The following is a 66,294-nucleotide window of genomic DNA, read 5'->3' on the forward strand; positions in this document are numbered from 1 at the left end:
CTCTCTATACAAGGTTCTTAATTAACTGAAAATGAGTAGGGATTTGATAATAAATTATAAATATAAATAGTAATTATCCCACCACCTGTTTCCCGTGTCTCTTCCTTTCCTCACCTGTACTCCTCTCCAGCCAGCACTTCCAGGTCCTATTTTGCAAACTTGCTCAATCCTTTTCTATCTCAAATGCCACCCCTCTGTTCTTCCAACTTATATCATATGTTAATTCCACATTCTTTCCTCTCCTCATATCTAACTTTCAAGTTATCAAAACTTACTGGTCTCTTCACAAATATTAAAATCACACTACAGTAAATGGACAACTTTGAGGTATATTAATATCCAGCATATTATCAAGTCATTTTATTATCTGCAGATCTAACAGCTAAATAGTAAGTAGCCAGTATCAGACAATTGACTTCAAATAAAAAAAAAATTTGACTAACTCTCATTTTCTTAGGTTAGCATTTTATAATTTAAGTCATCTTTCTCACATTTGCTCCTTCCTTCCTTCCTTTCTTCCTTCCTTCCTTCCTTCCTTCCTTCCTTCCTTCCTTCCTTTCTCTTTCTTTCTTTCTGGGGATGTACCAGGGAATGAACTCAGGAGCACTTAACCACTGAGCCACATCCCCAGCCCTTTATTGTATCTTATTTAGAGACAGGTTCTCAGTGAGTTGCTTAGGGCCTTGCTGCTTTCTTTAATTAGGAAATCGCTGCTGTAGTCCAAGATGTCTTACATAAACAGAACTAGAAGAAAAGTATTACTCTAAATTATGATATAGAATATATTGGTTCGGACAAATAAAAAAATCAAAGCTCAATAAGAAAAGTAAGAATATGTTCCTATGTATTTTTTTTTTTTGTATTTTAAAAATTGCTTTGGTGTAGTGGTTGTTGTGCTTTGTTTTTTGAGTATGAATTTAAGTTTGCCAATGTGGCATGAGAGAAAAATTTCTAGTTAGTAATGTAAGGAAGCTCCTCATCAGCACATTTGCCTTAAGCATGAAAATCGAGTTTAGTTCTCTAACAATACCAGATGGTCTACTATCCTGCTACATGAGCTCATGGTCTGAGGAGAATTGTAACACGTAGCAGACTTAGCTCAGCACAGAGATGGATTCCAAATCCTCAGCAGAGTTCTGAAAGATGGCAATAATATTTTGACAAGGAAAAATGATACACATGATCTTGGAGTCATTTTTGTAAGCTCAAAAGGGTTCCACCCTTTTTCTTCATCTACATTTCCAGCATTGTTTCAAAGAGGTTGTTACAGTTTTGAGAAAAGCAGACAAAAAAAAAATGTCTCTTATCAGGCTACAAATCCATGGAGAAGCACTGCCTTCCTTGTCTGAAGCACCACTCCCAGCTCCCCACAGACAGATAAGTAGAAATATTTGCCTCCATATCTTTGAAAGACACAGGCAGATAAGAAATTTATTACGAGCTAGAGAAAATAAAAAGGGAGGCTAAGAATTTGTTTTTGAGTTGATTGGGAAGTCTGAAAGTATTAGAGGTACTGGGCATCTGAGGAAGCTTTACATACCACTATACCAATATAAGGAACAATAAATGTTGGTGAGGATGTGGGGGAAAAGGTACACTCATACATTGCTGATGGGACTGGAAATTGGGGCAACCACTCTGGAAAGCAGTACGGAGATTCCTCTGAAAATTTGGAATGAAACCACAATTTGACCCAGTTATTCCACTCCTTGGTTTATACACAAAGGACTTAACATCAGCATACTATAGTGCCACCACCACATCAGTGTGTATAGCAGCTCAATCCACAATAGTTAAGCCATGGAACCAGCCTAGGTGCCCTTCAACAATGGATAATGGATAAACAATGGTGAATGGATAAAGAAAATATGGTATATATACACAACGGAATACTACTCAGCCATAAAGAAAAATGAAATTATGGTATTTGCCATAAGTGGATGGAACTGGAGACTATAATGTTAAATTAAATAAGCCAAAACCAAAGGCTGAATGTTCTCTCTGATACATGGATGCTAACTCACAATGAGGGGAATGGAAAAACAGAAGTACTTTGGATTAGACAAAGAGGAATGAAGGGAAGGGGTGGAGATGAGAATAGGAAAGATAGTAGACTAAATCAAATATTACTTCCCTATGCACATGCATGATTACACATCCAATGTAATTCTATATCATGTACAACTAGAAGAATGAGAAGTTATACTTTATGTATATATATTATATGTCAACATTTTACTGTCATGTATAACTAATAAGAACAAATTTAAAAAGAAGAAAGCCTTACATAGATAATTTTAGAACAATCGAGAACTAGATTAGAACAAGAACTAACAACTTGTAGACCAAGAGTCGATGCTACCTGAGGATGTAAGCAACTGAATAGTGATTTGGAAAATAAGTAAGTAAAAATAGTTTAGAATCACTTGGTTAAAACTCAATCATACTGAGAGAACTTCTGTAAGTTTTCACATACATTTCTACTCACGTAGTCAGTCTCCTGGTGAATAACATGCTGGAGGGATCACATTCTGGCCTGCAGGGCATTTTTAGCACTCTCACTAAAATACAGTAAACTTATTTTATTTATTCATTTATTTATTGTGGTGCTGGAGAAAAACCCAGGGCTTCCTCTGTGCTAGGCAAGCACTTTACCGCTGAGCTACTACACTCCCAGCCCCACATATGGTAAATGTATTGATCAAATAATCTGTGTGTATTCACAAGGGTTACCTCTAATCTGATGGCAGCAAGGGAGAGGTGTGCATGTTATTTACAATGTATTTATTTAGTACCAGTTATGGGTTAAGGGGTATTTTGGTTATTGAAACAAGAGAGGGAGTTAAATATAAATTTTGAAGTATCTTTGCTGAATTTTAGATATACTATTATTATCCTATTTAAATTTTCATATCCTATTTATTTTCATGGGTAACCTAAGCTTGTCTTCCTTTAAGGATACAATAAAGCATCATTCCACAACCCCCACTTCTATTCATTCTTACACATTCTCTCTTTCACCGTTGACAAATATCCAGTAGACCTGGCCCTCTGTATCCAAATGTTCTGCATTTGCACGTTCAGCCAACGAGGAAATCAAAATATTTTTTAAAAAGTTCATCTTTACTAGATATGTGCAGATGTTTTCTTGTCATTATTCCCTAAACAATACAGTATAACAGGTATTTATACCACATTTATGCTGTATTAAGTACTTCAAGCAATCTAGAGATGACTTAAAGTATACAGAATGGGGGAAGATTGTTCAGTGGGTATAGTCACAGAGAAAGAAGTTCTGGGGTGCTCAGCATAGTAAGAGGACTACACCTAACAAATTTGTAACTGTATATACTTAAAAGCTATAAGAAAGGATTCTGAATGTTTTCACCATAAAGAAATGATAAAGGTATGAAACATATCTATTTAACCCTACTTAAATATTATATGATATATGGAACCATCTCATAATATCCCATTAATGTATATAGTTTTTGTTTTCATGTATCAGTTAAGAAAATAAATCTTCAAGATAATGTATACTTGAGGATATGCTTAAGTCATATAAAAATACATAATTTTATATAAGGGAATTGAGTACCCCAAACTTTGATATTCACAGGGGTCCTGGAATCAGACTTCTACCTGTAATGAGAGATGTCCCCACAAACCATAAGCTATGGGTTATTTAGGAAGCTTTAGGAATCTGTATGTGAGTAAAACTAACAAGATGACTATTTGCATGACTCTTAGACTCCACCAGAATAAAGGGAGAAATAATCACCTTAAGTAATGCTTGACGACTGCTTTGAGAAAGGGCAAGTAGTAAGTAGGCTTATTTTATTGTTTATTGTTTTGTTAATTTTAAATTTATTTTTACTAGGAACAACTGACTTTTTTATGCTTCAGGGAAAACTTCTCAGGGTAGGGCCATCGACAAGGAAAGATGGATTAGAAGCGGTCTGCTACAGTGGGTTCTGAGAAAAGTGAGTTAAGTAGGAAGTGGTGATCATCTGGAGATTAGGAAGAAAACTGGGGAATTAGAAGAATTCAAAGTAATTTAGGAAGGGCAGAGTGAATCCTGGCGTTCTGGGAGTTGAGACAGAAAAATGAGATGAAGAAGAATGAGGTAATCCTTCTTCAGGTGTAGGGCTTTTTTTTATTCTGAGGGTATGAAGTGTCATTGACAATTCAGAAGCTGGCAAACTGCAGGATCAAATTTGGATTTTAGAACAAGTTCTCAAGAAAAGATACAGAAAATAATTGTAAAATAAAGATTGGAATCAGAACTAGAAACTCAGGATGTTGCAAAAATCTAGGCAAGAGATGGACAGTAGTAATAATCTCTGGAGTGGAGGTGGGGATAGATTTGAAATAATGAATACAATTTTGACAACATAGAATTCAAAGTGCTTGGGAAACCTCCAAATAGATGTATTTACTATGTCATTGAATATATTGTTTGGCACTTAGGAGTGAAACCAGAGAATTTGATTTATGTAATCATTCATTCATTTAAAAAAATTTTTTTTGACAATCTATTATGTTCAGTACTTGAGACTGAGTACTAGGTGCTAGTGCTATAAGAGAGAAGAAAAAAAAACAGATGAAATCCCTAACATGGAATTTATAATCCAGTTATAGAAATAGAAACATAAAAAGTTAATAAAATATGTGCTATATCAGAGAATTATAGTTGGTGAGAAGAAAATAAAACAGGAAAGAAAGTGCAGAGAGAATCAGTAATGATGTGCAAATTTTGTTTATTGTTTTGTTAATTTTAAATTCATTTTTACTAGTGCATTATAGTTATATATAATTGTGGGGTAAATGTTGACACATTCATCAACACGTAAGGCATAATTTGCTCCATTTCAAGTACTATCTTCACATCCCCCCAATCCCACCATGCATGATCCCCTTCCTGTACTCTATTGGTCTTTCTTCTATTTACTAATCTTTTTATTGATGGGTTATAGTTATACATAAAAGTGGGATCCATTGTGATATATTTATACATGCATATAGCATAGTTCAGTCAATATCATTTTGCAGTTCATCCCCTTTTCCGTTTTTCCTTCTTTCCTTTTAACCTTCTTCCTTTACACCACTGATCTCCTGATTATTTTCATGAGATCCCCTTTTAAATTTTCTTATTTCTCTCTATGCATATGGAGAGAACATTGAACCCTTGGCCATCTGAGTCTGGAATATTTCACATAGAATGATGCTTTCCAATTCGATCTACTTACCAGCAAATGCCTTAATTCATAATGGAAAAGTCCAATAAATATTCATTAGGGTTGTATTTAAGCAAAGACCTAAAGAAGTTGAAAGAGAAAAATCACACATGTATCAGGAAGAAGTGATCCAGGTGAAGGGAACAAGAAGTGCAAAAGCCCTGAACAGGATAATGCTCACTGTGTACATCATGCTGGTAACCACCACTGCAGGCTATGCAAAATAAATGAATAAATAAAGTGATGGAGGAAGAAGAAGAAGGAAGGAAGGAAGGAAAGAGGGGAGAGAGAAAGAAGGAAAGAAAGGGAAGGAAAATACTTTTTTACCTTGGGTATAGGATACCTCAAATCTGCAATTTTGTTTGTGATTTCAGTTACCCATGTTCAACCATGATCTAAAAATACTAAATGAGAAATTCCAGAAAAAAAACTATTCATGAATTTTAAATTGTGCTCTATTCTGGATACATGTTAAATCTCTGTCCTCTTCTGTTCTACCAAGGGCACGAATCATCCATTTTCTCCAGAATATCCATGCTGTGAATTCTACCCAACAATTGTCACTTGGTGGCCCTCTCTCTCACCAGATTGACCACTGTCAAATCACCAAGTTGCATAAGGATGTCTTATATTCTAGACATCCTTATTCTAACTGAACATTGGTTCTAAAGCACAAGATTAGTGTTTCTAGCTATTTGATGGAGATCAACTTTCTGTCCCTCTGATTTACGTATGTCATCTTGCTTTCCTGCATCCAGCCATGGAACAACACCTGGCCCTGAACCACAGCTGAGTAGAGACTATGTCCCTTGCTTTTGACATTCCAGAACTCTGAGCTCACATAGGCCTCTTTCCTTTATAATTTTTCCTATCTCGGGTGTTTAGTTATAGCAACAGGAAATAGAGCAAACTTTCTAAGGACAATATAAATGATATTTGATTGTTGTGTCTGAAAAATATAAAATTTGACAGTTAGATGAAGAATATGCCTGCCATAACTCAACAAAGCAGTCTAGTCACACTGCTCTTGGATTATAAATATTAACAATTCTAAGTTTTGTTAGGTGATTACCATTATTTTAAACAACCCTTCATATTCTTATATTCTTCATAATCCAATTTCTTTGGATTCTTGGAATAAAAAATATTATGGTAGATATGAGAAGGTAAGTTTCTTACTTCTTTTTTCCCCCTAGGCTTACTTCACTAAACTTAAAAAAAAAAAATGGAGGAGAAATGCCACAGTCTGGCTGCAGCAAACTAGCCGGGGGGGATGACTAATAACTTGTGTACTTGATACAGCAGGAGTGGGAGCCGTTTATTGCAGGACAGGAGCAGTATTTATACATTCCACACAGCTTATCTAATTAGCATAAACTAGATACATCAGTCAACCGATAAGAAATCTCCACACTTAATGGCTCGCTTTTGTTACTTCTCAAACCACTCCCTCTGGCATTTTGCCAGGCGCCATGCAGACTTGTTTACAGACTCTAACAATTCCCCCTTTTGTTTAATTTAAATAACGACCATAGTGGTTTTTACAGAAACACCATAAATAACCTGCTACAAACAGAAAGGGAGGATACAAAATGCCACAATACCAAGCCAATTGATGGCTCCATGCAAGAAGCCCTTGGAAAAATTATACCAGCAATGACACCGTTTGTAAAGATACAAAGAGTTACAATTTGTTGTAGATTACCGTTTGTTGTCTCAGTCCAGGTAAAGCAGTGTCTCAATAGATTAACTCACAGTCTAGGTAAATCACAGTCCAGGTGAGTTCTGTAGGTAGCTAGCTTAAATCACAGTCCAGGAAAGTTTTGTAGGCAACTAGCTTGATCCAAAGTCTCATCCATTTCTCAGCCGAAGTCTCGTCCGGTTTTCAACAACACTGGAAATTCTTCCACCTTGGTCTGTACTGGCACTGGGACGAAGGCAGGAACTCTGGATGGCTAAAGAAAATCCTGTAGCATTCTACTAAGAAAACAACCTTCTGAACAATTTAGTACATTATCTCAAGGTTTTTTTGCATTTGAAATAAGCATTAATAGTGCTCATTACTCATTAGCTTCCAGGTGTGGGAGAACCATTGTAGTTACTGGTCTTGGAAAGGACCAAACATCAGGGACGCTGGTAGCGTCTTTTGTTGGCTGTAGCATCCTGGGCAGCCCCAGATGGCCCTGGGGAGTGTCCCAGATTCAAACTGCTACTGGGCACAGGGAACAAGAGCCTGCGAGACTGTGCCTCCAGGTCAGGTCTAGATTTGGGCTCACGGCAGTGGAAGAGCCAGCTCCCCAGCCAGGAGGCGGGGAAGGGCCAGTTGCCTCCACCTCTTGGAAAATCCTTGCTGCGCTGTGACTGGCTTGCACACTCGGCAGCCGCCTCTCCGCTTCACGCACCCTCCGGTAACGAAAAGTATTTAGTAATAGCCTTTTGTTGCAACTTTTTTCCTGATAATCCTTCTTCTTCTGAACTTTCTTTTTCTTTCTGACTAGAGTTCCTGGGCTTTTATCAACACACGCCCTAACTATTCTTGGTTCCACTGGGGTGCCTTCTTCCCTTAGTAATTTACTTCTCACCCCTTCCATATTTTCATCACAAAGACAATACAATACACTGAGACAAAACAAGACACAAACATACTGTATCAATCTTCTCCATTTTCTCGAAATGGTCATTTTTCCTCTCGCCCTATCTGCCTAGGGACGAGCAGATTTGCTCCTGTCCTATCTATGGACGGGCAGCTTTTTTTCGTCAACTTACCCCCGAGTGTCCCGGGGCTCCCCGTACGGGCCACCATCTGCCATAGTCCGGCTGCAGCAAACTAGCTGGGGGATGAGGAATAACTTGTGTACTTGATACAGCAGGAGTGGGAGCCTTTTATTGCAGGACAGGAGCAGTATTTATACATTCCACACAGCTTATCTAATTAGCATAAACTAGATACATCAGTCAACCGATAAGAAATCTCCACACTTAATGGCTCCCTTTTGTTACTTCTGAAACCACTCCCTCTGGCATTTTGCCAGGCACCATCCAGACTTGTTTACAGACTCTAACAGGGAAATGGATGTTAGTCACCATTTAGGAAAGTCTATAACTATATTGCCATTCAAAATTAAATCCTGTAAATTAATCATGTTATTCCAACAGAAAGTAAACTTGAACTTATCATAATAAAACAAACAAAAATAAAGAATTAATACAGGTATTATAATCCTCTTTTTTAAATTGTGGTTTTAAAAACACATATGAGACCTACTCTCTCATTCTTCCAAATGTAAAGTCCTTAACATTGCTAACTTTAAGTACAAATTTTTACATCAGATTACTAGAATATTTTTATCATCTCTTTTTGAAAGGACAAAAAAATTTTCACATGACATTTAAGTGGAAAACATTCATATATCAGTTCCAGAATGAAAACAATAAAGTGATCCAGTCACTTTCTCATTTTAATGACTTAACAACTGAGAAAACTCTTCATGTGCAATTTTATAAAAAAAACCAACTCTGGGTCTTTTTATCTGTTTCAACATAATGTGCTCTGGGAAAGGGATGATATTATTTTCAACCCAGAAAACAGACATGTCCATTTCTATAGGTGCTATTCAGAAAACTGAAATTTGACTACAGACATAAAATACATTGTAAGAATAAGAAGAAATTTTGAGCCAATACATGAATTTTTTTATTCAAGGGGAAAATGCTTTTTGGAAAGTTTTTGGAATGTCATAAATATTTGAACTAGAATAAACCATATCAAATTATGTTAATTTTATCACTTCATAAGTGTAAGAATTTGTACCAAGTGGCCAAATAAATTGCTCAATATTGAGTAGATTATGAACTGTTTAAGTTTAGGAGTTGTGTATTACTTTTTGTTTATGCTCTAACAAACTCAGTGTGAATCTTGATACCAGAGATTGTGTTGTGTTCTTGGCTCTTGTGTTCTTGCAGGAGGAAGTTTTAGGCAAGGCACGAGACTTAGTAAAACTATAGCAAATTTGTTATGAGAAAGGAGAAGGGGAAAAAAGGCACTCTCACCTCTCAGAAAGGAAGCAATGATGTGTCCCCTTTGTTTCCCAGTTTTATTGGGGGTCTTGGGGACGTGTCTATAGAGTCCTACCTAGGTACCACTTATTCGCTCTTGACTGATAGTATTGTATCAGATTTTTAAGTCCCTACTGAGCATGGTCTTTCCTTTAGGTACCTAAGTGGAAAGGGAACTTTAGTATTATGGTGACATGTTAAAGATCTAAAGGCAACCCTAGGTCACCTGTCCTGCCCCAGTGGATTCTAATTGAAGCTTGCATTTCTATATGTCTATGGTTGCTGAGCTTTGTTTTTAATTAAAATATCCCTGCAGATAACAGATTGTGTGCTGGGAATTATATTATACCCTATTGACTTAAGCCAGGGCAGGGTCAAAATGGTCCTAGGTAAACTGCTTTTTAAAAGAAAGCATGGAAAAAAAGTTATAAAGAAAATACCAAGCTGAGAATTGTTGAAAATTTTAGGGAATTGTGTTTTAATAGTAGGCCCAGTGTTCAAAATCATTCCCTTAACCATGTTCTTACTGCTCATTTCCATCTGCTACCTATCAGTGCCTTGTATGCAGTATGTATTAGAATAACATAATTAACTGATTTAATAAACCTGTTTGAAGCATAAATTAGATGCCATTATCTACCTATAGGCATTTACATGAATTGCTGGAAAGCAATTCAGAGGCAATATGAGAACTTGAACGATGTCCTTGAAAACCCAAAATCTAAAAATTGAGATCAATCACATCTCTTTCAAATGTGTAATATCAAAAAGTAAATATATAAGTAAAAATTGAAATCTGGTTAGCTGCTTTGATGTATTTAACTGCTAATAATTCTCAGTGTCCCCCTAGTTTTATTTTTTTCATTCCCTTCAACTGCTTTTTGGGCACTGAATAAGGTCTACATCAGAAGTGTTATTTGAAGCAAACATTTTTCTTTAAAGGAACTGGAGATTGATCAAGCTTATGTTTGAAAAAATGATAAAGAGAGAAAGTGATAAAGAGAAAACCAAGCTAAGAAATGTTGAAAAGTCTAGGGAATTGGGTTTCAAAGAAAATCCTATGATCCTTTTGGAAATATTTGCCTAAGTATGTCATTTCAGGACAGCTCCCTGCCACATATGTAAGTTTTGTTGGAAACTGTGTTCATTTCTGCACTGTCAGGATGGGATCATTTTGTACAGGCCCTTACAACATGACAGGCCCTGAGGGGAGGGAAAGTCTATTCACTTTCTGCTTTTACATGGCAAATTCAAGCTTAATATTGACTACAATAAAACTTGTATTATCCTAACAGATTCTAAGAAAGACAAAAAAAAAAGAGGATTAAAATATGTAAGTTCATAGATTGAGATTCTACTCATTTGGATAATGTCTATATGTCTATATTCTAATTTAAATTTCTGCCATTTCCACTCAAGATAATATATTTAAGGGACTCTTCCTTTGACTTAAATCCTACACATACTGAATTTTTTTCTCTAATTATTTACTTTTATATTTATAAACACAACATAAAGAATGCATCTTTGACTGGATCCCCACATTGCTTTTTCAAAAAACATTTTTGTATCTATTTGAAGGGTAGCTTTTAAAATGATTTTATGGAACATTCAAGAAAATCAAGATCATTAATTTATGTTCTCATTTTTTTTTTGAGGCAGTGTTGCGCAATTTGTTAAGGCTATTTATACAGTAGAAATGTCAAAAAATTTTTTCTGGCATATAATAAAAATTAAGCTTACTTTCAATGTATCTACCAAAAAAGCATTCAAATGTTTGGGACAAATACATAGCTGAGAATAAAATTGAACAAAGCATAATAACTATTCTCAAAATTATTCCATTGAAGACAGAACATTAAATATATAGTTTCTGATATGCTTAAAAGCATTTAGAACTACTAAATTCAACATAATATATGAGGATTAAAAGATTGAACTCTGAGCCAGGCATGTGGAGCACACCTGTAATCCCAGCTATATAGGAGACTGAGGCCTCCTAGGAGGATTGCCAGTTCAAGGACAACCTAGACAATTTAGGGAGACCATATCTCAAAATAAAATAAAAATGACTGAGGATGTAGTTCTCAGAGTTGGAGTAACCCTGGGTTCAAGTCCCATTAGAGAAAAAAGAAAAGGAAAAAAAAAAAAACAGAATGGATTCTGGAACCAGACTTCCTATTTTTATACCTTGACTTTGCCATTCACTAACTGTGTGATCTTAGGCAGGTCAGTTTACTCACCTAAAACAGGTATATATATGAAAAAAAAAACAGGTATAAAAGTAGTACATGCTCACAGTATTGTGGTATAGATTAAAAGAAATATACATATTATGTACATTAGAAATATATAATCTATATATATTGGATATTTCTGTATTTCTAATCAGGACTATTTTAAATATATATATATTTCTAAGATATATTTCATGTGCATGGATATTAGTACTTAGTTGTGTGTGTGTATGTGTGTGTGTGTGTGTGTGTAGTGTTTACTATGTGCCAGCCCTATCCTAAGTTTATATATGTATAAACTTATGATTGAGGCCCATATTTATCATAGACTAGGATTAGTAAATATTAAGTACTCCATAAGAATTTCTATTATTATAATTAAGAGAGGCTTTATCATTTTAACTATGGAAATTATCTACAATTATTTTTCCATGGCAACAAATTTCAAAACATGTAACCCTAATTCATTCATTAAATAGACATGCATTGAGTACCTTTCATTTCAGGAACTGTATCAGACATTAGATATTTAAAATTGTTCAGATTTTATTTGGGGGTAGTTGAAACTCCTTCAGTAACCATTTTTAGGACTAACTACTTAAATTGTACAATCGAAAACATTTTCTGAAACTATTTTACTTGTGGGAGTCTCTCTTCCTCTTCCTCACTTAATTCCACTCTTTGTCTTTACTATGCAAGTAACATTTTCTGAGGAAAAAAAAAGTTATCTTTTGGATAGTGATCCAAAATAAACAGTTCAAATAAGATATGCTTTGGGAAAAACATTAATAAACTTGCCTCCGGCAAATTATTTGAGTTTCCTTGTATTTCTTTCACTTGGCAGGGATTTTATTTTGATATTTAAGAATAAGGAATGAAGCAAAATGTCATGAGACCTAAAGATAGATGCTTTTATTATAAAGTGATGGATTTCTCACAAAAACCACTCACTATTCAAGATTGAGAATTGGGAGTTCTTTAAATTTAAATTACTTAAATTAGACTGAAAAAATAATGAAATTGCCAGAAAACTTTGAATCATCAGTATTCAAGTAGAATCTGAGCATGTCCTCAGTCAGCAAGCCCTTTCAAGCCCTGTTCCACCAGAGTGTGTGCTGGGTGCTAGAGAGATGGTGACCCCAGAGCATATACAGCCCTTTCCCCATGGAACTTATGGTTGTGAAGAAAATACAAAGTAGCAATAGTGATTAACCAAGTAAATTGTCATCATAAATAAACTCCAACATGTAAATAAGACACTTTGGGAATGTGGTTATTTAATGTGGTCCATATTTTGGTATTCTTCCGGTTTTTAAAATCTTAAGACTTCTTTACCCCAAACTCTTCTTACCCATTTCCTCTAGGTTCTAAGCTTTTAAGAGGACGAAATGAGAAATGTTATCTTTCTTTCCCTCCCCAACCCCTACAAAGAGAAGTGGAGTTAACTCCACCAGTGTGGTTTCTGCAATAAAAACAAAGAAACCAAGCTAGCACTATGATGGATACACACATACAACCCTACAACCCGAGGTGTTGATTGGCTATCACTATTACTGTTGTTTCCTCTTTTTCACTTGTTACCTTATCTTCTTAATAACAGCTAGGAAGAATTTTGCTAACTAGTGTAGCTGCAGTCATTAATGATTTGGTGACATTCCAAAATCCACAACCCCTAGGAATTTTCCTGGATCCCCTACTTGGAGAAACATTGCAAGCAACTTACAGCACACTAAATCAGAAAGGTTGGCCTGGAAAACCATTTATGTAATTTCTCTGCTTTTGTTTTGGGGAATCTTCCAAAAGAAGTGTCTAGAGAATCAAATACAATTTGAGCAGGGTATGCTAACGTGGCTTCAACAATGATTTTACTTTTCTTGTAATTTTGTACTCGACAGTCATTTTTTCCAGTGGTGTGTCATGCTGTCCCAGTTGACTGTCTGGCCATATTTTGCTCTGGTGTTTGCTGTAGCAAGAAAGTGCAGATATAAAATTACCTTCTTCAACTTAGTGTTAATTTCAGTGAAATCTCCCATGATGCACCCCTTCCCTTCCCCCCACCCCCATTTCTAAATCCATATGATTTCAAACAATTCATAAGTTCTTTATTTTTGAATAAGAAATACTAACACTTAGGTTTTTTAAACTAATCCAAAAGCCTTATTTTAGCAATTAATTTCTCCTCAATTAGGTAGTCATCATAACAAATAGCTGGCAAACATATTTCTTTTTTCTTCTCTTTCCCTCCTCACCATAAAAGTGTGTTGCTTGTACAACATTAAATTGGGAGGTAGGAAAAGTCAGGTAATTCTCACATAAGCCTCCCCAGTTTGATTACACATTGAATCCAACTGCTAACCTTCAGCTGTTGACCTCCCAGAGCCAGCCACACCCAAATGAAAAGTTCAGCAGTGATTGTTTCAGCTGGACACCAAGAAGTCATCAGCAGTGACCCAACCCTGATGCTGAATCTAGGTCAATGTGGCTGCCTACTCTGAAGCTAAGTTTTCCCTTACAATCAGAAAATGAATACAATGCCTATACACAGGAGACCTCTCTAAAATGGCATTACCTGATTTGCACGTGTCCTTGGCATACTCAGCCAAACAGACTGAAGTTTCCACAATTCTCCAGGGAACTTAAACCAATAAATCAAGCAACAAAACAAAGCTTTAGACAATTGTCTTACATTATGTGAGGGGTGTCTGTATTTGTGGGAGGGTAAGGACATTTCAGTTTTGACTTATTTTGTATCAATTTTCTATTTTCAACAATATTAACTAAGCAAGGAAATTGACTCCAGGGGAGTGCAAACAATTTGAATTAAAAGTGTAAGAATTCCTCTTTGAAGCATGTTATTCTCATGATATACCATTATATACCATTTTATAAAATTTTACCTGCAAAATAAATTAAGGTAATGATGCATTTTAGTTCAATTTTTAATTCATCTTTAAATTAGCTTCTGACTGTTCTGTAATACCACCCTTGGTGAATTATCTGTGTTTCTTTCCATTTTACAAATTGAATGCAGTTTTAGTGGTCTCTTACTTGTGATACTGTGATCAACAGAGTTGGACTATTTTCCATTTGTTTGCTAATGTTCCATTGTTTATTTTTTCTATTTTAGAAATAAATTCATAACATCTGGTAGTTTTAAAAATTCATTAGAAATCCAAAGATTTCCTATGCGTAAATGAGTGATCTTCCTTTTTCTCACTGATGGAAACACTGGGAATAATTACCTTACTGAAAATTACAAAAATTTTAAAGGATACAAATAAAATAGATCACTTTACATGTGTTTTGCTGAATTAAGTGTTTTATATTTTAAACCACATGCCATTTGATATTTTTAAATTGCCTATTATATGCCAGTCCATGTAATAGGTACTGTGGTTTAAAAATGTCAGTAAAGACCAATCTTGCCCTGTTTTCAGTAGATTTCAGTCTAGTGATGGAGATGGAAAACTAAATTGAAAGAAACTAAGAGCCACAGGAAAGGTAAGCGAGATTTATTTCAATATAGATAATCAGAAATATTTTACAGATCAGGTGATTTGGGAGCAGAGCTTTGAAAATAGAGTATGATTTGACCCATAGAAATAATGAAGGATCATTTGAGACAGAAAGGAGAAGTCAAAGCATGAAAATTTCATTAATATAGATTGGGCATTGGAAGAACAGTGCCATTAGATTCATTAAGAAGACATTGCCTGAATCAGAATGAATTGTACATAGGGGATTACCTAAAACTGTGTTTAGTTTCTTGTTGAGACGGGACTGGGAAATGAAAAGAATAGCTATAGCTAAACATGAAAGAATAGAGTAATATTAATTTATTAAGTATATTCATCCAAATATTAGCACCTTGAATAATCAAGGTACAATAATTTTTATGTGGAGACTTTCTACTTGGATTATTTCAATTTCATTAGTCAGATATTTTGACTGAATCATTTCATGAAATATATCTAATATCTATAAAAAAGAGTTTAGGCTAGAGATTGATTCAAGATCTTGATCCCATGATTTTTATAGAAATAATTATAGTATTAAACATCAAAATATTTAAGATATTTCTATTCCAGTCCAGTCATTTGTTTTTATGTTTACGTGACTATACATACCAGGAATTGTGCCTACTGCTCTGCATGACTTTAAAAAGCGGGTAGGGGTAGGAAATAAGAAAGGTCTATAAGCAGGAATAAAATGAGTACACAAATAAAAATACATACAAAGCAGAGATAACAAACTGAGCATTGTCACATGAAAGGTAAGACTCCAGAGAGCAATGTCAATGTCCTTGACACCAAAGAAAGACATTTGAATCAGCCTCTTTCCTCCAAGAGTTTAATGTTGGCATTACAGGATAGGCCAATAACATGCACAAATATAGAGCTTCTTTAAAAATTATTTAACATAGAGACAAAAATGAAGTCTGCATACAATTAAGCAGGATGTTGTTTACATGGACAATAATACTAACTTGAAGAAGGCTAACTGTGGAAAATAATAACATGATAAGTTAAATATGAAAAGTTCACATTTACTTCCATTTATTTCTGAAGAGGCAGGCTGAGAAGGCTTTTACTTTTTGTGTTCTTAAGAATTGCTTGTTTTAAAAGACCCTCAACATGGGACCCCATTGAGTATCTGAATATAAAGAACATTGATAGGAATTAAAATCAGTTTCTATTTAAAAGCATGCAAATTCAGAAAGTTTAGCAGTGACCTATCTCATTCTTCTATCAGAAGATCGTGATTGGGCCTTCTTTTTATCTTCACCCAGAATTGGCTACATTTGAAAAGCTATTGCAGCTGTGTTGGATACTGCTGAAAATTCCAAAGTCTGACTCACATGACAAATTATATTTGATAGAGAGTCTAGTGGGATTTGCAGAGTGGAACTTCGATCTCAATTAAGTTAACTGAAGACCCTACAGGGAACTCCTGAACTCCTACAAGATGCTGCATCCCAGCCTCACTCACTCTTGCAAAATTTATAAAGTAATCACACCATTCAAAGATGAGTCATTGTGTTAAGTGGAAAGATGCATTTTAATTTTCTATGAATTTTCAAATTAAAACAATAATGATGATAGCAAAGCTACCAATGAAACACAAGTATATGAAGACTTCATTCAGGAAAAAACATGCATGTCAGAAAGCTTCACAAATAAAATAATTCAAAATGCCTATCAGTTTTCATTTCAATGATCAAAAGTCTAAAAATTAAATAACAGTTTTCTATCCATATAAGAGGAAACTCAGACATTTATCCACTTCTGTGAAGAAAGATTAACAAAACAAATATAATTACACTGCAAGCATTTAAGGCTATTCCTGAAAATTTTGTTTGCTCAATTTTTGTCAATCTTTAAAATATTTATATGTATATTTATTTATATTATAGCATATAAACACACACACATACACCAACACATATAAACACATATGCAAACTCTTTCAATTTCCTAAGATTGTTCTTCATCACTGAGTATAAATTCATGAGCATTTACTTAAGACTACTTAAATTTTACTTAAATATAGTATTGACAATTATTAAAGATAAACAATAAGACAGAAATCAGGAAAATAGTGATCTTTTAAAAATTGATCGTTAACTCTATAGTTTCTATCCACCCTTTTACAATGCCCTGTTAGGAAAAAAAATACTAAATTATGTGCCCAATTTTTAAATTGCATAAAGAATATCATTACCATGATCAGTGACTAATCCAAGTGGAAAATATTGTAAAAAAAAAAAAAAAAGGGTTTTGGAAAGTGTGCTATTTAATTCCAAATCCAATGAGTAATTTTGAGTGTCTCATAACCTCTTTGAACTTTCTATTCAATGTTGGGGTAATATTCAGCTGTCAACTACAAAGATAGAAACACAGAGTCTTAGGTTTAACAACCTAAAGACCAGATTGGAATAGAGATAGTAAGCATTTCCAAACAGATTGCTTTGTGGCACACAATTTTATAGAAAGTCAAGGAAATGCATGTCTTGTACAAAAGTGAAATTTCTAGGGTAAAAAGAAGTGATTATTAATATAATTATATAAGAACAAAAATAATGGAAAAATGAACTTTATCCTGGGTACTGAGGAAAATACAGAGAAGGGTCTTGAAGATTTGGTCATAGTAATCACTCAAATACTCAATGGTCATGTCCCACAAATTCTTGTTGTCTGTCCCAAAGTCATTTTCACTTAATTAGAAATATCTATGGCTATATATGTTCAAGTCCCTCAACTACAGCATGATTTTTTTTCACTCATATATCTGGCTTCACTTTGCACATACTAGTGTATGTTTAAAATGTTTGTTTAAATTATTTTAAAATGAATACAGCTCTTCACTGGGCAAGGTGGTGCTTGCCTGAAATCCCACCCACTGTGGAGACTGAAGTAGGAAGGTCACAAGTTCCAGGCCTGCTTGGGCAACTTAGGGAAAGCATGTCTCAAAATGAAAAATGAAAAGGGTTGGGGATGCAGCTCATTGTTAAAACGCCCCTGAATTCAATCTCCAGCACAGCAAACAAAAGGAATAGAGCCCTCCAAATATGGTTCCACCCATGAAGATTCAACTCCCTAGGAATAACAAAAAAAAAAAAAAGTTTTGCACTATATCCTATGATTGTATTGGTAATGATGCTAATCTAGTCTGTAATCATACTATGAATTTATGTATTTTGAAATGAATATAATCACAGGAACATTTTAAAGGACAGTACAGTTACATGAAATATAGGAAATGTCCATAAAAATAAAGCATCTCCTTAGCTTAGGGAAAAAAAGAAAAACAGACATAAAGCAGGCCAACCAAGGAGGAAACTTCTGCTTCATGTGTTTTTCATAGTGGAGATAATTGATTTTCTTATTGCTATTGTAGAGAGCACTGCTGACATTCACTGGCCTACTGAGTTCATCACAGCTGGACTAATGCAGCTCTCCCAAACTCCACTTTCCACTGAGCTGGAAGACTTGAATTTTTGGTTGATAATCTGCCACACCCTTACTGTGCCTCATCATTTCAGCCACTCTCTTTGTTGAAAAGAGAGCTAGATAAAGCAGTGCTTTGGTTGGTGTAGCTATTTAGATTTGTGTTAAACTTTCAGATGCAACCAAGAGATCAAAATGACATGTTTATGAATCCTGGTTAACAGTAGTAAAGTCAAGGAGGAATAGAAAAAATATCTGTCTAGATTACATCAGCTGCTGGGTTGCGAAATAGGAATCACCAATGTTCCACCCAGTTGTAACACCGATTCAGATCCACACCCATCAAACACTGTATTAAGAAACACTTTGACAGAGGAGAAGGAATAGAATCTGGGATGCAGAATACCAAGGGTCCCTATGTAGGACATTTAAATATGCTCAAAGTAGTAAAGAATGATAAATCAGAAAATCTGTAGAATGATTTCTCTAGCTCCCCACTATAAACCTTAACAATACAACAATGCTTCCATCTGCAAAATATCAGCTAACTTTCCTTAATGAGCACATCAATCAGGAATTTTACTTGTATATATAAAGCTTTTAGTTAAATGGCTAGACAAAGGAAGACATTTGGGAAAAACTAAACATGGAATAGTAAGTTTACATGACATACCTGCAATAAAGTATAAAAGGTATATTTTTTTAAAATGGCATTTATGATTTTTCACACTGGAAAATAATTCTAATGAAGAAATTCAATAAAGTTTAATTTTCATTGGCCATCTAACCAAAAAAGAAAAATATCTTTAATATAGATCTATGACTTTTTTATGCAGATAGCAGACTCCATAAGAAAAAGTAATCACATTTCTGAATTTGAACACAAGAGAAATTTATCAAAGTATCGGATGAAGATGATTGGATGATGCTTATGACAGTCTTTTCTCCCAATATCTCTACCATGATCCAGTAAAAAAGTTTTCAATAGTTACTGTATTTCCCCTCAAGCAGCAACCCTCTAATTCAAAAACAGAATATGCACAAGAGTTTGGTCTTGTTCTAGATATCTCCATGTAGATGATGTCATCTACATTGGCATATCTTGGTTTGTGCTCCCCATGACAAAAATACAAGGAAGCAAGTGTACTGTTTCCCATGCTTATAAAATTTATGGTGTCTGTATGTGTCTGTATGTATATTAAAAATTGAGTAAATATCAAGTACCATGAATTAGGAGAAAGAGATGAAAAGAGATTTAAAAGACATGGTTTCCCTAAGGAAGAAATTTTTGAGCTGGGTCACTGTGAATTGACTTCCCTGAGTTGGTGTAAGATAGGAAGAATTTCATGTGCTCATGCATGGATGTGGGCATGGTTAAGTTAACATGAAAATTAAATGCAGATGACTTTGATGAGAGTTGAAATGCCCAGTATAGATTACAGAGATGAATTAAGGAATAATGGACTGAGTATTATGGTGTCAATAAATATCTTGATTATTTAGAAATATCTTAATACTGTAAACAAGCATATCTTTTCCTTCAGAAATTTATCAAAGATCTATAAATGGTGTTTACCCATCTTTAAAGTACGTTTCAGAAATTTCTCCTTAGGCAGATTCAGAAATATATTAAAAAATCTATGTTATTAGGACCTGGAAAGTATACATATAATAATCTAAATCTAGAAATATATACTAAACTTTATACCAATACAGGCAAAATGAGAATTTTTTCTTGTACTCTTATTATTCCATGTGATAAACTCTTTCTTTTTTAGTTTTTTAGAAAGTCAAGACATGAAAAGTCTGAATTTTTCTCAAGAAAAATTTGTCTAGCTTTCCCCAAACAGCATATAAATTGGAAATCTCACAAAAAAGCACTCAGACTTGCTAAAGAAATTTGTGAGAACTAGAAACTGCTGTAGATTAGTATCTAACTGTTAGGATTCCCTTCAAACATAGTTCAGATACTTAGTCCTTTGACAGGGTGGGTGGATGAGTGAAAAAAGAAAACAGATGCATTTCTTCTAGCTAATCTCCTACAGTTCCCTATTTAAATTGAGTTAGGGTAGATTCTGGCAAAATCTCAATATCAAAATCTTCTAGGAAGATAAAGTTTGCAAAATTATTCATGCCTGAGAATGTTTCAGGCAATTTCTCAAAAATTTGCAGTTGTTAATGTTAAAAGGAGGAATAAACATACAGTGAGAATTCTCATACTATAAACACAAAGCAAAGCATTTCCATATATGTTCATAAGTTCACAAACATGTATGTAAGGCTAAAGTATGTAACATACATAATCAGATGCACACAAGCTCCAGATGTGCTATTTTTCTAACTCTGTGGGTTCTGTCCTCTATAAGAGAAAAAGAAATATTAATCATTTCTTTTACTGCTAAGGGGATGGGTGCTGCTCTCATATTTCAGAAAGGGGCTGGAAAGTGAGGGAAGCCAAACTTTTTCCTATTTAAGGCCAGAGCAAAGGAATCTCAGTGGCTGAGTTTTATGACGGGCCTGGTGCTGAAGGGCAGGGAACAACTGATGGTGCTACTTTGAACTGCTTTTCTTTTCTCCTTTTTGCACAAAGAGTCTCATGTCTGATATTTAGACATGATGAGCTTTGTGCAAAAGGGAACCTGGTTACTTCTCGCTCTGCTTCATCCCACTGTTATTTTGGCGCAACAGAGTTCGGGTGAGTAGGTATTGATTCCAAGGAACTTTCCGAGGTTTTCGTCTTTATTTCTTACAAAGAAGTATAAAGGGGAAAATCAGCCTCCTGAAAGATTTCTCTATGAACTCTCAATTGTTACATGTTAATCTGAGCATAATTTTGCTTTTTACATTTGTTCAAAAGAATGACATCTTGTTTGTATTTAGAAGTTCTCTATGCATAAAATAAAGATTTTCTTGTAATAACTTGTTTTCATGTTTAAGGTACTGGAAACTTTTAAAAATGGTTTTAAAAGGCTTTCCTCCTGGACTGTTAATGGCTTGGAATGCTTCCCTCTGCAGTCTGGAAGTTATTGGTTTCTTGTAATAATTTTATGTTCTCCTTTGTATGCTGGATTCTTTGTAAGGATTGAATGTTGAGTATTGTTTCCTCAATAAGATAAGACCCTTTAAAAATAGCATGCATTAAGACTAGTCTAAAGGAAGTTATTATGAATCATTAAAATAGTTTAATATATTTCTGTAAAGTGGTAACAACAGAATATCTGTCAATGTTCCTTAAATGGGTTCAGAGAGGTAAAAAGTTTCAATGTTCCTGATTTTATTGTTTCAAGTACTTGAGTAGTTGATCAATCCATATCTTCTAATAGTTTATGGTTACAGATCTAGTATTTCCTGCATGTTCTGTATTTTGGCTGCACTTATATTAATGAAGAGAATACTTTAAAAAGTGTTTTCCACAGGAATGTTTTGACTTTTCTACAAAGTAAAGACATTAAAGTTGGCCTTCAAAAAACGGATTGACTATATTTTTCCAATATTTGCATATAGAAAGTTTATATGTTTAAAACACTCATTATTTATGTGAAATGTTTTTTTGTAAATTTGTATGTTCCTTATAGCCATGAAAATACTGAACCAATTAACTGAAATAACCACTTCAATATTAAACTTAAAGATAACTAGACAAAATCATTAGTTAACAAATTTTCTTTACATATAAACATGTTTATTTTTTAAGTTTATTTTTTAATCTATAGTTTTTGTGATTACTGTATAAGAAAAATTGTTTTTTATTTGTGATATCAAATATGTTTAGTATCTTCAAAATTATATACACAAATGTGGGTGGAGGGAAATACCCAATGACAGTTCATTAGTTATATCATCCATGGCCACAGAAGAAGAGGAACACCCATATTCCTTGTTCCTTAGCCCCTCTCTCCCTTCCTTTTCCCTCCTCGTTGTCTCTCCACCCCTTTTGGCTCCTTAAGACATCCTCTGCCTTTTCCTTCCTCACTCATCACCCCACCCCCATCCTAGGCACAGCCCATCTCTCTTCATTGTTGCCTTCCCTTCCTCTCTCACTCCCTCCCTATCCCCATGAAAGCACCTCTTCCTCCATCTCTTCTCTCCCCTTGTCTCCTCATCCTTTCTCTCAAGCACTCCATTTTCCTTTCTTTCCTATCATTTCTCCCTTTCCCTTCCTATTTTGTCCCTCCTAGAAGATTCTACAAGTCTCAGTCCTCCCCTACTATAAGAAATAATTAATAGACCCCACCCCAATAAAGATTTTCACCTATTTTCTAAAGTTATTAATTTCTACTGATTTCTGGAGGAAACATCACAGAGTTCTCGCTCACTGACAAGACTACAAACTTGGGTTTGAGTTCAAAAGATCAGTTAACTATTTGTAATTACCTAGTGATTATAAGAGCTATGAGATATAAGCACTATGATGTTTTCTTCTGAACTTTAGGAAGAAAAGGAGTGCTTGATACGTACATTGTCTTCACATCACATGATTTCTTTTTGTTCACCTCTTTACGTTTGTGTGCTCTTAAAAGAAGATGGGAGGGACTTTGTTTAACTTCATTGTTTGTGTCATGAAAAAAAGTTTAGATGCTTTAAGACACTGTGACTTATGTTTCTTATAGGCTTTATAAGAAAAACCTGCTGATGGATAAGCTTTGGGGAGGTTACAGGAGGTGGCTGAATACATAGCACACTGGGAGTACCCTGTAGCGCTGGGGTGGGGGTGTCTTGCAAATGCCCAGCTACACCAGGAACAGCACAGCGCTGAAGCGCATGAACTGTGGTCTACTCTGAGGTTTTTGGAGCATAAAAAAAAAAAAAAAAAAAAAGTCTTCACAAAGTATTTTGGTATTTTTACAAATTTGTGAAAGATTTATTTTATACATGTGCTTTATTCCAGCAATGGAAAAACGTGATCTGTTTTATATTTCCTGTGGTTTATAAACATGCCAAGCTTTAGGTGCAAACACGCGCCATCTAGCGGCTGATGGAGACACCACTTACATAACCAAAATCAGTATATAGGGAACTCAGCATTTTATAGTGAGATTTGAAAATATCATATGTGTGAATTTTAAGTATTAAACATTCTTTCTTAAATATATGAAATGTTACCAATCAAATATAGCCAAATACACACAAACAATGGTGACAATATTTAAAGATATTGGAAATAAAATTTGTGGACCATTTCCACATTTTTACATTTGACTTTTTAAAAATATTTTTTCATTTTCAGAGACTCTGATGTAACCCTTTCTTGACATAAGTATTTTACTCACTGCTTATTAGATATGTAGATAGATGTAGAGATAAATATTACTCATTAATACTGTTTCATTCAGGCAGGGACAGAAACAGTTGTAATCCAGTGTGTTCTTTGAATTGTTAAATTTTCTACAGTAATAATTTGACTAAAAGGAGTTGTGGACCTTTATATGTTTATATATTTCAAAAATAGAGATTCAGTTTCTCATTTCACATCATGATAATCTATTTTCCATTATGCTTAAAGAAAAAAATTGTAACTGATCAGTTACCATTCAAGTTTTCTGACTTGTGCTGTCCCTATTATTAAACATACTTAACTAATGAAAAACAGAGTAGCATTAATTTACAAGAAACAATTGTACCTTAAAAGAACCTCTTCTTTTACATAAATGTTCTCAAATCTGTGTCACTCATCTCACATGGGTCTAGTACTTTAGTTGAGTTCATGAAATTAGGTAATGACAGAGTTAAGACTAGAACCAAAATCCTGTTAAGCTTGAAGGACACAAAGCATAAATTTAAAATACCTGAACTCTCTTATTTTTGTAATTGTTTTCACTGAAGAGAGATACCAAAAAATAGTACATGGTCCTAAAAAATAGTTGAGCTAGTATATTTATAAAGGTGAAAAGGGATAGGTACTTCTATGTTTAGTATTTAACTTTGAACTGGTAAAACTGCTTTTGTTTTTTAAAGAAGACTCAGAGTTTATGCTTTAACCAGAAAATATCATGGTCCTGTGAAAAATGTACATTAGTAGTAAATAAAGAATTATTGAAAGAAAATTTTTGTGGGTTTTGCTCATGATACCTTGCGTTTCTTTACTCCTTCCAGAATACTCAACATCAGATAATCTGAAGGCCTGTATGTAAATAGGTATCTTTGCTTCAATTCGAAACATATAAAAGATCAAAGCCTCTGCAGCGATGCAGAGAAAGAAGGAAAAACTGAGAGAATAAAACGCCTTTTAACTTATTCAGATTCCTGGGTTGATGTCTTATTCATAGATTTATTTTTAAAATTTTCAACTATTCTCTGTGATTTTACCAGAATTATAGTTGAGACTAAAAGATAGTTCCTCATGAAAGCCACTATTCCACACCTACAGAGTCTTATGCCAAGTCTTGAGCTGTCACTCAGAAGAGAGTACCATCTATCAAAACTCCATGATTTCCATTGTGGATGTTGTTGCTTTTGTGCAGAGTTCCAAAGATTATGTAGCCAGTTCTTTCATTTTGTAACATCAAGTGATATCACCATCTTGAAGTGATTAAAGTGGATTGCTTATGAGCTAAAGCTTTAAAGATGAAAGATGTTATTACTTTTGCTAGACAAGGGGAACATTTGTAAAGTTTCCAGGTCTACAATAAGTTTCTGGAAACATCTCAGTGAATTGTTTTCTATAAAACAGTTTCCCTAGTGACTTTTCTTTTTAGCTCAGTCCCATCATTTGCCACACTCAGAAAACTAAGTTGCATGGTATTTTTAAAAGTCCAGAATTTTCAACAGGGAAACTTTGCCTGTTTCATGTCAAGATGACAATGGAAAAAGTGAGTTCACTTTTCTTACACAAATCATTTGTGAACAGCAATTCAGAGAGTTATATTAACCACTAGAATTTCTGTCTGTGCCTAATGAAAACATAGCAGAAGTGGATTCCTTTCAGATTAGCTAATAAAAGCCTTGTTTTTTTTCCATGACTGAGGTCAAACACTGCCATTTACATGCAACCTTAATGAACAAAAAAGAAAAGTTCAAAGAGGACAAAAAGCTACCAAAAATAAAGGATCCAGAAATCCCTAAAAGTTAAATTTTCCTTGAAAACTAACATTGAGAAATTACTGCTTTGGAAAATGGTATGTGTTTTTCTGAAACTCTTTCCATCCCCCTAATGGTATTTGGTTGTGGAGGATTACAAACAGATACTACAGTTCTTAAATAAATTAAAATCATAGAAACATTCTTTGGAGTTGTATGGTATGTTTTTAATGTCAGAGTATCATTCAGAGGAGAATTGTGATGAAGGTATATGTTCATTAACATGAACCACTTTGTAACTATATTTTCTGAAAATCAGCATCTTAGTAAGACATCCTGAATGTTTTTTCACTGGATGCAGAAACTTTGTCTATTTGTTATAGTTGAATTGGAATCCTCCTTCTCTGTATGTAGTAAAATGGATGCTGTGCTTCTAAATCACATGTTGATCCTGTTGGTGGTCTGGATGCCATCAGGGTGGCCTTGGAGATATAACTTTTTTTCATAAGGTCAAGAGAAATAAACAATAGAATTTAACTCCAGATGCTTGTTTTGAGACCAGAGAGAAAAGACATTATTCAGAGAAATATTACCTCTCAAAAAATCTGCTTTTTAGACTCTTATTTTAACCTTGCAGGATTTATAAACCACATGGGACAGAGTTTTGAAGCTTTCCTATGTAATCCTACCCAATCTTTGAAAGCAGAAAGGGAATAGAATGCAATGGCTCAGAGTATTGAATGTAAGAGAAAGCCTTCCTAGATTAAAATTGTAGCTTTACCCTTGATGATGTAACCTTGGATAAATTACTTACCATTTGTTTCAGCTTCTTCATCTGAAAAGTCAGGGTTATTGCAGGACTCATCTCATAGGGACTTGAGAGGATTAAGTCAAATGGATGTAAACCACTCAGAACAGTGCTTACAACATAGGAGATATTATAATATTCTGTCTGGTAATCCCAGTAGTAGTACTTGCAAGTAAAATGGTCTAAGAAAGAAATTACTTAGTGACTTAGTGGTAAGAAAGGTCAAATGTAAAATTTTTGTTATCAAAGTATAATTTAATTTTATATCAAAGTATAATTTAATTTGTCAACTGTAACAGAATAAATAGTATATTCTTCAATGCTTTCATATTTGACATTAAAATATATTACAGATACAATTGCTGATGGTTACATATAAGATACTTTTAGATTTCTACTATCTATTTTTACTTTAGGCAGAATAAAAAAATAATCAACATAAGAAAATTTTATTAGAAACACAAAATTATGTATCTATAAAGAATAAAGGAAACACCCAGAAATTATGATTCATAAAGTTTTGTTTCTTTTTTAAATTCTGATGGTGATAGAATAAGCAAAGTCTACCTTGCCCATGAAAAATATAATTTTTAGATTGAAATTATCCATCTATATCATCTACATATTTTGTCTTCAGAATTTTTCTGTTAACTCATCTAACATATATGAATATAATATGTAAAATAAATATGTAAGCAGCAAAATAATTTCATAAAAATGTATATTTTCCAAACACTTGTGACATAATTTTAAAGAGAAATCAAACTTATTTCATTTAGAAACTATATGAACTCCAAACACTCACATTTATAAAATATTCAAAAGTAATGGGAAAAAAATGTTATGGTAATTTACATATCACATCTGTAATTTTTAGTTTTCCAGATTGCAGAGTACCTTTTCCCAGATGAGAATTCATTAAGAAGAGGAAAAACTGTCACTCATTGCTCAAATTAAATTACCTATTTGTTAAGAAGCTTCATGGAATATTATTTTTACTTCAAAATGGTATTGAGATAAGCATATGTTGCATTATATTTTAGTTCAGTTATAAGATTATTTCAAGTTAACATGATTTAATATTAGAAAAATGGAAACAAAAAAGTTGGAGGTTTAAGTCTATTGAAATACATAAAATTAAGTTATTGACTTTATGTTTCTCTAAAGTTCCCAAACAGTGCTAGGAAAACAAAGAAGGTTATAGTGAATTAAGGTTAGAGTGAATCATTTTGTCTTATAATATAGATCTCTCAGTAAGGAGATGATTTAGTATAGTGCATTGCTTGTGCAATTGCAGGTAAATTTATTTCAGAAACTTACTTTTGAATAAGAAATAGAAATATCAAGTGACATGAGAGGTGGAGTTTTAAATTGCCAAATGGAACAGGAAGACTATTGTTAAACAGCAACATTAAAGGAAGTAATTGTAAAATCTATTACCTTGTCCAGTAATAAAAATTAGAATGTTTACATTTTATTCAATATTTTTTTCATAAAATATTCAATGTATCTTTTATCAAAGTTACTCTGACAATAACTAAGAAAATGAGATGACTTACTTCTGAATCTTATTTTCTATTCTATTTTTGAATAGTGTTAATAGCTACCAAAAGCATTTTATTCCACTTGGAGACAAAACACTCTTTTTCTTGGCTTTTCTATGATTTTTCCATGTACTGAGGGCCTAAGACATCTGTATAAGAGGTTGAGCTTTTGGTACTGTGTATTACTAACCATATATAGTCAGGCACAGAAATGACAAATTAGAAAAAGCTGTGCAATTCTGAAAAGAAAGATGGCTCTCCTAAAGGCAATTTCTTGAAAGGTTTTAAGTAGAAACTTGTGGTTGAACATCAGCCCTTTCTCTGTTTCTCCATTAACTTTTCAGTGGAAATGAAATGTTATGGTAGCAAGCAAGACTATATTAATTTATTATATATTTATATATATTTATATATTATATATATTATATATTTATATTATATATATTATATATATTATATATTTATATATATTTATTATATATTATTTTTTAAGCATGCCAAATTTATTTTTTTACTTAGAACAACATGACTTTATAAAACAAAACAAAGCATACACACATCATGTTAATTTTCATGAGCAGATCAAAAGAAAATAAACAGAGTTGATTTCCTAGAAGTTGAGAATAGAATGGTGGTTGCCAGAGGCTGGGAGAGGGACAGGGGCCCAAGGGGAGGTGGTGAGGGGGAGATGAAGAAATGTTGACCGACCCATGGGTACTAAGCTACAGTTTAATGAAATAGTGTGTCTATGGATAACAACAGTGCACTGTAAATTTTTAAAGAACTAGAAAGAATTTTAGAAGTTTTCACCATAAACAAATGATAAATGTTTGAGGTAATAAATATACTTAATTTAAATTAATAATAAAATAATGCATACATGTGTCAGAACATTAGATAGTATAATTTCATGTTTTATCAATCTAAAATGAATTTGAAAATATGTTAAAAGAAGAAAACAGTAAAAGTACTCTAAGATGATATTTATATGAGGTTTAAATTTGGAAACAAGAAGCAAAATAATAATTTTTATTTATATAACACTTGTGTTTAACCTAATTATAACAAATACATTTAAATTTTTAGTCAATATTTGTCTCTTTTATTTAATAGTTTTCAGAACAAACAGAATATGCTATATTTCTACCAATATGAAAACACCCTCAATGACACATAAACACAGAAGGATGCAAACATTAGATAAAATATGATTTATGCTGACTTCAAGACAAATTAAGAACAAAGGAAGAGAAGCTACTTAAAATATGAGTTGTTTAAACCTCTTTATCTGTTATCTTCATGTGGCTTTAATATGCCATGGGTATTCCATAGCTATTTTGTATAACCCACTTACTATATTAAATGTAGCAAGATATTTCTGATCAAGAGAGAAAGAGCTGAAAGAATCCTAAGCACAATCTAGTAGTATTTGAAGGGTCTGGGTGTGGCATGAAATTTGGTTTTCATTGGGAAAATCTTGAGCTGAAAATAATCTGAAGGAACAGTTTATATACAGTTGATGCAGAGGTTTTAAAACCATCCACTTTAAGAAAAGGAAACCAATACAAAGATGGAAGAATGTACTTTTAAATCTTTTATCTCAAAACTTTCAGATATTTTTTCTGCAAACCAATTTACTTAGTTCTTAAAGATGTCAGTTCTGCATAGAAAATAAATGAATAGAATGCCTAGCCCATCTTATGTTATCATTGTTCGTAAAATGAAAAAGATTATTGGGCTTCTTTTAAATGTTTTCCACAATATCATCCAATAGTCTTACTTTCCATCGTGGTAATAAGCATTTTGGCACTCAGCTTTTACAATCACTAAGAATAAAGAAATGTTTCTTTAAAAGCTTAGATACACCTTTCCCATGTTCTCATGTATCTGTTTTAAACATGGAGAAGGAATTGGAGTAATTTTTCTAAATAGATCCTTTCTTCCTATTTAAAATTTCAATAAAACCACCATGTTGTTTTTTCTTTTCTTTTCTTTCTTTTTTTTTTCTTTTCATTTATGAACTCTAGCCCACTCTGGGAAGTTGTAACACAAAATAAGAATGGGTTTTTAAACTTCTAGAATTGACCAAGAACTTTCCAGGTGTTTCACAACTGTGTATCTAACTGTGACTAACTTTGTTTCTGCACAAATGTGTGGAAATGAGAAATAGAAGCAATTTCATACTCCACAGAGTTTGCAGATACAGAGATCCTCCATTTTGGTGAACTTTTAGCTTAACCTTTAGGCTAAAAGTATTTATGAATCTAAATTATTACTTCAAAAAGGCAGATGATGCCAAAGATATAAGAACTCGAAAAGGTGATCTTTGGGACTGTGTATAGTGTCAGCGGTGAAATCTCAGGACTACTGAAAGCTCCTTTGGTCAGGAGGCAACAACACAACATGTAGTTTTAAAATAGATGCCTCCTCTGAACCATGCATTTTCAGACCACATTTAATGTCCTTGGCTTTAAGAAAATAAAAATTTCACTGTCTCACAAAACTGAGAAAGTGCTCAACAGTATATTGTTTAAAACTGCTTTTTTAGATGTTTTAAAACTTATATTTATTCAATTATTGGCAAACTCTCATAGTAATCTTCAAGAAATAAAGTTTGTATTTAACCACAATCCACAGATAATGCTTCAAGAATTGAGACCAGGTTTAATTTTGACAGTTTCTAAGCTGATTCATTGTTAATAGCAACTGAATCCAGGATCTTGCATATAATTAGGAATTGAGACTAAAATTTTGGTTGAGGCAAATTCTTTACCATTTTAAGCCACAAATACACATGGTCATGATTCATACTTTTTCCTTTTATTTCTACTTATTCCTTGCCAATATTTATTGTAAGAACATATCTCTCTTTCCCTCTCTTTCACTCTTCCTCCCTTCCTCTCTTCTCTCTCTCTCCCCCTCCTCTGCCATCACCACCACCACCTCTTTCTTTTGTGAATTGAAGACTTCTTTACATTCATATAGAGTATACAACATATTGCCATATAATATTGACCTACTAATGACAAACAGAGCTACCAGTGACATACAGTGCATATAAGTTTTGTGAACGTCTTTCAGGAAATTTTGAAAGAGTTTTATACTGCCAAGATTAACTCATCTTTCCTATGAATTTCTCAACTAAGTTAATAAAATATAGAAGTTCTTTGAGTTAGTAACAAAATCATCTTCTTAATTTAATGCTCCCATCTACTGTTAAACCCAAGAATAGCAATTTGGATAGAAAGCTTATTTTCAATTGAACAATTAATGAATAAATAAATGTTTAAATGCTTGAAAGATATCCATGGAAAACATTTAAAAGAAGCCCAATAATCTTTTTCATTTTAGTATAAATGAAATTAAAATTTCTGTTATTTTAAAATTGACTATTTTAAGGAAAATTTCCTTTGTTGTGTCAATTTATGTTAATTAGCAGATTTGGTGTTTTAAGCAATCTCTCCTAGTCTTAGCAAATGATGTAGGAAAGATATGATTTTCTAATGAAAGGGAGAATACATTTGTTCCAAACTATCTCTACTTTGGGTGTTGTCAATAGTCGTGACTGCATAACAAAAATAACATTGTACCCGGTAATTTACTCTCTACTTTTAGAGGATGGCTGCACCTATCTCGGTCAGACCTATGCAGCTCGAGATGTCTGGAAGCCGGAACCATGCCAAGTATGTGTCTGTGACGCAGGATTAGTTCTCTGCGATGACATACTATGTGATGAGGAAGGTTTAGACTGCCCCAACCCAGAAATCCCATTTGGAGAATGTTGTGCAATTTGCCCACCGAGTCCAAGACCTGTGAGTACCAAGAAATTTTTGTACATCTTCAAGATTCTGGTTAAAATACATGAATAGCTTCTACATAAGAGCTTCAAAAGAAATTTAAGTTGTGTCTGTCCAATAGTCATTCCAGTATTATAAGTAAATGACAATTTAAAGCATTTAACATGGTTTAACAAACAAACATGTAAATTGTGATGTCGTTCTTAGAAACTTTTTTCTATGTCTTGTTAAATCTGTATCTTTTCCATTTACTAGACTACAGGTCCTTCTGTTGGTCAAGGACGTCAAGGCCCCAAAGGAGATCGAGTAAGTAAACATTCTTCAGGGGAATAAATTCATGTTATGATAATTCTTTTCCATGTCCTTTTCAGATTTGAACTTTAATTAGTCAGACATTTTTCTTTAGTATTCCATATCTAAATAATGAGATCAAATGACAAACTAAAAATTCATAATTACTCATGTCAATATTCATATTGCCAAAAATTCATATAATGTCTTTATCATTATAATCAAATTATTCACAAATTTTGCATAAAAAGGCATTTATTCATTAGAAAAGATATCACTTGCACTGATTCCTAATACCATAAAGCAGAGAAGCAAAAATATGATAATGATTCTTAATCACAGGATGTTTCACTCTTTTGATTACTTTTATCCTTAATTTTTTTAGGGCCCTCCTGGTATTCCTGGGAGAAATGGTGACCCTGGTATCCCAGGGCAACCAGGTTCCCCTGGTTCTCCTGGCTCCCCTGGAATCTGTGAACCATGTCCTGGTGGTCAGGTAATGAATTATAGGACTAAAGATTCTCCTTAAAACAGAACCTAGATTAGGAAAAATTAGAAAATCTTTATGTTTAGGAAAAATTAGAAAATCTTTATGAGTTTTAAAAAGAGTTTTCCAAAAAGCAATTCAGCAAGAAGCAAATAATATTGTCTAACTTATTCTTATCCTGGTAACCAAATAGAATCTATCTCTAGACCTGGAACAAAAATTAAAATAAGTTTCAAAAAATTCAATAAGTATATGATCATTTCTAATATTAGTATTTTTCCCCCCTGTAACAATGCTTAATTTGGGATACAATTATTAGGCGTATTTAACCATAAATCCAGAGATATAAATTTTATTTGTTTCATTAACTGTTTAGAAAAGTAATTTGACTTAACCAGTTTCCAGTACAAAATGAGAAGTTTGGATTTTATAATCTTAAGATTCTTTAAACTTCAAGTCTATGATTCTACGCAATGCTATAGATATTGCTTAGTAATAATGGTTTGAATGAGAGTATTTAAGATCAAATTTGGGCATTAACATTGAATCTGTATTTAACAATTTAGTTGAAATATTCATGCATTATACAAGCAAGTGTTTTGTAGTATGTCTAATATCTAAAGCTACAGAGAAACAGGACAAACAAGATAATTAGTATATACCACCTCTGTTGGCATGCAGAAGCCTTCTACCAGTGAAGAGTAGCTGTTGCCTGAACTTCTTCAAAGTGCTTTTGAAAATAACTGATCTATTTGTTAAAGTGAGCATGTTTCTCTAATCTCCGCTGCAGAACTATTCTCCCCAGTATGACTCTTATGATGTCAAGGCTGGAGGTTTAGGAGCAGGAGCTGGCTTTCCTGGTCCAGCTGTAAGTATAAATATTTTTCAGCATTTTAGAGTATTGTTTAACCTTCCAGTTTCTTAAATTTCAAATAATGTTCTAAAAATCTGGTATTTTTGTGAACTTTTACAAAATAGCTTATCCTATATTAAGGTTGTGAAAGAAGATGTTACATTATCTTGTTTCTTCTCTCAGTTTTTCCTCATATCTTTTCCTGCCAGGCCTGTAATTCCACTTCCTATATGACCACCTGAATGGGTAGGGGGTTCACCTGCTTACATGCTTCATGCTTGGGGCTCACACATTTTCTAATTTTTAATCAAATATTGTCACATTTTGCTTCCACTTTTCATCTTTCTCACCCAAATTTTCAGCCTTATTTTTATATCTTTCATTCATTAAATATTACTTTCTAGATAATAGTCCAAGTAACGACTGTTCAATATCTCAATCTGCCTTGCCTCCAATTCTCAAAATCAAATAGAAATGTTTCCAGAATTCATTGATTCTTTATACTCTACCTTAAATAATAATTATGTATGTGTACCTGAAGGACTTTTTCCAAGTAAACAACTTAGAGTTTTAATAGAAGAAAACAGCAAAAATCTTTGAAACCTGGGCACCCATACACGATAACATACATGGAAACCCACAAAAATGACCTTTGTTTAGAATAGCCTTTCAGGATGATCAGTAATAGAGAAGGTTATGATTATCATTGCAAGTATCTACCACAGGAGAGTAAATGGAATATGGCACTGAATTCTCTGGGATTGTAGAGGACTGCTGTCCAAATCACTGGACCTCATATCATGACTTCCAAAACAAGAAAACACAAACTTTTTACTGATCCAAATGGCCTTTTTTAAAAAAGGCCCTTTTAGTGGGTAGAAAGTAAGTTGCAAAAAGAATTTTTCACAAATCCGTAAAGTTTTAAGGGCTGTGACTTTTTTGTATTTTTCAAAGCCACAAGGAGAATTTATGTGACATTGCATCTTAGCTAAATTTGCATTATGAATCCTATTATTTTAATTGGACCTATAAATTTAAATAAAACTACCACTTATGGACACTCCAGAAAAATGATTACAAGAAAAATCTTAATTGAAAACTGTTGTTTTATAAATTTATTATCATTATTTAGAAACAGCATACTACAGAACTGGTTTTTTAGTTTAGCTTTTATTTCTGAATGATGATAATCCATTTGTTCTAATTTTACAAATTATTATTTTACCATGTGTGATGATTCTCATATGCACATCTAAATCTCCATATCAATGCAACTCTGTGATATCTATACCAATAGATACTTATGAGGTTTGAGGTTGATTTACATTATTATTTTAGAAACTCAGATCATAGTATCAGATAAATGTTTTCCCACACTGAGTTTGGCTACTAGATAAGAAATTGCATCCTCATTGATGCAGTGTCAATCAAACACTGCAGGGATTCTCATAGCATTTTGTACTCATTTTTCTAGCTTTTGAATTCCCTTCTTTAAAGATAAAATTTAACATTTTATAAGATTTATTAATAATTTTATGGGTTCTGGGATAATTTCATCTGCAGTAATGTTTTCTTTTTAAGATCTTCATTGAATATCTCATACATGTATCTATATCAGTGAAGAGTTAACATATAATGAGATACAGTTGTTTGCATTTTTAAAAAAATACCAGCATTCTATCTAAATAGTCATGTCTCTGAAGAACATGTACAGTGTACTTCACACTAATTTACTTTATATTTACATTCAAATTTATATTCCAGGGTCCTCCAGGCCCTCCTGGCCCCCCCGGTACATCTGGTCATCCTGGTTCCCCTGTAAGTATGGCACTGGGGCTTTCTGCTTCATGGATGTACAAATTAATGTAGAATCTGCTATCATTTAGTTATTTTAGCATGCACAATCCCAATTAAAGGGAGTTTCAACCAATAAACTATTTTTTTAAGTGATAGAATTCCAGATTTAATTCCTTTACACAAATAGTTACTAGCTATTAAAAACTTGGTAAAATTAAATCACATGTTTTATTGTCTGTAATATGACTTTGAGTTTAAAACAATTCAGTTTCAATGGAATGATATGAATAGAATGGAATATATTATCTTTATATTCTAGTCTGAAAATAAAAGTTTGGTTTCAGTACTTATAAACTGGAATAAACTTGTTGACTGCATTCACAAATCCAGATTTCCTACTATCTTCAAAATGCAAATGGCTAATATGAAGATTTTGTTACTTTAAAAATATTTACTTATTAATTATTCACCAGGGTTCGCCAGGATACCAAGGTCCCCCCGGTGAACCAGGGCAAGCTGGTCCTGCAGTAAGTAACAACTAAAGCTATATTTAATAAATTGACAACACAAGGTAGATAACCAATTTCTATAGGTAAAGTCTCTTCGTTTTCTAAAATAGCCATACACCTCTATAGAGTGAAGATTACATTTATGTTTAAGTTTTACACAATAAATAACATTTTTATGGTATTTGAATTGGTTTCAAAAATTTTAGGGATTCTTTGGTTAATTATCAAAATTGTCCACTTCATAGAGTAAATCTCTTAAATACAGATTTCATTTCTTGTAACGACTCAGTTCACCTATACATCTACTCTATTGGTATGCATGTACATATACATATTTATATAATAGGAATTGGCATAAAGAGTCTTCCAGAGGATATAGTATGTAAATAAACAAGAAGTGGAGCTATCTTAATATTTCAAAATATTTAGAAATATCTGCATATTTAGATATATTCATTATCTCAACAAATGTAAAAGAACATTTGAATATACAAATACATGCACATAGCATAAAATATAGATACAGGGGACTTAATTTTCATTAAAATAAATTTAATTAAAAGTAAAAAATTGTATAGAATAGATGTATAATACTAGCTCAGTAAGTATAAGTTTCATGATGAGAATCATTGAAAGGATTTTCAAAATGGTAGTCCCTTCTTGGAGGCACATAATGGGTTATAATAAACTGTAACAGAAAAGTTTATAAATATGTTTTTTTATTTTCTTATTTTAGGGCCCTCCAGGACCTCCTGGTGCTATAGGTCCATCTGGTCCTGCTGGAAAAGATGTAAGTTTTTAAGGACTGGATGAGGATACAGCAAAATTCTATTTGGAGTATTCTAAACAGCATATGCCATATAGCAGACTCTCAGAGGGAATAACATTATTTAAAAAATGTATGTCTTAACAACATTTTAGCTCATAAGGGGTTGAGAATTTATACTATATTTACATAGCTATATATACCATTTGTTGAATTCTAAACTAATAGAACTCCAAATGTACTTCCTAACTATAAAGACCCATCCAGTGAATATATCATTTAAATGAAGGAGGTGTGATTTTCTTATGTGTGCCTCTTGTCATGAAAAAAATTGATAACAGTATTTTATTAGCTTTAAGATTCATCGATACCTTAATACAATGCCATTCTTTCTTCTAATTTCCAATGATAAATTCTTCTCACTAGGTTGAGGCAGGGGCATATCTCAGTGATGAGAGGCACCTGTATCATCTCTTTATAAGTTTATATCAGGGTAGGAGAAGTTCTCCTCAATCCTTATACTAATAAACAACTCTGTGAGTTTTAGTGAGTTCTTCATGCAAATTAATCAGACCACTTGTTGTTTACAGTGTATTTTCTCATACAGGACTCTCATGTACTCTATTTCTCCATCTAGGGAGAGTCAGGAAGACCCGGACGACCCGGAGAGCGAGGATTGCCTGGACCTCCCGTAAGTCTGATAAATTAATCATAATTAGCTTAGCTTGAAAATTATTACATGGCTAAATTGAATTAATAAAAAATAGAAAGCATTTTGCTACTTAGCTGATTCTATTTGAAGGTTTGTTGATATTTTTTCTCATGTGCTACTTCTAGGGTGTGAAAGGCCCAGCTGGCATGCCTGGATTCCCTGGTATGAAAGGACACAGAGTAAGTAGAATTTCTATATTACCTATGGGGTGCTCCGTTTGGTTGTGTTTACTTACTTGCCTAACCAATTTTAGTGGACAATTCATTTTTTACCAAAAGTAGTTGATTCTGACAATTAGGTGATTTGATGTTTGTAAAATACTAACAAACTTATTTGTTAATCAAACTAAGAATTTTATGCAAATGATTGAGTTGATTGGAAGTGCATGGAAAGGCTTGGTTAAGAATAATTTACTTTTCTTATTATAACTGTCATAAAAAATTGAAGATATATTATTATTTAGTCAATATAAATTGAATTGGGCCTTTATCCTATGAATGCATTAGATAGATTCAACCAAGTCTAAAATTCTATGAACTAATGGGAATAAAATCAACACTAGTGTTTCAGTCTATAGTAAAGTCAACATTCTAAAATCAGATGAAATGGTACTTTCTAGTTTCATTTTTTTTTTTTGCTGTAAAATGAAATATCTTCAACCCATTTAAAATTTTATATTATTTAAATTAATGTTGTAAAGAGTGCTATGTAGTAAAAGCTAATAATACAAATTTAATGTAAAGTTTATCAATCATTCTGGATTGCAAATAAGTTTAATATGTTTATTTTTATATATTTCATAGGGCTTTGATGGACGAAATGGAGAAAAGGGTGAAACAGGTGCTCCTGGGTTAAAGGTAAACTGTATTTCCATATGATCATTTTCATCTGATCAAATCCTATTTTTATAAGTAAATCAATTTAAATTTTAAAGCAATTACATTGTGGAGCTTAATTTTTTTCTGAAATTTATCAGAATTTTACATGTTAGGAGCTGAATAATAGTGACTATTTGAGATACTCTATTAAAGTTTCCATGAAACATAGCTTGAAAAGTCTAGATTAAAATGGTTGAACATTGCAGTGTAACTCATTAATTACTTATGTTTAGTCTTTGTGCTTTTAAAATGCAGAAACTGAGATTACTGATAAAATAAAATGCTAACGAACATTTGATATCATTAAGATACTTCTTTTTCTTAGGTTCATTATATTTTCCATACCATATATTTTTTAAAATAAAAGATCCTCTTTCTGTTGTATAAAATGTTGACATATTTTATGTGCCTCTAGGGTGAAAATGGTCTTCCAGGTGAAAATGGAGCTCCTGGACCCATGGTAATTATGTTTCATAATAAAATTCTCATGATTACTATCAACCTCCACCTAACCCTAAACTTGCTTTTCTCCCTCCCAACTGTTGTTATGCATGTCAACTTTAAAGTAAGATCGTATTTTCAATTTCACTCTGCAGGGTCCAAGAGGGGCTCCTGGTGAGAGAGGACGGCCAGGACTTCCTGGAGCTGCAGTGAGTATCCCTAAAAGCACAACCCAGTTATATGCCAGAATGACAGATAAGAGTCTCAGGTAGTCACACTGTGAAAATCTTCAGAAAAATATCTTTTCTGCAAGACTATATCAAAGTCAAACCAAGTAAATTTCTGGCTATAATTACATGAAAGTGAGTAAGATTTTGACAACTATTATATCTGTTGATATTATTTCTTTTCAAGATGACTTAGCATATGTCATGAGACCATTATATATGAATTCAGTTCTGAAAACACAGAATCTAATCCTTCTACATTTGATCAATGCTATACATATCAGAATTTTAGCAACTTGACCATAAAAATATATAATTAGTAGATTTTAATATACTTGAGTAAATCTCAAGTCTCTTGAACTTGAACTTAAATCAAATGTTATTTGTCATCAGTTTTTCATAATTAAGAATATATTTGACTTGAACTTTTCTCTTTAGGGGGCTCGAGGTAATGATGGTGCTCGAGGTAGCGACGGTCAACCAGTAAGTAACTGTGCATAAGCCTGATTTGTTCAAGGGTAACCATATATTCTGAACTGTAGAATATTCCATAATTAATATATAAAATAATTCATATATTCAATTCTAATTGCCTATTTTTATAACGTTGTTAATCAATTTTTTGGTAGACCCTATACTCAACATTAGATATGTAATCATCTGATTCAAACTGACACTGAGCTCATAAACAAAATCTAGGTTATGACATGTCTGTTATACTTACTGAATTGCTAACATCTGTATGGTCCTTACAATGTTGGCTAATATTCAATATGGGAGATGACATTTGAAAGAGCCCTACAAAAATGCATAACAATATTACCTTCATTTTGTAAATGAGAGCACCAAAGCTCAAGCCTAATTAACATACAGAAAGTCACAGAACTTATGGCAAAAGTGGGGAGAAATCCAGATTTCCTAACTCTTCAGATTTCCACTCTTCTTATTGTGCCATGTTTCTCTACATAACATTCCTCCATCAATAATGAATACTGCTTTTATTTACATAAGTGCCTTCTGTATTTTATATGTGCTCATTTATTACTTACTTGGAGTATTAGGTTTCATTTGTTCGATTAAGAGCTCTTGAAATTTTATTTACTTATTTTCAGGGCCCTCCTGGTCCCCCAGGAACTGCAGGATTCCCTGGATCCCCTGGTGCTAAGGTAAGCATGTATTTCTATAGAATAACATGAAAATATCTTGGAGACAACAAAAAACATTAAATTGCTTCTTGCAAATGATTTAATTAGTCAAATGGGTCGCTTTTGTCTATGTAGAATTTTAAAGCTCTATTCATGACTATAAGAAAAGCGTTACCCACTGCATTCAGCTATCCTGATACAGCTCCAGTTCCTTTTGCCTTGTCCCATCATCTTTCAGGGAAACAAAACACAGTCACATATTTACCCTTTTTCTCTGCCTTTGTGGTTAATGAATTTTTTCTTTAACTACAGTATGTAGTCATAGTACTACAGCTTTGGGATGATGGTTTTAAACAGGGTCAAAGTGTGAACTAAGCAATTAGGAGTGGCAAACAAAATTGACTACTTAGGGTTTTATCTCTTAGGGTGAAGTTGGACCTGCAGGATCCCCTGGTTCAAATGGATCCCCTGGACAAAGAGGAGAACCCGGACCTCAGGGACATGCTGGTGCTCAAGGTCCTCCTGTAAGTAGTGAATATGGCCACTGTGAGGAAGAATGCTGCTACACTACTTGCAGAGGCATATCTTTCAATGTTGCTAGCAATTAGAAAAAAGTTGCTGAATGCTCTGCAATGATTCTACTGTGATAAATACTGATCGGATTAGTAGTTAAAATGGTAGTTTTGAGGTTTGAACTATTCTAGAATGCATAAATTTTAAGTTTATATAACCCAGAATAGGTTGGAATGGGTAGGATAATCATCTGGCATTTTGAAGAATGTGCCCTAAACTAATAATCAATCAAAAAATTTTAAAAAATAACAAAACCAAACACTTCTCCTACTTATGTATTTTTTCAATAATTTAGAAAAAGTATACATCATCTCTAATTTATTTAAATATTTTGGGGAACCACCTAATCTCTACAAAGTGTAATGACTGCTGATAAGTATATTTTAAAAACAAATTAACAACTCTAACTGTATATGAACTATTTTCATTATTATTAATATGCTTCATTTGTGTGTCCTCTAGGGCCCTCCTGGGAATGCTGGGAGTCCTGGTGGTAAAGGTGAAATGGTAAGTTTCCTCACCCCAACATACACATGATTCACTAGCAACTCATACACATACAGATTACATTTGTGATACTTAAGTGAGATATTCAGAAGGGAAACTTCATGTTTGGCTAATGTTTATGCTCTTGGGTTGTTCTTAGGGTCCTGCTGGCATTCCTGGAGCTCCTGGGTTAATGGGAGCCCGGGGTCCTCCAGGACCACCTGGTGCTAATGGTGCTCCTGGACAGCGAGGTGGTGCGGTAAGTGGCCTTTTTTTCTCCCCTCTGTTGCCTAAAAGGTGTGGCTTAATTCTCACAATAAAAATATTAATCATGATTTTTTTGGCCCTATTTGGTTGAATAGATTTCACCCCGATGAAACACTGAATCATTTGTGACTGATGATGATTTTGCTATGACTCCTTCCTGTTTCTTAATCTAGATTTTGTTTCACATTAGGGTGAACCTGGTAAGAATGGTGCCAAAGGAGAGCCAGGACCACGTGGTGAACGTGTAAGTACTACCACAACAGATTTGGTTATTTCTTGGAGAACTAGCACATAATTAGCAAGTAAATAGGTAAAAATTTTGCAACTAAATTTAGTCATCAATCTTTCACTTTGGCATCATGTTTTTTAGGGAGAAGCTGGTTCCCCAGGCATTCCAGGACCCAAGGGTGAAGACGGCAAAGATGGATCACCTGGCGAACCTGGTGCAAATGGAATACCAGGAGCTGCAGGAGAAAGGGTGGGTTTTCTACTGGTCATCTGTAAGAGGCAGCCACTGTTTTTCTGATGTTGAATATTCAATCCTAAATATTGTTTAAAGCCTTTTATAGCATGACACTATCTATATTGCCACTCAGGAATTATGAAAAAGTTTTAATCCCTATGACAAAAATATTTGACTTTCATTATTTCCAGGGTGCCCCTGGATTCCGAGGACCTGCTGGACCAAATGGCATTCCAGGAGAAAAGGTAGATAACTTTGGTATTTATTTTCCTAAAGTCGAGTACTAGTACTATAAATAAGTAGTTCTTCAATATATAGCTTCCCACCAGTGAAAACCTAAATCTCTGAAAGGCAATGAATTTTAAAAATTCCAATGTAAAACTTGGAATGCAAAAGCCACTTTCCTGGCTTTGTAATTAAAGAATGTCACTTAATCTTCATCAGAATATTTTAACTTAATTCTGAGTTGGAACTCACTTAGCACCATTGCAAAAATGAGATAAAATAAAATACCTGAAAATCCTTTGAAAGCTCTAAAGTAATATAAAAAATGATTTCATATCTTCAGAGATACTTGAATGTAAGTGTATGTAAGTATACTGTTAAGCCAAATAAATATTGTTTGTTTTAAGGACGTTACATTCATCATAGTTTTTAAAAATTTTTTTTCAATATGGTAATTCATGCTAAAATAACTGCTTTTCTGAAGAAGATGTCAGCAACATATTAGCCAAATAAGTTCTATACTTACAATTTAAATATTGTTCATGTCTAGGCTAATGAAGCCTCTTCTAAAAGTTTGTTAATTTATTTCACTATTTAGGGTCCTGCTGGGGAACGTGGTGGTCCAGGCCCTGCAGGTCCCAGAGGAGCAGCTGGAGAACCTGGCCGAGATGGTGCCCCGGGAAGTCCAGGAATGAGGGTAGGGATTTGTTGGAGTGACATTTTAACTTGGTCAAAAGAAAGGCAAGATAAATGAATTTTTGTAAAGCTCAAATCAAAACAATTCTTTTAAGGCAATTAAGGCCAGGGCAGATTAAGAAAGAATAGAAAATAAAACACTTAGATGCTTTATAGAAAGAAAAAAGACAAAGTGTCAAATATGAGGCCAAGTATGTAAGTTGAAATATCTGAATTGTATAAACAGGTTGTGTTGTATTTTTTAAAAGTTTATTTTAAATCACTTGACAACTGATATCTTTCATTTAGGGTATGCCTGGAAGCCCAGGAGGACCAGGCAATGATGGAAAACCAGGACCTCCCGTATGTACAATTTAAAAATATCTCATTTTATAAGCCCCCCAAAAAACAATGTAGACTTTAAACTGTCCTTGAGTAGATACCTCTCTATATTGTATATTTTGATCAGGTATTTACTAAACTTTGATTAATATAATTGTTTATTTCATCAGGGAACACAAGGAGAAAGTGGTCGCCCCGGTCCTCCTGGGCCATCTGGTCCCCGAGGTCAGCCTGGTGTCATGGGTTTCCCTGGTCCTAAAGGAAACGATGTGAGTTCCTTTATTAATTTATTCAAAAATTATATGACAGGAAGCCTTTGTTCTTATTTGAGTCTTTTCCTTAAAATATGGAAAAGTATAATTGCAGCATATAGGAAGAGAGCTAAATATATAATTGGTTGTGTGTGTATGTGTAATAAATGACTTAAAGTAAAGTATTATTCCTATTAATGGATAATTTAAATGTTAAATGTATGTGTTTTATGGTTAAATAAAACCCAAGTTCAAGGTAAAAAAAATATAGGAGGTAACCATATTTATGATATTTGTGATCTTTCTTTAAATTGGTAAATATTGGTCATTTTTTTCTTTAGGGTGCTCCTGGCAAGAATGGAGAACGAGGTGGCCCTGGAGGGCCTGGCCTTCCGGTAGGTACCTTTCATCTACTTATTTCTAGCCTTCTCATAGATGCATTCATGTCCACCCTTAGGACTTCTCTTTGTTATCTAATTAACTGTGCTCCTCTAATTTGTTGTCTTTAGGGTCCCCCTGGAAAGAATGGTGAAACTGGTCCTCAGGGTCCCCCAGGACCTACTGTAAGTTGACTCACATAAATTAGAGATGGAAGTGGGGTGGAGTTTGGGTAGGGGGAAGACTTTGGACTCTCTCTGACACTGTGTCATTGTAATTTACCAAAGAAATTGTGAATTTGTTTAGTTATCTAGTTAAAAGCTTGCAATAGTATGCATGGTAATAGTCTTCGTTGGATTGCTTTCACAGCCCAGACTTCCCCTCTTCACACCCTTTTATTTTAAATTAAATTATAAGCCTGCCAAAATGTCAAGCGTAGACTAAGATGAAATGGCCTTTTGTAATGGAGTATATCATTATATTTTTCTACATAGGGGCCATCTGGTGACAAGGGAGACTCAGGACCTCCTGGTCCCCAAGGATTACAAGTAAGATCTTCTTCTTTAGACTTCACTGGTACTTGCTTTTACCAGACAATCCTATAATTTGCTTTTATAATTATTTTGTTGAGTGAATTGGCTGTTCGAATTTTTTGATAAGTTTGTCTTTAGTCCTAAAATGCCGGTCAATGTTAAGAGGTTGACATATCTTCAATACCTATTTCAGAATGTACACATTAAGTTGCTAAGAAAGAATTAAACTCATAGCTCTGTGTGTTCACATTTATTTTTCATTATAATATAGATCCATGTAACTAAATTTGTCTTGCCATTTTTATCAACTCATTTTTATATATAGCAATAGGAAAGAGATTAGCACAGGCGTGGAAGATATTATTATCTCATCTTTGTCATTGGATTTTGAGTAACACAAACTGTATATCTCTAGAAATACTATGAAAACTTCTTTGAATATCTTGAAAAAAATATGTTTATATGGAAAGCACTGTTTGAAGTGATCACATAATACAAATATGTCTCTCTGTAGGGCTTACCTGGAACTGGTGGTCCTCCAGGAGAAAATGGAAAACCTGGTGAACCAGTAAGTGCCATTTTATGTTTAGAAACTTATAATAAATAGTAATCATGCATCAATTATTAACTTTTTCACTTTTTCATCCTATGGCATATAAGTTGTGATATTTAGTTTTGAAATATTCATTATCAAAACAAAAATGATAATTTAAAAATCACCTGGAATGTTTGAATTTTACTATAAAATAAAGGAACTAAATAAAGACTACAAAACTTCAAGATTTAAACAATTTTACAAGATGAACAAACAAAGTGTATATATTTACTGCTTATATTTACATAATGCATTTTAATATGGACTTAATCATGTAATACCCACTTCCTAGGGTCCAAAGGGAGAAGCTGGTTCTCCTGGAGCTCCCGGAGGAAAGGTAATATATCGGTTTCTCTCTTTTTCCTCATTATACAGCAATTCATTTGTAATGCATTTTAAGAATGTTAAGCCAGGGCTGGAGACATGGCTCAAGCGGTAGCACGCTCTTCTGGCATGCGTGAGGCCAGGGTTCGATCCTCAACACCACATACAAAGATGTGTGTCCGCTGAAAACTAAAAAAAAAAAAAAATTAAAAAATTTCTCTCTCTCTAAAAGAAAAAAAAAATGTTAAGCCAAACTAGCACTTCTTTAGAAAATCAACATTTTAAATGTTTGGTAAGTCCATTTAGGGAAGCTCAAGACATTTCCAATACATTAAATTTGCTTCATCTAGAAAATCCAATTCTCTGACAGTAATAATAAACAGTATAGAATCAGCCATGGGCTTGAAGTCTCAAAAGGCAAATACTGCATTAATTCTCTATAGGAAAACTGTATTTGTAGAACGACTTCAAAATTTACCAAGCGAATAAAATAATAAATTTTTCAAAGAAAACTAATACTTAGGCAGAACAAGAATCTGACTTTCCTTGTTTAGTCTGTTTAAGTTTTCAGTTTCTATACAACTGATAAATATTTTTTTACAAATATAAAAATTTCCAAACTGCTCAAAAATATCTTAAGAACCTAGTGGCCTGTATCAAAATTACATAATCTAAGTTGCCTTTGTTTTGTTTTTAGCACTGGATTTTCTAACTTGAATATTTGCATTTTCCTATGACAGGGTGATGCTGGTGCTCCTGGGGAACGTGGGCCTCCTGGGTTGGCAGGGACCCCAGGTATCAGAGGTGGAGCTGGTCCCCCTGGCCCCGAAGGAGGAAAGGTAATGCCACAGAATTCAATTCCCCTATATTTTAGAAAACACATTTCATTTCTTTCTTTCCATTTACTATTCTCCCATAATTTCAGGGTCCTGCTGGTCCCCCTGGGCCACCTGGTACTGCTGGTTCTCCTGGTCTGCAAGGGATGCCTGGAGAAAGAGGAGGTCCTGGAGGTCCTGGCCCAAAAGGTGACAAGGTACTGACACGTTTTTTTTCTCTTAATTATGTAATGAAACAGATATTGTAGGTTAAAGGAAAGCCATATAGTAGAAATAATCTGTTTTCAAAATTAATGTTATCATTCTATACTAAGTAAAATTTGAGATGGATCAGAATGCCTAATCACAGCAAATCCTGAGGGTTGCTCCTCTTACTAGATTCTCACTGAGAATACTTACAATCTGATGACAATTGGTTTTATTTGACAGGGTGAACCAGGTAGTGCTGGTGCTGATGGTGCTCCAGGAAAAGATGGTCCAAGGGTGAGCATTCACATTTGGGATTAACAGGCCTTATTCATGTGTGGTATGGGACAGTCCCTTAGTTCAGTTCCTCATAATAAATTTAGCACTATACTTTGTCCTTTTTCTGGGCATTAAAAGAACCCAAATGACTTGATTATGTAAGTTACTAGTTTACATCTATCACTACCTGATCATTCTTTGATGACCTAAAAATGAAAACCCTCGAAACTATGATAAAGGTCTAAAATTAATGTCATCATGAGACCTAAAATCCAAAATAATCAATATTGCTATTAAAAAAACTTTTTTATTTTAAATAACATTATAATTCCATGGTACATTCATATCATGGAATACTATTGGCAATAAATGGAATGAAATATTGATATGCACAACTTATACAAACCTCAAGGACATCACTGACTGAAGAAAAGTCAACTTCAAAGGGATACAAAGTGCATGTTCTCATTCTTGCTTAATAGTCACAGAATAACATAATTAAAGAGTTGTGGATCATGTTAGTTGTTGTAAGGATTTAGGAACAAGAGGAGGTGGATATGGTCTAAACAGGTGGCACAAGAAGGTGGTACACTGATGACATAGTGTCTTGGGGTAGTCCTGGCAGGCAGCACATGATACAATTGTACAGAGCCATACACACATGGCACACACAGGACTGCATAAGTAACTGCTGAAATCTAGATGGATTGCACCAATGTCAGTTTCTTGGTTTAATATCTTACTATAGTTCTGTAAGATATGAATATTGGTGGACAGAATTTCTTATCCATTTCTTTGTATCCTTCTGCAAATCTGTGGCCATTTCAAAATAAAAGTTAAAAATATACAAGAAATTATAAAAATCCTATTCACATTAACAAACTTCTAGATTAGACTGGCTCAAATAAACCTAAGCTTTTTCATAGACATATTTACTGAAATCGTCTTAAAGAAATTCATGTATACTCCACTTTTGACAGACTAGATAGATAAGCCATCATTCAATTATTTTTAAATGCCTAATCATTTATGTATAAATGGATATAGATATATGGATAAAACTAATATTTGTAAGTTTCAAAATGTAATGTGAGTGATAGTACTTTGAGTAAACATTTTAAATGACCAAGCAGTTGAATTAAAGGAATGTAATTTTAAGAAGACATTATGCTAAGAGCTCTCATCACATACTATTTATCTTCTACAATAGAGATAAAAATGATGAATGAATCAATAAACTGCTGCTGAATCCTATTGTTTTCTAGGATCATCCTCAGAGAATCTGCTATTTACTAAACTTTTTAATCACTACACATAGTGATCAGCATAACATTCAAGCCATAAATGAAATCATATTATCTAGTTTATTTGATGAAAAGTTGTAAACATTCTCTTTAAATAATATGGAAAAAATGAAGTGTTTTATCTTCAAAATTTAAAAGTATATTTTTATTTTCCTCAGGGTCCTACTGGTCCTATTGGTCCCCCTGGCCCCGCTGGTCAGCCTGGAGATAAGGTAGCACATAAAACTGTTTGTTAACAAGAATAAAATGACTTAGACTTTTGGATGCATGATAGAGACAATATTTGTTTATTCTCTTCTTAGGGTGAAGGTGGTGCCCCTGGACTTCCAGGTATAGCTGGACCTCGTGGTGGCCCTGTAAGTGTTAAAGACATTTCAACCTATTTTCATACCTCACACAGGACATAGCTACTTGTTCTGCCTCCCCACCGCCCCCCCACACACACTTTTTTTTTTTTTTAAACAATTCTGCCCCAGATACCCTGAGCCTCAATTTGGAGGTTCTATATCTAGGAACACATGACAAAATCCACAAGAGACATTTGTAAGCCATGCTTTCTTGCTTGAATAATTCTGGAAGAATTAAAATTGCACAAGTAATATACACTTGTAAATGAGTTTCTTAAACCTACAGAATCTTTACCTGACAGTCTTTCTAGGTTAAAAATTCTCTACTCCAGGGTTAAGACTCAAGATAGATATCTAATAGACTTTTTTAATTAACTGATTTTTCAATAAACCGTTTTACCATATTTTTAAATGCTTAGATTTCTGAGAGTTAGATAATTAAATGTGCTAAATATTTCAACATTTTAAAAGTTTGTGTTTTCTTGCAAATAATAACCATGGTCAGAGGCAGACAGAGTCAATAGCTGTGGTGTTGTCTGCTCTGAATTTTGCTGAGAAGTGGTAAAGACATCAGAAGTTAAACTCTGTGTGTTATCTTTGCACATTTCCTGTTTAAAAGAAAAATAAGATGACACAGGGGACAATAAGCACTGCCTGGGGGGAAAGGTCTTCACTGTGACTAATGAGGATATTTTCCTCTGCAGGGTGAGAGAGGTGAGCATGGACCTCCTGGCCCTGCTGGCTTCCCTGGTGCTCCCGTAAGTATGCATGTTTAAACAAGTATATCACACAGCTGCAAAATAGAAATATAACTCAACTTTAGGGTTCTAGTCTTTCTTGGGCCACTTATTCCCTGAGAAGTTATTTTACCTCTGTGTTTCTTTAATTTACATATATTCTCACTTTTTTTAAAAAAATATTTATTCTTAAGCTTTAGGTGGATACAATATCTTTATTTTACATTTATGTGGTGCTGAGGATCAAACCCGGTGCCTTGTGCATGCTAAGGGAGCACTCTACCACTGAGCCACAACCCCAGCCCATATATTCTCATTCTATTAAAAATGGAAATAAAAACACCTGTCCTGCATTTATGTCTGGGTAATGAGGCTAGAGCAACATCATAGATTTAAAAGTGCCCAAGGTCTTTAAAGTTCTTCCATTATCAGATGATGTTAATTAAAATTTTCTCTAAATTTAGTTTTTATCAAAGGAATTATTTTCAAACGCATAAATCCTTGGAAAGGCTTTCTTTCTAATGGCAAATTATGTACACCTCAGGCTTTCTTAATAAATTTTTTCTATCATGAGGATATTTTGATTGCCTTTACTTTGGCATGGATTCCGAGAGCTCGCTATTCTTATTTTATTTCAACTTCTTTCATCTGAAGAATGCTATATTCTGAAAAGAAATAAGGATACACCAAGTGTGTTGTTAAGGATGTCAGCCAACAGGCCTTTGTTTCTGCTTTCAGGGACAGAATGGTGAGCCTGGTGCTAAAGGAGAAAGAGGCGCCCCTGGTGAGAAAGGTGAAGGAGGCCCTCCTGGAGTTGCAGGGCCCCCTGGAGGTGCAGGGCCTGCAGTAAGTACTCTCTAAGCTTTTAAGGGAATTTGATACTTCATGTTGACACAGCATGCCATAATTTTCATAGGCATATAATTCTAAATTTGAATCTTGGATCCAGCAGTCTAGATAGGACAACATCCACGTTATTTTAATCTTCATAAGTTTACTGGTTATTGAAGGTTAAATGCTTCTCTCAAGTTCTTTTTTTTTTTTTTTTTGGTGCTATACTAAATAACCCTTTTCTCCCTCCATTCATACAGGGTCCTCCTGGTCCCCAAGGTGTAAAGGGTGAGCGTGGCAGTCCTGGTGGTCCTGTAAGTATTGATCCTCTTAACTATTATTGAAAAGCATTGACTAATATAAAAAAAAAAACTGCTTGAAAGATATTAGCGCCATAAAGTGAACATAGAAATTATTATCACTTATTGATGAGTAATAAGTAAATTCCAAGGAGATAAAGCTAACCGTATGTGACTTCAAGGTAGAATGTTGATACCATCACATTTCTTATACTTTATATTTGTTTCCAGTGAATCATTACTTGTTCTACTTTTGAAATTAAAATATATATATATATATATATATATATATATATATATATATACACACACACTATTATTTCACAGGGTGCTGCTGGCTTTCCTGGTGCACGTGGTCTTCCTGGTCCTCCTGGCAATAATGTAAGTTTTTTATAACTTTTTTTTTTCATTATGTACTTCCGAAAGAGCATTCATATAGCTATAAGACAAGAAACACATATTGCTACTTTCTATTGAGTCCCATAAAAAAATTACTTGAAAAAAGGTTTGAAAAAAAGGAAAGAAAAATTCACTTTTTCATTAATACTTAAATTTTCATATTTAAATTTCCAACAATTTTGTGTAGGGTAACCCAGGGCCACCAGGCGCCAGTGGTGCTCCAGGCAAAGATGGACCCCCAGGTCCTGCAGGTAACAGTGGTTCTCCTGGCAACCCTGGAGTGGCTGGGCCAAAAGGTGATGCTGGCCAACCAGGAGAGAAGGGACCACCCGGCGCCCAGGGACCTCCGGTGAGTGGCTTCATTGCTCTATTAATTGACAGTACTATTTTGCTCTCCATCATAAATTCAATGGAAGAAAGCATAGTCACATAAAGATGAACTGAGTCTTCATTATCTGTCACAACAGGGAGCTCCAGGCCCACTTGGAATTGCAGGGATTACAGGAGCACGGGGTCTTGCAGGACCACCAGGCATGCCAGGTCCTAGAGGAAGTCCTGGTCCTCAGGGTCTCAAGGTGAGTGCAGTCATCTTTCATTGGACTCTTGGTTTCTTTGATAGCATTCATCGATCACCTCATCCCATCAAGTGTGAGAGGTTTTCATTTCATAGGTTCAAACTCTCTAAGGGATTCCCTTTTTGTATACTTTTAGATTTGCAGAAACACAAATTTTATTAAATGGTCCCAGGACACAAAAACAGGCAAATCATTATCAAGCTTTAAATATAAACACAAGCAAATTAATATCAAAGAAAAATAATCTTACCATCTCAAATACTGCTGTTAAGAAAGTTGTGAATATTCTTGAGCTTGTTGTCTGTCAATCTTGAAGGAAGTAACATTCTTTGCTTACAAATCTATGAAAGTCTTTAACTGATACCTATTATCCATCCACTCTAGTCATTTTGCAGTCTTCATTTACTTTTACTAGTATTACCATAATATTTTAGTAGATAGCATTTAAAATGTTCCATTTGGTAAGTAGGGTAATCAAATTTCATTTTTATTTGTGCTCACATTATGACACTGTAAGCATTTCTTTTGAAAATGTCAAGTAATATTGTCATGAGATTAAAATTTAATATTAAGTGTACTCAATTTGTATGGTATAACCAGTAGATGTATAGTTTTCATATAGCAAAAGTATTCAATAAAAGCTAGTCTAATAGTCAGCATAAAACTATAGTTCTTTGATGATAAACCATTATATTTTCTTGCATTACTCCTGTCTATTTATACAACTCACTTTAGAATGTACTCTGAATAAGATAATCTGTGTAATTATGCATTCCCTTAATATCCCAAGTCACTGAACAAATGAGAAAATGCAAGAAGCTTGCTCCCCCTCTAATTTTGCCCCATGGTGGGCATAGTGTAGGGAAAAGAACTTCAGTAGAAACTGAGTAAAACAAGATATTTCTATGAAAAATAAAGAGATGTGATAACACCATATTAATTGGTTTCTTGAGTTAAGGTAATATCTTTTACTCCTCTGTACACAGGGTGAAAGTGGGAAACCAGGTGCTAGTGGCCACAATGGGGAACGTGGTCCTCCTGGACCCCAAGGTCTCCCTGGTCTGGCTGGTGCAGCTGGTGAACCTGGAAGAGATGTAAGTAGCAATTCTTAGGAGATGTTCAACAAGTCAGGTAGAATTTAGTCACTTACCTAAAGAGAAATACAATTGAGCCTTAATATCTGAGAGTATAAATATGGCCAAGTAGCCAAGTTCTCTTTGCTTCTCTAATAATATATTCTTCCTATTGCAACTCAGAATAGCCTTTAAGGGCTCTGGTCCTTAATATTGACCCAATAAATAATCATGAGAAAATATGAATTGTAGCTAAATTAAGAAACAAGTTAGTAGAGAGAGCCTCAATTTACGACATTTTTTTTGGTGAAATGTTCCTCAGTTATCTGCGATTAGTCATTTCTTATTATTTTAGATTTTTAAATTAATGTTTTAAATTGACAAATCTTAATTGTATATGTGAATAGATACCATGTGATATTTTGATATATGTATAAAATGTGGAATTATCAAGTAGACTTCCATTATCAGATCACTTTTTCTCAAACTTTTTTTTTCCTAATCATATCACCTTATTCCACCTTATAAAATTTAGTATCCTATAAATACTCCATATCTGTTCAGGTTTTATGATGCTTTGAAGGGCCAAACTGCATTGTAATACCTACAACTTATTGCCCAAGAACTGATTTCCACACCTTGAGAACTATATTGCCCCATTAAGAATGAGTGGTTTATATTGTATTTGGATGGTTTGAAGGAAGTTTATTTCCTTTCCCTCTCTCTCTCTCTTTTAATCAGGGAAACCCTGGATCAGATGGTCTGCCAGGCCGAGATGGTGCTCCTGGTAGCAAGGTATAACAAACACATGAATCATAAGTATGTGTACTATAAGCACGTGATCATCTCATTTATTTTGGATCTGTGAATTTGTCCCCAGGGTGATCGTGGTGAAAATGGCTCTCCTGGTGCCCCTGGTGCTCCTGGTCATCCAGGCCCACCTGGTCCTGTTGGTCCAGCTGGAAAGAGTGGTGACAGAGGAGAAGCTGTGAGTCCTGATCAGCACTGCCTCTCTTTACTTGTCTGTTTTTCTCAATGAAAAAGATTTGCAATGAGAAGATAGAATGTCAAATCTTCTGACCAAAATATCTGTTCTGATTTATGTTACAGTTCTTACACTAGTGGTTCTTAGGCAAATACAATAATCAAGATGTAATAGGAGTTTCTAGCATTTAGTCAATGAAAAAATTCCTATCTAAAACCTGAAACAGTGTTAATCAGAACAACAATCTGTATGCTGAGTAAATACAAAACTAAACTAATAGAACTGTTGTCTAGCTTTCCAGGTTAGACCCCCCTTGTATAGATACAAATAGGAAAAGGACTTTGAAGGACAAAGCAAATTTCTAATAATGCATGCTATTGTTCCTTCACAATGAAATTGTTAACTTTTCAAAACAAAATTGTACTAATGAACATAAACAATTCTATGTTTATTTGTTCATTTGTTTGTTTTTGTCCCAGGGCCCTGCTGGTCCTGCTGGTGCTCCTGGTCCTGCTGGTTCCCGAGGTGCTCCTGTAAGTTTCGTTCTCTGTTTTAACTCATCATATAGTGCAGGAAATATTCTATTTTCTGGCATGGTCAGGAAAAGAGAATAACACAATATATAACTTTGTAACAAATATAAACTCCCCTTTGGCGATACAGAATACAATTCAGGTTCTAAAAATTCTTTGAGGTCAAGGATATAAACATCAGTTATTGGAATTCCATGCATTTAGTAGCACAAAGTTAAAGCAACCACAAAAAGCAGTCTTTATTGTTTCATGAATGTGTGAAGTGTCTGTTCATGGGGATTTCTAACTAGAATGCCATACAAGAAATTTAATTTCTATAAATTCTATTTTATTTTTTCAAAGTGTATGCATGTATATGGCCTTAATTTTAAACATATTTCTAAAGGGTCCTCAAGGCCCACGTGGTGACAAAGGTGAAACTGGCGAACGTGGCTCTAATGGTATCAAAGGACATCGAGGATTCCCAGGCAATCCAGGCCCCCCAGGTTCTCCTGTAAGTACATCCATTGTTAGAAAATCTCCTTGAATGCACTTAACTGATGAGTGGATAAAAATTTAAAGACTGAGAAAACATTCCATCTCTGAAAGTATATGCCAGAAGGGATTAAAAAATAGTTCAAGAATTTATTTGAAATAACACTAGGCATAAAACAGTGTGGAAATTAAAAAGAAAAGCACAACTCATTAGGATCACCATGGTTTTTTGATCTGATCATAAATGTTCAGTTTCCTAAAAAATTTTAAGGATGTCACTTATATTTATACTTCTTTTCTTTCTAGGGTCCTTCTGGTCACCAGGGTGCTGTTGGTAGTCCAGGACCTGCAGGCCCCAGAGTAAGTACTACAGACATACATTGGAAGGTCCACATTTTAAAATGTTTTCACTATAGGAAGTTATTCTAACTTTATGATATTGTGATAATTTCTTAGGGACCTGTTGGACCTCATGGACCTCCTGGAAAAGATGGAACCTCTGGACATCCAGGTCCCATTGGACCACCAGGGCCTCGAGGTAACAGAGGTGAAAGAGGATCTGAGGTAAGACATCACTTGAACATGTGTATACTTAATTTTCTGCAATCTTCACATTTTCAGAAATTCTGTACAATATTATCAAACTGATGTAGTGAGTTAAATACAAAGTAATAATTTGATTTAGAAAACCAGCAATAACTCAAAAACATTCTTGACTGCATTAAGACTTTTTCCTCCAAACTATAAGAACAAGGGGAAAAAAAGGTTTTATAGTTTGATAACTGGTAACTTAAAATAATGTTATCTGCTCAATTAACCAAATGAACCAGGCAAGTTTCGATCTCATTCTCTAGAATTCACAACTGGGATAATCTTGGCAATTTGCATGTATGTAGTGAATTTACTTCTAAACTTTCACTGTTGTGATTCTTATATTGCTACTGATACCATCATTTCTAATACATTCCTGTCTCACACCTTTAAGGTAAATGAAATATAAACCATTATATCTACAAACTATGCATGGAGCAATGAAAACACAAATAAGTGATCAACCCAAAGACTCCAGGCTAATGGAAAATTTGGGATCAGAACCTAGGTTTCCTTATTTTGTTCCCGCTATGATGACAGTGTTAGAGTTGTGTTTTCTGGGCTGTTTGCCTACATTCTTTATACAGGCAAATGATAGAGTAAAATATATTCTTAAACACTACTTACATTTACATAGTGGAACAATACATTTCTTGGTTGTGAATTATAGTTATTTAAGTTTATAATAATGTGACTATAAAAGCACCCAAGTGAACATTTGTTAAAGTAACTATGACACAACATATGAGTTGTTTTCAATGCATTTTCTTGGATGAGTGGTATAATCTTTCAGCGGCAACCAAGCAATAACACTTCAGTGATCCATGTTTTTACCTATTCTAGGGCTCCCCAGGACACCCAGGACAACCAGGCCCTCCTGGACCCCCTGGTGCCCCTGGTCCTTGCTGTGGTGGTGGGGCTGCCGCCCTAGGTGGGGTTGGAGGTGAAAAATCTGGTGGTTTTGCACCATATTATGGAGATGAACCAATGGATTTCAAAATCAACACTGAAGAAATTATGTCTTCGCTGAAATCTGTTAACGGACAAATAGAAAGCCTCATTAGTCCTGATGGTTCTCGTAAAAACCCTGCTAGGAACTGCAGAGACCTGAAATTCTGCCATCCTGAACTCAAGAGTGGTATGTTTGAGAGTCTTAATACTCATGGCCACAGGACTAAAGACAAAGCTGCTTATTTTAGAATTTTTGTTTTTAATTTTTTATTGTTGGTTGTTCAAAACATTACAAATTTCTTGATATATCATATTTCACACTTTGATTCAAGTGGGTTATGAACTCCCATTTTTACCCCATATACAGATTGCAGAATCACATCAGTTACACATCCATTGATTTACATATTGCCATACTAGTGTCTGTTGTGTTCTGCTGCCTTTCCTATCCTCTACTCTCCCCCCTCCCCTCCCCTCCCCTCCCCTCCCCTCTTCTCTCTCTACCCCCTCTACTGTCATTCATTTCTCCCCCTTGTATTATTTTTCCTCACTGTGAATGGAAAATATTTTTAAGCCAAATTAGTAAATACTGTTAACTGAATTGAAAATGCTGTGACAAAATATTTAAAGTGTAACATAAATAACTTCAAGATATTTCAAATATAGAAAAACTTAAGAATAATTTTGTAGAAATTGTAATACAAATCATAGCTTAGTATATTTCTGAATATTATCAGAGTGATGTGAGTGATAAAGTGACATAATGTCATTGCATTCTCAGGATTAAATATGCATCATTTTAGTGTAATTTGGCTATTGCTGTGTGTATGTATTATAATTTAACTAATTGTAAAGTCTCATTATTAAAAATTTCAAATTTAGAAACAAATGAAAAAATGTTAAAGAATTACATAGAATATTATTATAGTGGAAGGTTTTTCACACATTAAGTTAACTATTTCTTAAAAACAAAATTATTTCAAGCTTGTAAGTATCTAGATACGGAGTATTGCCTTGGTCTGAGTTACTTGTACAAATTAATTAAAATAGGTTTAGATAGATTGACATAATTCTGGATTAGACAGCCAGCTTATTTTGTTAAACAAATTCACATTAGATATTCACTCATTTTTTTAAAAAAAGAAGTGAATTTACCACATCATATACACCAATCAAAAGTTCTTGGCTTAGTATATCTCCATTATTCAAAACCAAGACATTATATTTATTTTGCCATTTTCTACAGTTAAAGCTAACTTTTTACCTTGGTAATTTTATTTTAAATATTCTCTATATACTATACATAAAATATAAAACCATTAGCAGTTGACACTATTATGTCTTATCAGTAAACAAAGACATTCTGGTTCAAGTCTCATTACTGGATTTTATTAACAATACCTATTGCACTTTTTTCTTTTTCTTTTTTTTTTTTTTTTGACTATTCAGGAGAATATTGGGTTGATCCTAACCAAGGTTGCAAGATGGATGCTATCAAAGTATTCTGTAACATGGAAACTGGGGAAACATGCGTACAGGCTAGTCCTTTGACTGTTCCACGTAAGAACTGGTGGACAGATACTGGGGCTGAGAAGAAACATGTCTGGTTTGGAGAGTCCATGGATGGTGGTTTTCAGGTAAGAAAGGACATACCTTTTGAAGTAAGTCATCCCTACTTACCCAAGATATTCTGTTCCTCCTAACTGTGCATCACAAAGCTATGTTAATTAATACATAGAAGAGTCCAAAGGACTCTTGTATATTGGGGTGACTATGCTTTTATAACTTTCGTCTCAATAAGAGCTAAACTAGATTGAATTACTTTGCAGGCACACATCTTTTTTTCACTTCTTAAGAATATTTTACTCTGGCACACTATAAAAAATATATTTATATTTATATATGAATAGCTTATATTGCAACATTCATACTATTACTACATGAAGCTCTTACATGAAGGTAAAACTATAATGTTTGATCATTTTTATTTATTCCCTATTACAGTTTAGCTACGGCAATCCTGAACTTCCTGAAGATGTGCTCGATGTTCAATTGGCATATCTTCGACTTCTCTCAAGCCGGGCCTCCCAGAACATCACATATCACTGCAAGAATAGCATTGCATACATGGATCAGGCCAGTGGGAATGTAAAGAAAGCCCTGAAGTTGATGGGGTCAAATGAAGGTGAATTCAAGGCTGAAGGAAGTAGCAAATTCACATACACAGTTCTGGAGGATGGTTGCACTGTAAGTAATGAGTTTTATCTACATAGTTCATATTGCAGTTAGCATTTCTTGATTAATCATTTTTTGAAATGAAAAAATAAAAACAACAGGGCAAACAAAAGATGACATTTGTTGTGAATTTGGCATAGCTTCTACCAATGCACTGCAGAGAATGTTACATACCACAAAAATAGATCTTAACTTCCAGGTGGAAAGCAGTTGAAGTTTAAACCTGTAATATAAATTTTACTAGATAATTGGGTTGTGATAATTTTTATGGTTCTATATGTTCTGCATAATAGTTATTATATGAATTCAATGCACAATATCTTCTCTTATAAAACTTCAGGTTAACTTCAAATCTATCTTGTGTTATTTGCATTTATGAACAAAGGAAGATCTTGCTGATAATGTTAGCAAGTTCCACTGGGGGTGATCAGTCCACTTTTTAGTAAGCAAATATATGCCTGGTAACAATAACCAGAACCAGGCCTCTGGAGAACGGGGAGGACTGTGGCAATCTTTCTACTGGGTCTACCCTCCAGTCCCATGAGACTTTTGACTAAGAGTATTGTTTAGCAACTAAAGGATTAAAATTTTAAATAAAGCAGGTCTCATATATATAAAAGATAACATGGCACACTTAAACTTCATTAGTAAAGAAAAATATTTTTCAGTTTAGTCATAAGGAAATTTCTAAGTAATTGTAAAGTCATGATCACTTATACTTTTTTGATCTTTTTTACAGAAACACACTGGGGAATGGAGCAAAACAGTCTTTGAATATAGAACACGCAAGGCAGTGAGACTACCTATTATAGATATTGCACCCTATGATGTTGGTGGTCCTGATCAAGAATTTGGTGTGGACATTGGCCCTGTTTGCTTTCTATAAGCCAAACTCTATCTGAAACTCCAGCAAAAAAAATTCCACATTCCATATGTGTTCCTTTTGTTCTAACCTTGTCAACCAGTACAAGTGACCAACTAAATTCCAGTTATTTATTTCCAAAATTTTTGGAAAATGTGTAATTTGACAAAAAAAGGATACTTTTTTTTTTTGCCGTTCTACAAATACAGTTCAAATGCTTTTTGTTTTATTTTTTTACCAATTCCAATTTCAAAATGTCTCAATGGTGCTATAATAAATAAACTTCAACACTCTTACAATAACACTGTGTTACATTCTTGAATCCTAGCCCATCTGTACAGCAATAATTGTGCTCACCAGTAAAAGATAATCTTTCTTTCTGAAATAGTCAGACATGAAATTAGAAATGACCTCCCTCTTTAACTACCTCAACTGGTCAGAAACAGATAAATTCTTTGAGTCCCAGAAGACTGAACAATTTGTGTAAGATGACCAAATGTATGAATCTCATTGATTAATTTCCTAGAACATTGGTTAAAAAAAAAAAAAAAAGGTAGTCCAAAAACTTAAGCAAACATTTTCTAAGCCACAGTTATCTTCATCTTGGCTATCAAATGCTATTCAAGGTGCTTCTCTCTTTACTTGTCATTGCTGGTGAAAATGAAAAACATTTGGGAGGCTTTAAAGACACATGTTATGGTGCTAATGAACTTTCACTTTCAGAACTCTACTTTCAAACCATGAATGCACAATGTCTGTACCTGTCTCCCATCAGAAAGATTAATTGGCATGCCACAGGGAATCTGTCCCTTCATCCTGTAAAAATCAAACAAATTATGGGGCTGCTTTTGTCACAATAACACGGAGAATGTTTTGAAATTTTCCTTTGTAAGCTTGTATGTGGTTGTTGATCTTTTTTTCTTACAGACACCCATAATAAAATATCATAATGAAACACTCCTGGTTTTCGTCACTGTTCACAGGTCTAACGAATACATGTCTACACCCAAGAACTCTAATGATTTTCTTGAAAAATAGATTCAATTATAACTTTCAAGTTTAATTATACAACGATTTGAGAATATGAAATTATATAACATGTTCAGAATAGAGAGAATGCTCAGGAGGGAATCATGCAGATTTTTAGATCATATTTAGTGGAGTTCTTGGAGCATATTGAAAACTGAGAGCATTCTGTTTGAAAGGATTAGTCTCCAGGAATGGTAACATAGTAAATAGGGTGTCACTAAAGTGGGAATGATCAGGGAGGAAGACTGATCCAGCAAAACACTTTACTATTCAGAATAATGGAAAAATATCACATAATTTCACCCATATTTAGAATCTAAAAAAGTTGAACTCATTAAAGAGAAGTAATGTATCAGTTAGTAGGGGCTGTAGGTGAGACAAGTTTGGAAAGATATTGGTTGAAGGAGAGAAAATTAGAGTCAGATTACAGTAATAAACTTGAGAGATCTTTTGTACAACATGAAAACTATAGTTAACAACAATGCACTGTATTCCTGAAAATTGCTAAGAGAGTAGATCTTAAGTGTTCTCACCAAAAAGAAAAAAGTAGATAAGGTATGAATATGCTAATTAGCTTGATTTAGCCATTCCACAATGTATACCTGTTTCAAAACATCATGTTGTATATGATAAATACACACAAATTTTATTGCCCATTAAAAATTAAACTAATACTTTTCTAAAAATATTTAAAATAATTTCAAGATGAAGCATTTTCTACCATCTCTATATGCTGTCACTTTGACCTTGTGGGTCAGCCCCCTCCACCATCAAGTTTTTATCCTTATAGTCACCATGAATAAAATTAGTATGATCTTGAATACTTTATAATTTGAGATTTAATCACTCTATATCACTAAGAAAAACAATAATACTTTCAAAATTGAAAATTTATCAAATATCAGGGCTCATTGTCTACTTCTCCTCCAACTTAGAAGCAACCAATGTTTACAGTTTCTGATGCATCTTTTGAGAAATGTTTTATTGAATTTAATTTTCTTCATTCAATAATATATCACAATATTATATATTATTTACATATAAGTTTTTAATGCATATAAATGTTTAAATATATACACAAAGAGGCAGTGCACACAAGCCAGTTGTATGGCTTAGCAAATTATATTTCTTAGCATTTTATTTTAAACAAAGAGAATCATATGATATACAGCGTTCCTTTCCCATATTTGTAACTACTATATCATAGACAGTAGTTTATTTTACTAATATAGCTTTAACACATTATGTGTAATTGATACATAATATTCAGATAAAGGAAGACTTAAAATTATTATTCTTTCGCTTATTCATTTATTCAGTACCTACCCAAGCATTTAAAGCCCTATCTTACTGCAAGAAATTTGCAATCAATGTTTTATTTGAGGTTAGAAGCAATTTGCTTTTCCAGTCTTTAATTGAATTTAGGATTTAGGAATGTGATCTGAGCTTGGTAAATCTGACAGACACACCCAAAAGTTTGAATCTGGAGATATTTGTATTAGTTTCTTATCACTGCTGTAGCATATTGCCACAAAGTTGGTGACTTTCTACTCCATATAATTTTTTTCACATTTCTGGAGTCTAAATATTTTACTTTGCAAAAATCTAAACTAGGTCTTGTCTAAAACAGAAGTGTCCAGCAAGGCTATGTACCTTTTGAGAGACTCTAGGGAGAAACTATGTCTTTTCCTCTCCCAGATCCCATGGTTTGTGATCCACTTTCATGTTCAAAGCTAGCAATATTTGGCCAAGTCTTGCCCACATCACATCATTCTGATATTGACTCTTGTGCCTTCCTCTCACATATAAGAACTTTTATGATAATGTGGAGCCCAATTAGATAAACCAGGATAATTGTCACATTTCAGGGTCACCTTATGGCAGCCTTGATTCTAACCAGCAACTTTAATTCCTTCCTGGCTCATGAAATGAAAAACAGTCACAGGTTCTAGGAATTCATAGATGAATTTACTTAGGGAGACACCATTCCATCTACCATTGTAGTAACACAAAAAGTATGAAGAATAACAAAGACATTTTGGTGGTTGTCACAGCTGTAATTGAGGCAGTAAAAGTCAGATTTCAAACATAGTTTGAGCAATAGTGCCAGAAATGACATCCACTATCCAGTGTTTATTCCAGAAATACCAGGTGCTTCTGGAGTATTATTTTGAAGTTTCCCTTGAAAACAAGCATTCACTTCATTTCTGTTGATTTTATAATTTTGGATTCTATACCTTTGTTTGAATTGCCCTGAATAAGATGCATTATTGCATTTCAATATAAGTCAGTTAAAGTTGGTTTAGGATATTTATAGCTAAGAATCAAGACGAGGTCAGCAATTGGTAACTGCAGAGATAGCAGACAGTAGAAACGCAAGAAAATGAAAATATTTCAGGATCGACTATTTGTATTTGTTGGGGTAAAAGTAGAAAAATTTAGATCATATCCAGGAGAGGGAATTTTGAAGTCCATAGAAAGAGGGTTAATCCTCTATGATCACACAAAGTGTTTTGCACTTTAAAGTCAAGTCTCAAGGAGACAAGGGTCTCCACTACACAATGGTACATTTGATTTTATGAGAAACTGCAGGACTGCATATGAGTATGGCTGTTTTTACTCAGTAATATAAAGACAGAAAATGACAAGTTCAAATCCTTAACTTCTTGGCTTAAGGCACAAAAGGAAATCTGCCCTTTCTCTGTGCTTAAATAGAAACATAAATATTGTTTAAAAGTTTCATCTCTTTGCCCAAGAGTTGCACTAATAAAAAGAAGGCCAAATGTAAATCTTTACTCTGCAGATCACCAGACTTCAACGTAAATCTAAATTTTCTAATTCTCTAGTTGATGATTGTTCCATGTCTGGGAAGTGGCAGGACCCTTGATGTTTGAATAAGGCTTATGGAAGAATTGTTTTGAAACATTTCTGTTTCACATTAAGTATCTTTAACTACAAGACCCCTATAAAATAGGACCTCTATTCCCTGCCTGGTAATATTTCTGCTATTTTTAAAATGCAAGATGTTCATAAGAAAGGATTAATTCTCTTCATGTCTCATTCCCAGCACTGCTTATTGTCTCAAGATTTACAACTAGAGTCAGATTCCAGAATGAACTTTGAATTCCAAAAAGCCAATCTCAGGAGGAGATTTTTATAAGTAAAAAAAAAAAAAAAGGTAGATGAATACTTTAGGCTTTGAAGAGGGAATGTAGGTAGAATACCATACTATCTACTATATGTTATTCCATGTTCAGTACTCTGCCAAACACTAGAGAAAAATATGCCACATAGTCACTTTCCTTTACAAATGTGTTGTCTAGAATAGGCAAGTTGAACCCATATGAAATGGCAAAAAAGTATTCACAGTATACAATAAAGTGCTTCATTGTGCTGGGCTAACCATAAGAGATAAAGATGGTGGAACAGAAAAGGGATTATTGCTCAGTAATAATTATATTGTTTGGACAGTTATTTAAGAAGATAAAACTTATGATAAAAAAGGAGTATTATTTAGTTAAATGGTAGGAAAAGGAAGGCCATTTCAGAATAAGACACACACACAAAAAAATTGAGGGGAATTAGAAGCAGCCATGATTTCTTTTTTTTTTTTTATTTTTTTTTTAAATTTTTTATTGTGGGTTGTTCAAACCATTACAAATTTCTTGACATATCATATTCCACACTTTGATTCAAGTGGGTTATGAACTCCCACCTTCACCCCATACACATATTGCAGAATCACATCAGTTACACATCCATTGATTTACATATTGCCATACTAGTGTCTGTTGTGCTCCGCTGCCTTTCCCATCCTCCACCCTCCCCCCTCCCCACCTCTCCCCTCCCCTCCCCTCCTCTCTCTCTACCCCCTCCACTGTATAACCCTGAGGGTCTCCTTCCATTACCATGCAATTTCCCTTCTCTCTCCCTTTCCCTCCCACCTCTCATCCCTGTTAAATGTTAATCTTCTTCTCCTGCTCTTCGTCCCTACTCTGATCTTAGTTACTCTCCTTATATCAAAGAAGACATTTGGCATTTGTTTTTTAGGGATTGGCTAGCTTCACTTAGCATAATCTGCTCTAATGCCATCCATTTCCCTGCAAATTCTATGATTTTGTCATTTTTTAATGCAGAGTAATACTCCATTGTGTATAAATGCCACATTTTTTTTATCCATTCGTCTATTGAAGGGCATCTAGGTTGGTTCCACAGTCTTGCTATTGTGAACTGTGCTGCTATGAACATCGATGTAGCAGTGTCCCTGTAGCATGCTCTTTTTAGGTCTTTAGGGAATAGACCAAGAAGGGGAATAGCTGGGTCAAATGGTGGCTCCACTCCCAGCTTTCCAAGAAATCTCCATACTGCTTTCCAAATTGGCTGCACCAATCTGCAGTCCCACCAGCAATGTACAAGTGTACCCTTTTCCCCACATCCTCGCCAGCACTTGTTGTTGTTTGACTTCATAATGGCTGCCAATCTTACTGGAGTGAGATGGTATCTTAGGGTGGTTTTGATTTGCATTTCTCTGACAGCTAGAGATGTTGAGCATTTTTTCATGTACTTATTGATTGACTGTATGTCCTCCTCTGAGAAGTGTCTGTTCAGGTCCTTGGCCCATTTGTTGATTGGGTTGTTTGTTCTCTTATTGTCTAATTTTTTGAGTTCTTTGTATACTCTGGATATTAGGGCTCTATCTGAAGTGCGAGGAGTAAAGATTTGTTCCCAGGGTGTAGGCTCCCTATTTACCTCTCTTATTGTTTCTTTTGCTGAGAAAAAACTTTTTAGTTTGAGTGAGTCCCATTTGTTGATTCTAGTTATTAACTTTTGTGCTATGGGTGTCCTATTGAGGAATTTGGAGCCCGACCCCACCGAATGTAGATCGTAGCCAACTTTTTCTTCTATCAGACGGCGTGTCTCTGATTTGATATCAAGCTCCTTGATCCATTTTGAATTCACTTTTGTGCATGGCGAGAGAAAGGGATTCAGTTTCATTTTGTTGCATATGGATTTCCAGTTTTCCCAGCACCATTTGTTGAAGATGCTATCCTTCCTCCATTGCATGCTTTTAGCCCCTTTATCAAATATAAGATAGTTGTAGTTTTGTGGATTGGTTTCTGTGTCCTCTATTCTGTACCATTGGTCCACCCGCCTGTTTTGGTACCAGTACCATGCTGTTTTTGTTACTATTGCTCTGTAGTATAGTTTGAAGTCTGGTATCGCTATACCGCCTGATTCACACTTCCTGCTTAGCATTGTTTTTGCTATTCTGGGTCTTTTATTTTTCCATATGAATTTCATGATTGCTTTCTCTATTTCTACAAGAAATGCCGTTGGGATTTTGATTGGCATTGCATTAAACCTATAGAGAACTTTTGGTAATATCGCCATTTTGATGATGTTAGTTCTGCCTATCCATGAACAGGGTATATTTTTCCATCTTCTAAGATCTTCTTCTATTTCTCTCTTTAGGGTTCTGTAGTTTTCATTGTATAAGTCTTTCACCTCTTTTGTTAGGTTGATTCCCAAGTATTTTATTTTTTTTGAAGATATTTTGAATGGAGTGGTTGTCCTCATTTCCATTTCAGAGGATTTGTCGCTGATATACAGGAATGCCTTTGATTTATGCATGTTGATTTTATATCCTGCCACTTTGCTGAATTCATTTATTAGCTCTAATAGTTTCTTTGTAGAGCCTTTTGGGTCTGCTAGTTATAGAATCATACCATCTGCAAATAGTGATAATTTAAGTTCTTCTTTTCCTATTTTTATGCCTTTAATTTCTTTCCTCTGTCTAATTGCTCTGGCCAGTGTTTCGAGAACTATGTTGAAGAGAAGTGGAGAGAGAGGGCATCCCTGTCTTGTTCCAGATTTTAGAGGGAATGCCTTCAGTTTTTCTCCATTCAGAATGATGCTAGCCTGAGGCTTAGCATAGATTGCTTTTACAATATTGAGGTATGTTCCTGTTATCCCTAGTTTTTCTAGAGTTTTGAACATAAAGGGATGCTGTACTTTGTCAAATGCTTTTTCCGCATCTATTGAGATGATCATATGGTTCTTATTTTTAAGTCTATTGATGTGGTGAATAACATTTATTGATTTCCGTATATTGAACCAGCCTTGCATCCCAGGGATGAATCCTACTTGATCATGGTGTACAATTTTTTTGATATGTTTTTGTATCCGATTCGCCAGAATTTTGTTGAGGATTTTTGCATCTAGGTTCATTGGAGATATTGGTCTGTAGTTTTCTTTCTTTGAAGTGTCTTTGTCTGGTTTAGGTATCAGGGTGATGTTGGCCTCATAGAATGAATTTGGAAGTTCTCCCTCTTTTTCTATTTGCTGAAGTAGCTTGAAAAGTATTGGTATTAGTTCTTCTTTAAAGGTTTTCTAAAATTCTGCTGTATACCCATCCGGTCCTGGGCTTTTCTTAGTTGGTAGTCTTTTTATGGTTTCTTCTATTTCCTCAATTGATATTGGTCTGTTTAGGTTTTCTATATCCTCCTGACTCAATCTGGGCAGATCATATGACTTAAGAAATTTATCTATGCCTTCACTATCTTCTAATTTATTGGAGTATAAGGATTCAAAATAGTTTTTGATTATCTTCTGTATTTCTGAAGTGTCTGTTGTGATATTGCCTTTTTCATCCCGTATGCTAGTAATTTGAGTTCTCTCTCTTCTTCTCTTTGCTAGCATGGCTAAGGGTCTGTCGATTTTGTTTATTTTTTCAAAGAACCAACTTTTAGTTTTGTCAATTTTTTCAATTGTTTCTTTTGTTTTGATTTCATTAATTTCAGCTCTGATTTTCATTATTTCTTGCCTTCTACTTCTTTTGCTGTTGTTTTGCTCTTCTTTTTCTAGGATTTTGAGATGAAGTATGAGATCATTTATTTGTTGGTTTTTT

The 66,294-nt window shown here is 34.0% G+C and overlaps 1 protein-coding gene across 1 annotated transcript; it reads left to right on the top strand.

Moving 5' to 3' along the window:
* Positions 1-20,956: 20,956 nt before the first annotated feature.
* Col3a1 (collagen type III alpha 1 chain) lies at positions 20,957-59,313 on the top strand. The gene is made up of 51 exons (XM_046447401.2): positions 20,957-21,172; positions 31,462-31,658; positions 31,899-31,949; positions 32,320-32,430; positions 33,212-33,289; positions 35,039-35,092; positions 35,545-35,598; positions 36,317-36,370; positions 36,984-37,037; positions 37,184-37,237; positions 37,862-37,915; positions 38,352-38,396; positions 38,533-38,586; positions 39,043-39,087; positions 39,717-39,770; positions 40,175-40,273; positions 40,785-40,829; positions 40,969-41,067; positions 41,266-41,319; positions 41,446-41,553; positions 41,730-41,783; positions 42,362-42,460; positions 42,748-42,801; positions 42,951-43,049; positions 43,373-43,426; positions 43,541-43,594; positions 43,904-43,957; positions 44,457-44,510; positions 44,830-44,874; positions 45,602-45,700; positions 45,787-45,894; positions 46,127-46,180; positions 47,625-47,678; positions 47,769-47,822; positions 48,518-48,571; positions 49,289-49,396; positions 49,642-49,695; positions 50,008-50,061; positions 50,267-50,428; positions 50,547-50,654; positions 51,641-51,748; positions 52,469-52,522; positions 52,608-52,715; positions 53,192-53,245; positions 53,631-53,738; positions 54,026-54,079; positions 54,176-54,283; positions 55,154-55,448; positions 56,711-56,898; positions 57,266-57,508; positions 58,236-59,313. Exons 1-51 carry the CDS (start codon positions 21,091-21,093, stop codon positions 58,380-58,382), a joined length of 4,389 nt encoding a protein of 1,462 aa, XP_046303357.1. The 5' UTR covers positions 20,957-21,090; the 3' UTR covers positions 58,383-59,313.
* The last annotated feature ends 6,981 nt before the right edge of the window (positions 59,314-66,294 follow it).

Source organism: Marmota monax, unplaced genomic scaffold, assembly GCF_021218885.2.
Source record: "Marmota monax isolate L192 unplaced genomic scaffold, Marmota_monax_Labrador192_F-V1.1 WCK01_AAM20220418_F8-fsc00007, whole genome shotgun sequence".
NCBI classification, from domain to species: Eukaryota; Metazoa; Chordata; class Mammalia; order Rodentia; family Sciuridae; genus Marmota; species Marmota monax.

What these genes read in the sequence shown, in the direction of transcription:
- Col3a1 (XM_046447401.2), top strand. Translation starts at nt 21,091, where the DNA reads ATGATGAGCTTTGTGCAAAAGGGAACCTGGTTACTTCTCGCTCTGCTT. An exon ending in CTGGAGCTCCCGGAGGAAAG is followed by an intron (nt 44,875 to 45,601) that starts GTAATATATCGG and finishes TTCCTATGACAG; the next exon opens with GGTGATGCTGGTGCTCCTGG. An exon ending in CCGGCGCCCAGGGACCTCCG is followed by an intron (nt 50,429 to 50,546) that starts GTGAGTGGCTTC and finishes CTGTCACAACAG; the next exon opens with GGAGCTCCAGGCCCACTTGG.